This window comes from Lepisma saccharinum, chromosome 4 (assembly GCF_977018435.1).
Source record: "Lepisma saccharinum chromosome 4, izLepSacc3.1, whole genome shotgun sequence".
Taxonomy (NCBI): domain Eukaryota; kingdom Metazoa; phylum Arthropoda; class Insecta; order Zygentoma; family Lepismatidae; genus Lepisma; species Lepisma saccharinum.
Genome location: NC_139232.1, coordinates 76,829,235 through 76,901,323, shown reverse-complemented (window position 1 = coordinate 76,901,323; position 72,089 = coordinate 76,829,235). Strand labels below are relative to the sequence as shown.

Genomic DNA, 72,089 nt, shown 5'->3' with positions numbered 1-72,089 from the left:
TGGGAACACTTCGTTCCTACCGTTCTTCAGATAAACGTTCTTGATCTTGCAGTCGTCGAACTTGCTGGAATCTTTTTCCTGATTCTTGTCCCTCCCGGTCTGAAAAAGCACTACGACGAAATCTGGCATGTCGAACTGTATGTTGTTGAACTGCGTCGTTACGTCGAATTCCATGTGACTTCCCGACGCCATCTTCTGCACGCACTGGTAACCGTGAAAGTGAATCGACACTTGCGGACTTTTCAAGATCTCCGCTTTGTACTTGAGGGCGTAGTTCGTTTCGTATTCCACCACCGGCATTCTCAATTCCATGCTCCGGATGACGCATTTCGCCGCTTCGGGTAAAGTGTTGGCTATCGGCGTGGTGCCGTCCGGACCCAAAGTAGCGTATCGCATCAGTGCGTCGTTGTCGTTGGCCGCTCTTCGAAACGTGACCCTCAGTCCTCCCTTCCACATGATCTCCTTGTAGTCCGAGAAGAAACCAGGCAGCAGACGCATGGGAAAGAGCACCGTGTGACTTTTCGTCGATATTTTGGTCCCGGCTTCGAATCCCCCGGCCTGGTAGTACGCTGCGTCCGTTTTGGATAATTTCAACGTTCCCACTGCCGTCGACGTGATGCCTGGATAATCTATTCTGTCGATGACGGTGTTGTGTTTCCTCACCTCCACCTGCGAGAACAGGTGAGGCACGAAGTTGTCCACGAGTATCAAGTTTGCTGCTGCGGGAAACGCGTCTCCGCTTTCTTTCTTCACCACGTCGAATTGAAGGTAGAGGTCCGCTCTGTGAGGATGAATGAACCCGTCGCCTACGTCCACGTCGTATTCGATCTCCCTGTTTGCCTCGTTGAGATTGGCGAACGTGCGACGGTTGGGAGGGAAAGATTGCAATTCGTAACTTTCGATTTGCTCCATTTTACATGTATGGTTATTTATTATACGTTGATCTCCACGATGGCCGTCGTAGTGGCACCTGCGAAATCCACCACGTCTCCTTTCTCGTTCGTCACCACCAACTCTATGTCGTCTATGCGGTTGCGACATACCGGAAAATAGATCGGCGAAGAGGGCGTGTAGATGATCGGTTCCATGAACTCGGAACTTGGTTTGAAAGTGGCTATGATTCCCGTCTGCTTGTGACTTCCTAACAATCCGTCCGAAGATTTCGTGATCATACCTTCGGCCACGTTACAGTGTACGTTCAGAGTCTCTATGGCCAAGAATTTAGGAATGTTGGTTGCTACGTGCTTGATGCCAGCTTCGAGTTTGGTGTCGTTCTCGAAACCTAAAAGTTCTCCTATGGTGCCCAGGTCCACGGTCTCCGTCGCGGATAGGATTTCCACTCTGTGCGTGACCGAATTTTGAGAAAGGTATGTGCCTTTGGGTAATTGAGCTTGCAAAGTGGAAAGATTGTATTGTCCTGGCGTGACGACGATGTGTTCGCTTCCGACGCTAATTTTGTTGTTGTGCTGCGTGACGTTAGGTATGAGGTACATGCTGTAGAATGCACGCAGAGCCACGGATTTAGGATAGACGATGTCGTCGTGCAGCGTGAGTTTCAAGATCGAAGATTCGCTCGTGAGATGGAACACGCCCATCCTAGTGATGCTGTTTGAGGTTCCACAATGCTTTCTGGAAATCCTCGATCGTAGGGTTATTTATTTTAGAGAGAAATGCGAGCACGGAGAGGCAGAGATGACCGCAGTTCACGTCTCCGAAATCTTGAATGCGTTCGTCGTTGTAGTATATGGAGGTTTTGTTCGTTTTCAGATAATGAATTAAATTTGTAGGTGGAACACCTCCGAAAGAATCGAAAACGAATGCTTTATCATCATTTTTGTGGTAACATATCCAATGCGTGCCTGGATTTTCTTGACCGTCCAAGTTGACTACTCCGCATTCTTTTTTTTTAACGCTTGAAGGTAACGAGTCGGACATGAAAACTCCTCTGAAGTGTTTGATTCGTAACGGTTCGATCAGAGATTCAATGTCTCGGTTGGTGAGTGCTTCTGTTTCTTTTTTTTAAACTTCTTCATCACGCCCTTCCCCTTCTTCTCCATGGCCAGGTTGTGACGTTTCTGTTCTTCCAATTCCGCCTTGTTCTTCTTTGAGTCGATGACGGTTTTCGCGATGGCGGCACTTCCGCCGGCCAAACTTCCAACGGCCCCCAATGCTGCCAGGATGGCCGGGATGCTGAATATGAAACCTCCGACCTTTTGTTGTTTCCGCGAACGCTGCAATCTTTTCAATTGAGGTGTGCTGAGCAGCAATTTCATTCCATGTCCTTTCGACAAGCAAGAACGTTTCTTCTCGCGTTGTTTCTTGGTGAGTAACCCATCGAGAGCACCTAGATTTTTTAGATTGGAGTATGGTATCTGGTACACGACACCCTTGGGCTTCATGTTGATGCTCTATGTGTTATTTTCACGGTATGTTATTTATATATATATTCTGAGATTTTTTTTTGTGTAGTTTTTTACGGTATGTTATTTATATATTTTCAAAGCCTCGCAGTCGTTACACAAATTCTATTACGTGCTTCGTTTTCTTGCCAAGAAGTTCCTTTGTCCCCTTGTATACGATTCGAGTTTTGTTCTCGATTAAAATAGATAGCTTCTCGTCGGATAACATGTTAGCGTATCGATCTGGTAAAAATAGACTGTATTGTGCGTTGAGCAACAGGCGTACCTTGGGACCATACTGGGTAGAAACGATTGAACCGGAAGTTATCGTGTAAGGTTTGTCGACTTCCAATTCCTGAATTTTTACATACTCGACTGACAAATTTAGCATTTGTTTTAATGCTTGGAGATCGCTCATTTTTTCAGTTGTCAGAGTGTTAGAGAGAAATTTAATTGCTTTTTTTTACTATGTGTGTTATTTATATATACCAAAAATTATTTTTTTACGATGTGTGTTATTTATATATCAAGTTTTTTTTACGGTATGTTATTTATATACCCCACCCCAATTTTTGTTTCGTGTTCATGGCGATGGTGGTGCCTAGTGCGGCGACCCGTTCACCCAACGATGCGTCTCTGCTCACGAATCTTTCGAAAGCTGCGTGCTCTAACTTTCTGTCTGCTTCGTGACGTGCGTCCAGATCCGTCTGCGTGGTGTTGTAGGCGATGTCGTGATCTTTGCATGCCGCGTCCAACGGATTCACACCCTTGTCTCCTCTCTCCAATCTTTTCTCGAGTTTGGTACCCGGTCCGCAGTACTGGTAGCCAGGTAGATGCATCTCGAAAGGTAACTTGTTGATGATGTCGTTCACGAGTCCCTTTCCTTCGGCCACGTTCCAAAATTTCGGAGGCAGCGTGTTGATGATTTTGATCAGGTAACCTATGTCCTTGTCGTCGTTCACGATGAAGTTGGAAAGTTTCGTGCTGATCATGTCCACGATGCCAACCTTCTCGTTGTAGAAATTACGGTTACCTGCATTCTCTTCGCCGGCTATCACCAACAATCGATCCACGAGTTTCCTAACGTCGTCCACCCAAACAAATTCTTTGGGTAACGTGTTGTAGCGTTTGACGCCGCTGCCTGTTTTGACCTGGTTCCAAATCGGTTTGATGAGATTCCTGTACTTCTCGCCGCTGCTCGATTTCACCCTATTCTGCGAGGCGTCGTTGTTCTGGTACAAGGCATCCGTCATGATCAGAATTTCCTTGTAACTTTGGTAATCTTCGTCGGTGTAATCTTTCGGCTGCTTTTTGGCGACGAGTTCCCACAGTCCCACCGTACCCGGATACCTGTTCCAACTATCCTTGTCGCCTAAATTGACTTTAATGTCGTTGCCTTCGAAGGTCACCTTCGATTTCCCAATCTTCCACACCACACCACCACCCTCGCTGGTTTCCATGCTGGGATACAATCCGAACACTTCATCCTTGTCGAATTTCCCCGTGCTCAGGTAGTCTCGTGCCAAAGGTCCCAACTCGATTTTATCCGAAGACGACGACGTGCTACCAATAGCTCGACGTCGTGCCGGTGCATCCTTCAGTTCGAACGGCGTCGAAGGAATGCTCGAAATGGGTGTGGGTACAGCGTAACTTTTAGCTGCGAGCGGTACGAGTTCATTAATCAAATTTTTATTTTGTTCCGTGACACTTTTAATTTCTTTACCTAGACTGCTGATGGCATCGATCACGGGTTGATCCTGACGTTTCTTCTCTTCGTAGAATCCTCGATTCTCGGATTTCCAACCTTTGAAGCGTTTCGCGAGGTAATCGCGAAGCTTGAGATTTTCGTCTTCGATTTTTCGTTTCGTCATGACGTTATTTATATACGTCGTTTCTCACAACGTTGCAACGTTTAGAAAGTCGTTGATTTTGTTTCTGTATTTTCCGTCGTTGGGTTTCCTCGTCATGTCGATCGTCGCGAATCCGAAATCGTCACCGTTCCAGCAAGTAGAGCAGCAGCCTTCCGAAAATTGATTGTAGTTCATGTCTCCGCCTACGTAGTCATCGTACGCATGCTTGAGGTTGGTGTGATCTTGACGAAACAAACATATGAAATTGGCGTTGTCGCGCACTAACTGTTTTGGAATTTTGGAAAACGTTTGAGCTAGGTAAAAACAATCCATTCCTTTGTGACGACCTTGCGTGAAAAAGTTGCGAATTTCATTTTGATTTTCCAGGATGGCGTCGTCGAACACAACGACTGAATTTTCACGACAATCGTCGAGTGGTTTTATTTCCGAGGCAAACGTTGCAATGTCCAGACCATCGTACAGTTTCATCAGTTGCTGGTATTTGGATTGCTCCAAACTTTTCGAGAACACGTACAGGTGCCTGTTCTTCCAATCTAACCAATTCGGTGCGAGGAGAAAATTGTCCACGAGCAGTGTCGTTTTCCCACACCCCGAAGGACCTACGATCAGACAGCGGATGCTGACGGGAAGCAACTCGCCGTTCTTTTTCTTCGTTTGACTTTCCGGATCCGGTAGACGCTTCACCACGTTCCACGTACTCACAAGATCACTTCGTTCGCGTCGATCCAACTCTTTTCCGGAAGTCCCAGCCATTTGACCAAAAGTTTGTCACCTTTCCTACGCAATACTTTCTCGATGAGGTACGTGTCGGGGTGTTTTGTTTTAGAGAGTTCCTCTTCGTAAAATCTTCCTTTCAAAATCTCGCCGCTACTATCTTTTATTATATACGTGTGTCGGTTTCCAGGAAGAACTCGAACCACCGTAAAGAGTTCCGTGCTCCAATTTTTTGTGAAGCCCTTCTCGAAGGTGCGTTTGAATTTGCTGATCCTCACCTGGTCTCCAATTTTGTATTTAGCTTTTTTTGTCGTGGGTGTGTATTTTGGACAGTAAACTGTAGAAATTAAACGCTGCTCGTCGGACTTGGCAACGTCGGCTGGCTTCATGCCTATCGTTCTGTGTACCGTTTCATTATAGGTGTCGACGAGTTCCGGCAGGATGTCGACCCATTTGTAATTTCCCCGAAGCGTGAATCGTTTCCACATGTGTGTTTTCAAGGTTCGATTGAATCTTTCCACGATGCTGGCTTTGATGTGACTGAAGCTCGAATAATGTCGAATCTTGTGTTTTTGAATAAACTTTTGGAATACGGCGTTGTAAAATTCTTTACCGTTGTCCGTTTGCAGAAACCGTGGTCGTCTGCCGCCGCTTTCGCGAAAAATTAATTTGAATGCTTCCGTGACGCACGTTCCCGTTTTCGCCTTCAAAGGTAGAGCCCATGCGAATTTCGAAAATGTGTCTATGACGGTGAGGAGGTACTTGTTGCCCTTGTTCAATTTATGTACGTTTTTCAAATTGCCGCTACTCATCTCCACGAGGTCGCTTTGCCAGAGGTCGTCGATGCCCTTGGTTACCACAGCCAAACGTTCGTAGTTACGGCGCGCAGGTTTATGCAATTCTTCGACGATGGCTTGCCTAGACATTTTTTTTAGAGATTACGTTTCAAGAGAAGCACAAGCGTGATGGGATTCAAAGAGGGTGGCACTTCGCTCGTGTTTTGAATGATCAGCTTATCGCCGGCACTCACGTCGAAAACGGTGAGATCTTCGTCTTCGTGTATTTCATATATGTTGCGCGTTTCGTTCCAACGTGCCAGAGGAATGTTTCCTGCTTTCTGGACACCACGATTCGATATCAAAGTCATGGTGGGAACGCTAGCTTTTCTGCCGTGAGACCAGTACGAAAATTCGTTTATCTGAATCGTGCCATCGAGGAGAAACTTGTAGTACGGATGATAAGGATGCAACATGTACAGTTTGTTACCTTCGACGAACGTGGAGATTCTTTGTTGATTGGGTACGCTGTTGATTTCGATGGCTTGCAGAGAATGCAGTTTAGCGAATTTAGTGTCGACGCCGAGCAGATTACTGTGAACTTGTCCGAGTTTATTTTCGATGGGCAGCAAATGCTCGACTATGGTATCCGTTACGGCAGAAAACGACGGTTTGATTTTCACTTCCACGTTCAACTGCTTGTAGTTTTCGTTGAGTTCTTGCAACTTGGCACCGAAAGAAGCCAGCGTCGATTCCTGCGTGGATTCCAGCACTCCAACTTGATCTCTGATGTTGGCGACGATGTTCTGAAGGTTCTCGACTTGATTCAATTTCGAGCTCTTCTCGGTAAGATCGTTCACGATGCTTCGCATCTCTGTAAACTGCGTGTGAAGGTCGGCGACGCTCTGCGAAGTGGGCAGCGTCGACACCAGCGAACTAATTTCGTCTCGAATCTGTTCCACGTTCGCCGTTTCCGTTTCTAGTCGTTTCAGCATTCGAGATATGTTTCTTTTCAAAGCGTGCAATTCTTTGGAGGTGGGGAGATTGGCCACTTTACTCTCGAGATCGCTCAATGAACTTTTGATGTCGTTCGAATCGGATAGTGCCGTCACCGCCGTTTTCAATTTTTCCAAATCTTCGCTCGAAGGCACGCTCGTCCGTAACGATTCCAAGTCACCCTGTATGTTGTCGAGTACGTGATGAAAATGAGCGAGATTCGTTTCGACGTTCAAATTTTCTAAATATTCGATCTTCTGCTGAACCGTGCTCAACGTGTCTTGAATGCTCGTCAACGCTCTCGCTTCAGCGTGAATATTTTTAATTTCTTCGTTGATCAATTCCAAGGACGCCTGAAGCGTAGCGATGGTGGTTTGAATGTGTTCGAAATCTCGATAGGCCTCCAATTGAATTTTTATGTTCGCGACGCTTTTACCGATGACCTGCAGTTCGTCCGACGATGGTAGGTTCGTCATGGTATCTTCCAAAGTCTGCAACTTGGATGTAATTTCTTCCAACGTGCTGGTGAATTCTTCTTGTAATTTGGAAACGACGACATGCAAGCGTTCTACATCAATATCGTTCACGACGGTTTGAAGTTCAGAGAAATTCTTTTCTATTGCGGAAGTTCGTTCTTCGATTTCGAGTTTCAATTTTTCCAAATCTTCATTTTTCGATTGAAATTGCTGTAATTTGGCCAAATCATTTTGAAGCGAATCCACGCTCAACTGTATATTTTGAACGTTGTCGTAAGAAGGTACGTCGACATAATTTTTTATGAGCGTTTTCAGTTCGGAATCGATTTTCAGAATGGGGTCGAGACATTGCGTTTGGAGCGTAGCGATTTCCGACTCTAAACTTTTGTTTAAGGTCTCCTGCAAAGCGATCAAATCGGTCCTCAACTTCTTAACTCGAATGTCCAACATGAGAATCTCTTCTGCGTGGTCTACACGCTTGGTGTTGCCGAAAATGTCGTTAGGCATTTTGTTAATGGTTATTTATAATAGGATAGACGATTCGTAATTCTACGAAGAGAGGAATAAGTTTGTCGTAGTCTCCGAGGAGTTCCACGTAAAGATAATCTCCTGCAGACACATCGTACGTAATGTTAGAAAGCATCTTGTCGTGCTTGATTCGAAAAATGTTCTTGCCGGTAGAAATTTTGATTTCGCCTGCGTTTTCCGGATTCACGGTGATTTGAAGTTTCCCGTCGATCGGAATTTCGTAGAAATGTAAATTGTTATTGAAGACGTAAAACATCTTGCCCACATCGTCATCCAATTTCGTCCAAATGCTGTTGAGGTGAATGATCAACAGACCGTTGAGTTTAGGTAACACGGAAGGTAGAAATTCATGATCTGTCGTCGTGCGGTGTACAGCCTCCATTGTTTGCTTTCGGAAACCAAAAAGATTCATTGTCCTTTGCTAGTTATTTATCGTGTATGTGAGACAGCTAAAGTTTATTTTTTTTTTTCAATTGCATTGCCTACAATTTTTACTAATTTCTAAACGACAGTGCCCCCAAGGCAACGTGTGGATTCCGCAAGACAAAATACATCTTTTATCGTCATGCGGATCCAGCGCAATTTTCTTAACTTTGTTTGTGGTAAGCACGTGGTCTACGCTTTGTATCCTTGTCTCCAAACGTAGAATCCTCGACTGTGAATAGAGGCAATTGATGTAATCCTCGAACACAAGCTTGTTTTTCACGGTATTTTTACCAACACCTTTGGCTTTTTTGGTGATGCTGGTTTCTGTTTTCACCACATACATTTTGGAACGTAAGCCGGCGAACTCCAGAATGATTTCTCCGTTGCATTCATCCTTCATTTTACCAAGCACTTTTTTATTGCGAGAAGGGAGATCAAATCTGTTTGGTTGAGGGAAGGAAGATGTGTCGAAATGATCAATCATTTTCGGTTGTTTCAAATTGTTGTAGAGGTCAGATGTCTGTACGGAATAAATAAAACTGTCCGTGTCCGTGTACAAAAGTGTTATATTTTCGTTATAGAAGGGTTTCATGACATTATAATGAAATTCAAACATATGCAGTTTAGATAAATCCAAAACCGTCGCCCCCACGTAGATTGGTTTGTTGAACTTGATTATTTTTTTATCCATCACAAACAGGGCCAGGTTTTCATCATATATATTTCGTGATTTGAATGTCGGCGATGCTATCAATTTTCTACATTTATTTGAATCGGGAACTAATCTCACGTCCACGTGCTTCCTGACATTCTCCATTGTTTTTCCGTAAACAGCATTATTCATGAGTTTAAAAAAATCTTTATCTAAATCTGACGTGGCGCGTGTTCTATGATACGTATTTTTTTCAATGTAAGGTTTTAACCACTCGGAATGTTTGAATTTCATTATTCTTCTCACATTTATTACTTGAACTCCCTTCTCAATTAAGAATTGAAGATTTTTGTAATGGAGAACGTATCTCTCTTTCCTATCCAATGTTAACAGAAGCTTACGTTGATTTGAATCAGGCGAGCATTTTAGTTCGGGTGCAGGAGGTAGATCTTTGAAGTAATCGTGTAGATGGTCGGGGAATCCGAGGTCTGCCTCTATAAACAAGCCAAATTCACAGTCGTTGAAATTATTAATGTTAATGGAAGTGGTATCCACCCATTCGAACCCGCCGTAAGGAAGTTTTTGTATCATAGCATGTCCGTATAAATTATTTGCATCCACATAAAATATGTATTTCGATTGTTCGTTAGGATCGTATTCTTCTGTCATGTGAACGTTATTTGCTTTTGCATGTCTCTGTACGCATTGCACCATTCCACCTCGTATCCCCCTCTCGATAAAATATAACATGTCCACGTCCGGTATCAATTCGAGTTTTATTTTTGTCTGTAATAACATGGCAGACCACGCTAAGCCCGAGAGACCGTAAAAATATGCAGGATCTAATTTGTAAATATTCGCCGACGTTTTCCTGAATGCTTGAAAAACATCCGCGAGTATTGTCACGTCCAGTTTCAAGTAGGCATCGTGATAATCGCCGAGTGTCCTACATCCTAATTTGTCCCACATCCGTTGCGCGTGTTCGTATTCATCATCCGTGATTCCTTTCTCTCTGAGTCGACTGTAAAATTCTTTTTGAGGTGGAAGAGTGTCGTCGTTAAATTTAGAATTATCGCTAACATATTCGTAAGGATAAATCCCTTTACGTCTAATCATTTCTATGTCTACGGTGGGAAAATTAGCTCTCGTTATTCTAAATTGTTCAGCCGAAAGTTTGCTTGCAAGAGCGTCCAAGCTCGCAGATAAAAATCTGTAAGAATCTAAAAATCTCATCTCCACAGTTTCGTTTGTTCCCGGAATCAATACTCGCTTGCTGATACTGATGTACCTTTCTTCATTCTCTGCTAGAATATTTATCTTTTGTCTATCATATCCAAGATTCCGAATTAAGATATGGAAGTCGTAACCGCTGCCATTATGAAGGTATATGGGGACAAACGTAGGTTTTTGGATTTTTAGATTACACGTGTTACAGATTCCACCGATGTAGTTTCCGGTGAAGTGATTGTGGTGAAATACTTTCCGGTTCTCGTCGGTGAAACGTTGATCGCACACCGGACACGTTTCAATGTTATTGTGAGATTGAAGTTCATCGCTGGATAATGGAAGCATTGGTTTCGATTCGCGTAAGAGGCTGCCAATGGTCTCAACCTCTTCAACCATCTTTTCAAAAAAATGTTTGATTACGTCTGGTCCTCGGTAAACATACGGTTCATCTATCCTATCCTGTCGCACGACAACATATCCGAAACTCGAGGCTTCGTGCAACTGATACGGTGTTGTGGATGAAAGTTCGGGGTCTGGTTCGCAGTACGACAACGGTTTGAGAAAAGACTCAAAATCAGCAATGATGATTGCAGGATGTTCGAACAATGCCTTATGCATCCTAAATTCTTCGACCTCTTTTGATTTCGGCATCAACATGCAAGTTGGTCTGTTGTCACCGCAGTAAATTTTATGTTTGGCAAGTTTCTCGATAGCAATTTGACGACTATGAAGATTTTGATGATCACGTCGGTCACGATCGTCGAACGTGGTTAGGCATCTCGGACAAACTTCGATGCAATGTTCATACTTGGTTGATTGACTTCTGACCAAACGTGATAGTGAACGAATTAGCGTATAGTGATGAACATCCTCGTTGGAAATTAGAAGGAGATTTATTACACGAGCATCGTCATCGTCGATATCGCTTATCCTGACAGGGTGCACGAGATATTTATCTGACGTGAAGGAATACACATTAATAGCGATGCGTTTTCCTGTACGATTTTCGAACTTTGTTATATCCGACAATGTCACCGGGTATTCGATGCCAGACATTACACTTTGAAAGTCGGTCTCGTATTGTTTGTAATGAGAAACCTGTTCTGGATTATTTGACCAATGAACAGGATGCAGTGCAGCCAATATACACCAGAGAAAACACTTGTTATCGCTGTTCTGTATATTTAACACAGCCCTCTTGTGTTGAATGTTCGGTGGAAGAGGAACGTAGCTGGAAGCGCGAAGAGGCGAGAATCGGTTCACGTAAACGCTTAACGTGTGAGGACTTCCACACAGAGACCATCCCGACCCTTTAGCCTCGAAATCGTCATGTTTGTTAACCAGCTCGTTGGAAAGATCAGAATAAAATTCGTCCAAATTTTCGACGTCCGCCAAATGAAGAGCCTGGTTTTTTGTACGATGATAAAAAATACTCGTTGTGCCATCAACTTTCTTGTATTCGGAAAACAGAACAACGTATACTTTTATAGAGTTGTTTTCCAATTTATTTTTTAGAATATTTATCACGGATGTTTTCGTTTCGTCCAAGAAACTAAGGATGTCACGGCCTGCTTCTGACTTAATTGAAAAATCCTGGAGTTGGTCGTTGAATGCAGATCTAATTGGTTTGGGTTCATCGGATAATTTAATTTGCTTGGAAGTGGAAGCTTCCGTTTCTGAATTATCGATTTTCCTTTTCGATGTTCCTTGTTCGGTCGATGGTTTGCAAATTTTGAGATGTTTACTTAAATTTGTAATGCTGATCATTTTTCCGCATCGAGCACAGGGCTTAGAAGGTAACGAACGATTAATTCTCGAACCTGTTTCGCTACATCTTGCCCTGTGTACTGATAAATTGTTCCTTGAGATTAGCTTCCCACAAGTAACACATTCAGTTTTATCATTTTTACGATTGAAACTGGTGGTGGATGCCATTGCTTTCTCCAAAATCACAGAAATCAAAAAGTCTAGTATATAGCGACACAATTTTCAGGTATGTTATTTTATATAGAATTTCTTGGAGTGATTACAAAACTCAAAAATTCAATCTACTGTAAATAGAATTTCAGGTATGTTATTTATATAGAATTTCTTGTGTGCGAATACAAAAACTCAAGAATTCAATCTACTGTAAATACAATTTTCAGGTATGTTATTTTATATAGAATTTCTTGGGGTAATTACAAAACTCAAAAAATGAATCTACTGTGAATATAATTTTCAGGTATGTTATTTTATATATAATTTTCACGGGCGTACAATATTGTCAACGGTATCATATTAGAGCACGCCGCTTGTCGCCTAAACACTACAGCTCACAGGTCGGGAAAATCTGACATGAAAGTAGATAATACGATTATGCCTTATTTATATATAATTTTCACGGGGCGTACAATATTGTCAACGGTATCATATTAGAGCACGCCGCTTGTCGCCTAAACACTACAGCTCACAGGTCGGGAAAATCTGACATGAAAGCAGATAATACGATTATGCCTTATTTATATATAATTTTCACGGGCGTTCAATATTGTCAACGGTATCATATTAGAGCACGCCGCTTGTCGCCTAAACACTACAGCTCACAGGTCGGGAAAATCTGACATGAAAGTAGATAATACGCTTATGCCTTATTTATATATAATTTTCACGGGGCGTTCAATATTGTCAACGGTATCATATTAGAGCACGCCGCTTGTCGCCTAAACACTACAGCTCACAGGTCGGGAAAATCTGACATGAAAGTAGATAATACGATTATGCCTTATTTATATATAATTTTCACGGGGCGTACAATATTGTCAACGGTATCATATTTGAGCGCGTCGCTTGTCGCCTAAACACTACAGCTCACAGGTCGGTAAAATCTGACATGAAAGCAGATAATACGATTATGCCTTATTTATATATAATTTTCACGGGGGCGTACAATATTGTCAACGGTATCATATTTGAGCGCGTCGCTTGTCGCCTAAACACTACAGCTCACAGGTCGGTAAAATCTGACATGAAAATAGATAATACGATTATGCCTTATTTATATATAATTTTCACGGGGCGTTCAATATTGTCAAGAGCGTTAGTTTTTGTAGAGCTCTCTTTTTCCATTTTTCCTCTATACAGTAAAGCTGTAGAAGACGCAATTAGCTAACCTAGCATACAACACACCTTCCTAATTAATATGGATATTGTCACACATTTCTCTTATTTTATACTGTTGTAAATAGAAAAGATTATGTACGGTAAATGTTTTGTACATTATAGGAAAAAAATGCAAAATATCCTCCAATTTTAATTCGAATCGAGTCGAATTTTTACATATTTCCACGCCGCCACATATTGTCCTATTTGCTTCTTTTACTTGCCTTGCTTAATTAACTCTCGCTAATTAGCATTTTTTTGGAAGAAGTCAACTAGAACAACATATGGCGGTATGAGAAATATGCAAATCAAAGAACATTTTAGCAATATATGGGCCCTAGCAATTAGCTTTCTCGACTAAGAGTACTCTTTCAAACGTCCTCTGCTGATCGTATTACTAAACGAGGACGTTTAAAATTTTTGGGTGTTGAAAAAGTTTGACCCTACTTTTTTATTTCTATTGTTTGCTAATAGATGGCGCTAATAGTACCTCCTCCCCTCCCCTCTCCCCTCTTCTCCTCTGCTGTATGACAAATAGCACAAATCAAGATTTTGGAGAGCAAAACATAAAATTTGCATGCACCTGATGTCGAACCAGGAACTTTTATCTTTCGAGGAGTCAACATTATTTTTTTACTCAGTCGTCATATAACATGAACACACGCAAAGATTCACATGTGCTTTTATTATTTTGTGTTCGGTAAGTACAAGTATATTCTTACATAAATTATTGTTTAATTTAATAAATTGTAAACTCAAAACCTGCTAAACTAACACTCCTTCTGTGTTTCATTAAACTATTGAAAGCGAATGTTGCGTGCGCGCGGAATAACACGGAAAAAAAAAACCGGATGGAAGCAATTTAAAATCACTGGGGCAAGGTCAGTATTACGAGAGCGTAAAAAACACGTGCTTCCATTCAACTTCGAGAAATAAGAATGAATGTGTAATAACACTGGTATTATTTGTAATCACAGTGCTTACTCATGTATTTTGTTTAATATTTTATTTCAAATTCACTGTCAGAAACTAGTGTTGTTAGTTTCTGCATGTAGGTTTATTTACTCTGTTGGTTGTCACTGTCAAGTTTTTAGTATTCGTACAGCATAAAAAGCTATAACCCCCCTCTCAAAATATATACATTGTATACGCCAAGATGCGCAATAGCCTGGCAACACATCATGAAAAAACATGCCAAGAAGACCCAGTGGGTTTATAAGTCAGTGCTGCCAATTCCTATTTGTAGGTTAGCTTAGCCAGTGAAAGATCATATAGTAGAATTTTTGTAGAGTGGGTGTTTGCGAGTTCCACGACGCGCTGCCTGCCGATACTCTATGCAGCGTCATCCTGATTGCAGAGAAGTCCTTCGTCCACGACGTGAAGAACGAGAGGGTGACGGAACAGTTTTAAAATTCATAAAAAATTGCCACATACTAAAAATCAACATCCAACACATTTTAGGTTATATAAAATTTGTGAAAACCTTATAATACTAAAATATTAAAACAAACGGAGTCCCCCTTGTAGGTTAGTTCGGTGCGTAAATAAAAAAAAATGATAGGTTAAGTTATATCACTTAGGATCGTAAGAAAATTAAAAAAATCGTAAAAAAAAAATAGGTTAAGTTATATCACGTAACATCGTGATATACCTACCAAGTACAAATAGAAAAAAAAATAAGTGCAGTGAAAATTTGTACTAAAACATCGCTAAACGCTATAACATCGACAAAAAATTGTCAAAAATATGTCAAAAACTTATATTCGATTGATAAAAAAAATACCTACAAAATATGATCCTCAAATAATAACGTTCAAACAGTACCTAAATAAAAAAAATGATAGGTTAAATTATATCACTTAAGATCGTAAAAAAATTAAATAATCGTAAAAAAAAGGATAGGTTAAGTTGTATCACGTAACATCATGATATACCTACCAAGTACGAGTGGGGGAAAAATGAGTATAGTGAAAATTTGTACTAAAACATCGCTAAACGCTAAAACATCGACAAAAAATTGTCAAAATATGTCAAAAAGTGATATTCAATTGGTAAAAAAAGACCATACCTACTAAGTACTACTTTGAAACGCTCCAATAGCACTACTAACACAATCATTGCATTTGCATCTACTTCAAACATTGATGTTAATGAGCAGTGTTCATGGACATCCGCAGGATTATTTCCAGGGACCCATATAGCACACATCTCCAAGGGACTTGCATAGGACGTCCACAATGTCCAATTCAGATCCATGGATATTGTGGATGTTCATAAGACGTCCTATGGATCTCCCATTCTGGATATCTAGAATGGGATATCCATGGGACGTCTATGGGATATCCCGACCTTTATATCCAGACAATCTCTCATGATGGATATCCATAGAACGTCTCGTTCTGGATATTCATGGGATATGTGGTATTACTAGGGTTACCAGACGTCCGGATTTTTCCGGACATGTCCTACATTTTAGCCTTATGTCCGGCGTCCGGGAGGAATTTCAAAAATATCATAAATGTCCTACATTTTGAGCGTTACATAATATTTACTAGGAAAGTATGTAACAGAAAAAAATCATGAAAGTTACAAGTCTATGGACTGCGCTTCCAAACTCAATGGTGAAATTTATTTTGATTCAGTCATTGCCCAAAAAGAAAAAAGTTTGTCCTGCTATTAAAAATACGAAAAAACGTAAGCACTTAATGCACAAATTTTTGGGACCAGTTTCTGATAACGTTACTGTTCAATGCCTGAGCAGAATCTCTTGCCTTAGGGATTATACTGATGGAACAAGGTGTTGCCATTCTTATTCAATATAATTTGATTGTAAAGGAGGGTTATAGAGAACGAAGTTATTCAGGGTGTCTACCAGTCAAGAAAGTCATGGTAGTGAAAAAAAATTAAAGAAATCAACAAATACGTCAAGAAGTCAATACAAAGGCAATAAATTATTCTTGTGGTCAAGAATTTTTGCTATCATAATGACTGATTGGTTGATTTAGTTTATTTTACTTAACTTTTTTCTGTCCCTTTGGTTAATCGCGAAAATGATAATGAATGACGGTAAGGTAAGATGGATGAAGGGACAGTCCCAAACATATAGGGACAACCGACACAAGCCCCATATAAGATTATACTGGCTTGAGTCCAGACACCAAAGCCTTGCTCGTCTGTCAAACACAGTTCAGGATGCATTAATATGTGAAAGCAGATCTAATTCTCTTCTTAAATTCAGCTTCAGTTTTCATCTTAACTGGCCCTTGGGTAGGCATTTTCAATAAATAAACATTTATTTTCTTAATTACTAATTTCCGATTTTACCTAAGTAGGGGTCAGATAAATAAACATTACGAAAGACGGGAAAAAGGTCTAGAAAAGACCAGAAAAAGTCAAGAATTCTGGATGTGTTATTTTAATAGACACCCTGTTATTAAACTCAAGACTACCCAAGATAAAACTTCTCGAATTTTAAATTACGGTAATTGCTGAATATTTGTTTAACATTACAGGTCATAATTCAAATGTTCAGAGAATACTTTTATTAACCCTAGAACACTACCGTACGTAAAATTTACGTATGCTTCGTGCTCAATTCCCTCCCCTACCTCCCGCATCGCACCCACCTACCCCTCCACCTATGGTAATCCTCGGGCATTCTGTCAGGTGCGTGGCAGCACTGTGGTAAGGAGGGCGGAAGAAGTGAACGTCTTTAGTTTGTGCGTTATGTAAGACTCTGTACGTCAATAATACGTAGCGATAGTAACAGAAGAAAAATCTTGCACGTAATTTTGACGTGCATGTAGTAATAACGCCATTTGTATTCACGTAAGATTTGCGTGATTTTTTTCTATATGACCAATATCGCAGCGATTAATGGATACATTATTCACACTCACAACTTCTACAACAATCAGGGCAACTCAGAAAAGAGACCATTCTTACGAATTCAGTTCATGCTTCACCTCCATGAGAACTTGACCAAGATCTGGCAGGAGCAAAGGCTAATAAATCCGGGACTGTCACAGGAATTAAGAAAGTCAATTTTGAAGGTATTGGGGAAGGAAGAGACAAGTACAGTAACAGCCACGTCACAAGGGAACCCAAAGTATTGCAGTTTCTGCAACTACAAGAAAAGGAGGATGACAACTACGTACTGCTCCTGTGGGAAGCCAATTTTAGTATGTCTATGGTGGAACACTACCGTACGTAAAATTTACGTATGCTTTGTGCTCAAATCCCTCCCCTACCTCCCACCTCGCACCCAGCAGGCGCGGTTGGCCTTATAGCGCACAGGATCAGTGAACCCCCAGTAATATAGGACATTTACCTCGAGAATGGACAATAAACAATGTCTTTACCTTTTGACAATTTTTCGCTAAAATTTCTCCACAAGAAGTCATGTATTTGTGTCCGTAACACGGCAAATTCTTTTGCTGAGAAAGAGAAACCGCGAGTCGGCCGCCCTCGTGCAGACCCTCAGCTGAACCCCCACAGGAGATCTCCTGCCATAGTGAAGGTTCGGGCGACAGGCAGAAGCTCGGGGTAGCTATATGGGCAAAATATATGGCAAAGGATACTGAAGAACCTCGATCTCCAACCAACGGTCATGCGCAGTTCGTGCTCTCTCAGAAGCCGCAGCAGAAGCCAGAAGGCACCGTCCTCGCTGCGAGTGAGACCCAGCTGGTTCCTCCCTTCCAGTGTTGCCCTGTGAGGTTCAAGTTTGAAGCGCATTCGTTACATATTCAATCTTCTCTGTTGAATCATTTTTGTATCGAACTTCTTGGCATAATTGCAAAATTGTGGCAGAGAAGGATGAGTAGAAATGAATGAAAGCTGGAATTAGACACGATGAATTAAAATGAAAGAAATACATTACTAAAATAACTCATGCATGCATTCAGACTTTTTCCTTAAAGATGGAAACACTTCGGATATGTGAAAGTAAAAGAATGGCGCGATCTTAGACAAGAAAGGAAGACGTGACAAACCATGTCGGTGTCAATGTTTCAAGGTTGTGCTTGGATAGTTGTTGCAAAGTATTGATGTTCCAAAGGATGTTACGTCATTTGATGCAGTGTAGGTGTTGCTGTCTGCGTAGGCAAGAAATGACCGCTAAAATGCATTCAATTAACGGAAACATACCTTCTCATCTGTTGAAAGAAAATTAGAGACAAAGCGTGTGCTGGTCGACCAACTCCAAATTTGAAGATAGAAAAAAAAAAGCTGTAACATTCCAATGAAAGGTTCTCAAGTTTCTAGTACGCATATGCCATTGGTTGCCATTTCCATTTAATAATTGTAGGACCATTGTGATTAGTCGTTTTATAATTGCAGGCATGGAGGTCCGGAAGGGGAAAAGGGGCCGCACCCGCCTGGAAAATTAATTTCAACCTAAAACTATTTAATACACACACATAATTTCATTTCAGTCACAGTAATTTATGATGATTATTAAATGTATAAAGACGTTGCAGGGACTGAATGAGTGTTTTTTGAGAGAAGAGCACTATTACAAGGAAAAATGTGCCTCGTTTGTCCCCCCTAGAAAAAAATGATCTTGCTTCCTATCCCTGGAACAAATCCTGAGGACGTCCATGATGCCCATAAATCCCGAAATTACTTTCATAGATGCACAATTTATTGTACTTAGTTTTAGTCCTAAATTTATACGCACACCTCTACTATGAAACCTCATTCTATGAAAAAATTATGTACCAATCTTTTAAGCCCCCCCCCCTCCCTTTGTTTCCTGAAGAAAGTCTATTTGCGGAAAATGAATATGTGTCATATGACTTCAGTGAACCCCCAGGAAAATAATGCACGAGCCGCGCCTGGCACCCACTCACCCCTCTGCCTAGCAGTGCCTCAAGTTGTCTGTCAGACATATAAGGCAGCACTGTGGTAAGGAGGGTGCAAGCGCTGATCGTCTTGATTTGGTTTGTTATGTTGTGCACTGTACGTCAATTTTACGTGGCTGTGTAAAACGAGAAGTATCTTCCACGTAATTTTGACATTTGTAAATTCGATTTGCATACTTAGATTTTGAAAACAAAAGTTTAGAAGCATGCACTATTTTCTTGTAAGACTTTAAAATTACATTTGTTCCTTATTTACAGCGTTATTAATATTATTATTGTTTGCTTTTCATTGCTCGAACTTTTCGCCTTCATTCTTAATGTACGAACGGGCTTGTCAAGCAAGACCTTCTCTTAAAATATTCTATGTTTAATAAAACCATGCTTATACATTTTAAAATTAAGAATAAAATTCCAATATAAGGAAAAATAAACAAAATAATGTTCACAATGAATAGAAATTTGTTTTCATGATGTAGAGGTTGTTTTAAAAATAGATTTCTTCATGTACGTAAAATTTACGTAGCGGTAGTTATACTGCAATATTGGAACACGGTAGTGTTCTAGGGTTAAGACCAACAGACTAACAAGAGAAATTATTTTTTCATAAAGTCTGTAAAATGTCTGTTACTGGTTTCTATGATTTCAAAGAGTTTGACTGTCCACTCTAACATAAATATAGTTTGACTAAACCTGAAATTTTGATAAAAATTGTCTCCTCAGAGACAATTACTTAAATCATGCAGTAAGAGATGCAAGTCTTGAAATTTTGCATTTAAAAATTAATTAAGAATTCATTTTTTTAAAACTGAAAAGTGTCATTCTTCAACTATTTTCTAACGTGCTCTATAGAAATCTGTATTATTTATTGAGAATGTTTTGTGTCCTACATTTTGGGACAGCATGTCCTACATTTCCCTTACAGCGATCTGGTAACCCTAGGTATTACGTCCAAGTGTTATCAAAAATTTGAGAAAAATGTTTTGATATCCGTGTAAAGATTCAGTCATAGTATCTAGTCTCAATTGTGTTAGCACTCAAACTCTATTATGCAGTAACAAATCGTAAATCAAAAACATCTCCCACAGTAATTGAGTTGTCCGTAGGCCCAATGACTTTAAAGTGAGTCACGTATGCGCGCCAAACAAGTGAAAGTTGCCACGAGGCTTTCTTTGTGTTGTGTCTCATCTCCAACACAACGGCAGTTTCCATGAGGATGTTGCCTTGCATGGTAGTGAAGAATAAGCGCTGCTTACTATACTTATGTGTGTGAATACAAAGTACTTTTCGGATGTGTAGATACGTGTGTGTGAATTTGTGTGCGTAAGTGCGTGTGTGTGTGGAGGGGATGAGTGTGTGTGTGTGAGAGAGAGAGGAGTGCTTGTTATAAGCATATGTGTACTCGAAGTCTTCGATTTGTGTAAATCTAGTCCAGGAATGTAATTTTCGTACCCAAAGTATGTCCAGATTAGGTACAATTTTAGTCCAGAATATATCTTTATCCACAATGAAATACTAAAAACATCCAGAAAATCATGTGATCTCATGTCCGAAACATGTCGAAAAGTCATCCATATAATGCCCAAAACACATCCAAAAATGATCCACAGGATATCCAAAACATGTTCAAAAATGATACACAGAATGTCCGAAACATATCTAGAATGTCCAAAACACATTCAAAAATGATCCACAGAATGTCCAAAACACGTCCTTCCTGGATATCCTATGGACGTCTACTGAACATTCCGGGACATCCTATGGATATCCAGAATTTCGGCATGGATATCCAGGGGACGTTCATTAGACGTCTTCTGGATATGTTTGTGCTGTATGGGGAGGGGCAAGGAAGGTATTTTTTTCCAGGGGGAGCAAACAAGGCACATTTTCACCAATAATAGTGTTGTTTCCTCTAAAAAAACATTGCTTAAATTTGAATTTATCATATTCATGCAATAATTCACACATATTATTGTGACTGAAATGAAATTATATGTGTGAAATATATAATTTTAGGTTGACTTCTATTTTCCAGGGGAAGCCACGGCCCCCGTTTGCCCCCCTTCTGGACACCCATGACAGTGATACTTCTCAAGTTAACAAAAGTGGTTGGGCCAACTGTACTAAAAGCGGTTGGCCAAATGAAAGAACATACAGTTTGGATAATGATGATTTTGGCCATGGTTCCAACTTTGGGCTAATGGCCTTTCGTCCCGTGAGGTTCATACGAAAAATGTAAAAAATAAAAGTGAGAAAAAAAAGATGGAAAAGGCTATTTTTTGTGTGGAAAAAAATAAAACATTCTGTTTTTATCGGGCTTTAAATTCTACTTAAACGTTATAATTTGAATGAATACGTCAAATCAGGCAGGCAGGCCTTAAGCCTACGGAAGCCAGAAAAAAGTTAATATTCTTGTCGTATTTCTCTTGTGAAACATTTACGTAAACATTCACGATAACTTGCTTTCACATTTTTACCAATTTATTATTTTCTTTAATAAAAAGCACTAATCTGTTAACAATAAAGAAGCTCCAATTACCACAAAGCATTTTGTGAGGGATTTAAATGCTTACTTTGTTTTCAAATCAATGAGGGCATGGGTTAATATAAGCAGTTCTTCCTTCCTTTATACAACTTCAGATTTCAGCTCCAGGTAAAAAGAGAAAGACATTTTTAGGGTGAGTGAAATTATTTAATATCATTTTCGTCTGTAATGTATTATTCTTATTTAAATATGATAATTTGCTGATGGTATTCCTGAAGATTTGGTATTGGTTCCCATTAACATTTCAAATTTAACCCTTACATGGTAATGGGGGTGATACACCACCCCAGATAAATTTTATTTTTGTTATGTTAGTATTCCTGCGAACATTTTTAAACACAATTCATAAAACTTCCTCTGTAATGAGCTTTATTAGTAGTTTCAATCAGTTGTTGGTGCTAATGATTGACCCTTTGTGGTGGTGTATCACCCCTGTTACCTTCCGCGCATGCAAAAAGGTGACCAACCATGAAATCGCTATACTTTCATGTATCAAATTTTGAAAGAAAAGGATGACTTCGATGATTATGATGACATAGAACCTGAAATTATTAGAACAATGTAGAAGAGCATTTGAAAACTCTTCTTCGAAGTGTGCATGGATCTGGTCGTAATCCAGCCTCGTTTAACTTAGCAATTTTATTTGTTTACTTTCAAAATTGTAAAAATTAAATAAGTTGCAATATAATAAATTAATGAATCATATATTAATACTTATGCATGTATACCCTGTCCCAGCTAACTGTGGAGCAGAGTCGCACATAGTGGCAAAGGAGGAGGAGGAGGGAAATCCAGTAATGAAAGCGCAGCATTGCCAACCGTACAGTCCTGATCGTACATGTACGGACTTATGGTACAGACCTTAGTTTGTACGCTAAATGTATGGCTTGTCAAAATTTGCACTTGCTGTTTTATCCCTAAAATTTCCCTAAGAAATTCTTAAACCAAGCATACGGAACTGGAGACACAAATATCGTCCGTTTGCCATGTGCGTACGGTATTATTGTTTTCAAAAGTTTACAATGCTGCAGAGCGAAGAAGGGAAATCGGGTAACTCCAGTCGTCCATTATGCAATCTCGTTTCTCTCACTGTTCATTGGAGGAGCCATCTTGCATCACTACTTGCGCAGAGACCTGTTCTTGTTCGCCTGGTCTACAGTTAGCTGGTACAGGATTTATATCATATTTGAATTGTGTACGAAACCTCTGAGGTGAGGAATAACCCCCCGTTACCAATGAAAGGTGTCAAAATGTATGTTACCAAGAACAGGGGTGCCCATCCCCCCCCCCAAGGCCTACGATGCGCTCACACCAAAAAGTAGAACATTCCCCCTTGCCCCCCCCCCCTTAATGCCGAATTATTTACTCAAATTATTTTGGTCAGAGAAAATTAAGGGAACAATATAATACAGACATATTTAAGCAATATTTGTTTACTTTAGGTACTTTAGGCTTTCATGAAATGCTCACTGTCATTGTTAGTGTACTGAACCTTATTCTTAACAGTTTGTCTGCTTCGCTAACCTTGTATTAATGCAAACAACATGTCCTCCCCTTTCCAAACCGATTCTAAAGGCATAAGAGGCGGTGTTTCATTTCAACCTCATCGATCAGCCAGAGGTAGGTAGAAACACTTTACATAATAATCACAACAAAAATCAATAACAAGTCAATCAAAGAAATGATTCCCTGATTTTTGTGTGAAGATATATAGAATTGGTATAAAAAAACTGTCCCCCTCGAAATTCCCATGATGCAGGTGCGCCATGAATCCCCTCTGTGGGCACCCCTGACCAAGCGAGGATTAAAGAATGGATGGGGGCCTTGCATTCTAATCTCGCCCAGGACCTCACGATATGTTGCTACGCCACTGTTCACAAGAATACATGTAAGAATGTCCTTGTTCTGCTACAGTTAAACAGACAAACCATAAGCAATTCCTAACACAGAAATATCTCTCATCCATGGCAGCTGACAAAGGACTGATGAGAAGTTATGAATAGTTTCTACTTTCATTAAAATTATATTATATTTTCAGTATCTGCTTTAATTGTGCTTCACATTCCTGTAATAAGTGGTACATTTGTTTTATTATTTTTGATGAAAACATACACAAATGGGATATTTCATTACGTTTCACATTTGTGTCATCTTCAAAGGGACAGTGATAATACTGAAAGCAAGTGAGGTATATTTTGGACAGAGTTTACATACCTCTGAGTCAAGATTATTAAGATACAGAATGTGTCAGAAATGTTTCTATTACTGTACATGCTAAACTCTCTCATGCCTCAGTACCATTTGTGACTGAAATATTTGGAAAGAAACAATGTTACACATAATTTATTTTACACTCTAGAATTTAGAGCATACTCTTCTGTATGGTCTTAACAGGAGATAGTAGTTTTTAAAACCGATCTTGACACACTTTTCCATGGTTGGGCAAGTGTTGGCAACAACTGTTTGCACAATGTAAGACCAACTTCAATTTTCCAACCAATGCAAACCCAACTTTTCTCACGTAAAAACTGTAGTTGGCTCAATGGTTCTGGTAGGAAAGTTAGGCCTTCAAAACGTCTAGAAGCAATGCAAAAAAATACAGTTAGCATCACTTGTTGACTTAAAAATTCTTATTTTATTAAGTAGTATGCATGTCATAATCTGGGAAATTTTCTAACGTTGGAAGTGGCCCCGGCGCCCACCCAGCGTCGAATGACATGGGTACCTGGGGGAAACCCTGGGGGGTAAAGGCGGTTAGGGGCATGATGCTGATCACATCACACCAACTCACAACCAGATCAAAAAGTGTGGGGTGTTACCCCCACAACCCCTATACGCCTTCATGGTGTGGTGCTAAGCACAGGGGAGCACTTTACCTTTTTTACCTTTTTATGCATGTCATAAAGTTCCATTGTGTTGCCAGCGTGAAATTTGGAGGGTAGATACACATAATTTGCCTCCAAATGAGATAATATGCCATTGATGATGATTTATTGATTTATTGATTTGCTTTATTTTACTTTGCTTTTTGTGCCTTTTGGCTAATTTGCGGAGATGGGGATGAGTGATGATGATATGAAATTGATGAATAGACATTCACAAACATCTATGCCCAGGCCAGGATTAGAACTTGGGATCCCTGGCATCGTATTGCGATGTGCAAACAACTCTGCCACAGGTGCGAACTCTATTGATGATGATGTTGATGTCATAAACAATAGTTGAAATTGTCATTTTTTTTTACTTATGATATCATGTATCGAATGGTGTAAGAATAGAAAAAGATATAATTTATATCTCTTCAGTGAAGATTGCTGAAATAACTGACACAGTCTCTGTATATTTTCAAGCTGTAATATGATCAGGATTTTCAGAGGTGTGAGGATGATGTCTTCTTTTTTTAGTAGTGTGTCAGTGTGTCATCTTTCCCAGCATTTGACTTTATTATTATTATTATTTTTTTGAATGCCAGACGAAAAAGGATGGGTTTTACCCTCACTAACTCCCCTCCTCCTTGAGCACATCACTGTTTACAATACTTCATGCTGTGGTAATGGTAGGTATCTTCCAACATTCACTCTCTTGCCGCGATCATTTCTGTTGTGGAGACTTTCTCCCAGCATTCTAATCAACTCAGCCCAAAAGTCCTGCATGTCATCAGGGTCCCTTGGATAACCCAGAATCCTTTGAGGTGGAATGGATGGGTACAATGCTTCATCAGAATCAGTGATCTTTATGATAATTATGCTGAATCTGCACTGAGGGATCATTTCTACTGCTCTTTCCAATGCATGAAGGCAACCCTACAAAGACAAGTGAGAATTTTAATTTATACAAGACACAATATATCATTCTGTAGAGAAACACATAATCTTTCAAACGATGGTGCTCATAAGTGTTTAAACTTTCACTATTTTATTCATAGCCTGAAATAAAATATGTTTATTGCACGAAATATTTACTACAAAAAGAGATTTACATGGAGTTTATTTGCTTACTTGTGAAGGTTTGAGTTGAAAATATTGAGTAAGAGACATATCCCATGTATCAGTGGTGACTCATGTAATTTTTGGGGTGTAGAGGAAGTTAAGGTAAACAGACCGAGGAAAGTTTTCGAAAATGCGTTCAATTACACAGTGGCATGTATCGCCTGTACCTTGGATTAGCCATTGGATTTGTAATGTTAGCTGCAGGCCCTCCCTGCCTGTCATGTCTGGATTAAGAACAGCTTTGTCAATATCAACCTCCTGATAAGAAAAGGTGCTGTTTCAACTCATAAATTACGCTAAATGTAATAAAATTATGCTAGGGTTTGTTATTATTATTATTATACAATTTATTATTAATTTATTATTATCATTTTCTGATGACTGTAGTAGTTTTAAGTTCAATTTTATTTTGCTATTTTGGAGTTGTGAACTGCGTCATTGATCATTTATTGTAGTTAAGCAACATTAGGAATTTCGACCATTCAATAAAATGGGTTTAGCATAGTGCTTGAAAAAAGTTGAAGAAAATTCCAAGACTGGTAACGGCATCCATTTGTTTTGTTTCTGACATCCAACTTTCTACTGATTTCCTTTTATGAAATGTTCCTCCCTTGTTAAATTGGGGAGGATAAAGAAAAGATTAAAACAAGAGGATGGATAAGGGCCTGTAAAAGCTTGTCCCTTGGTCGGCATACATCCATTTGTTTGAAACAAATCCACTAGAGAAGTACAAACAAGACCTGGATATTTTTTAAAAAATAAATATTCCCTCAAAATATCTTCATTAGAATTCAATTTCTCTGTTTCCCAGGGATGCCCGTTTTTAAGATGCTGGATTTTCCATTATGCCAAACACAGAGTGCTAGGTGCCAACGAAGTTCAAATTTTGCTAGGTTTAGAGCCATTATGCTAGAGTTGGCATCACTGTTGAGGAACCCACGGGACCTTCCTCGCGGACCGTGTAACTGGGAAACCCCCCACGTACCCCTGCCCTCCCTTGCACTGCCCCTCACCCATCTGCCTGTAGGATGACGAGAATGGTTCCACAGAGGCAGGCAAAGATGGTCGGTCGTCTTTGGGCAACAGATCTGGAACGAGCGGGTGATAGCTAGCACATTGACTCTTGACCGTCGTCCGTCGAGTAGCGAACCTTGATTGCGCTCAAAATTTTATGACGCTCATTAAACTCTTAAAAAGTAGAAAACTGGAAATAAGTATAAATGAAACTGTAGGAAGTTCCTCACTTCCTACATGGAGGAATCGCCACTGCCATGTATCATAAGAAAAGAGTATCACTCTGTGATAATAATATATATATTTCCTTGAAATGCAATTTACCCTGACTAACTAATTATAATGTGCATGTTACATTTGGTGATCAGTGCCTTCCCTATTCCACAGACAAGAACTGGTTTGCTTGCTTTAAACCAAGCAATATACTATACTGGGAAACAGATTGATAACCATGAACATTCAATCAATGGTCTTGAAGGATAAAAACCAGGCCCATAGCCAGACAGGGGCCAGAGGGAGCTCAGCCCCCTGGCACTGCCACCAGCCCCCTTGACATTAGGTAAAACTATTTTGTATTCTAATTTGTTTGCAGTGAAGAATGAAAATGTAGACAGCAGATATTATTTGGCTCACAACTTGATGAAAAATAAATTCACAGAACATGAACAGAAGCTATTATATTCGTTCAATCTTGTTTATGAGCGGAAGTCTAAATAAGAGCAAGTATTTAGAAGATTCTCTAGACCAGTGATTCCCAAAGTGTGCACCGCACCACCTTGGAGATCTGTGGCTAGCTTGCAGGGGAGCAGCGAAATGTTCCGATATTTTCACAGAAATGATATGATTTTTCTAAATATGTGCTTATTTAGTACTTTTTACATTTAAGATGTTTCTGAATTTGAAGCAACCCAACCACACTAACTGAGCGTTGAAAATGCTAGATAGGCTGACATTCTGACTTGGGTGCCACGCAAAAATCTTGAAATACTAAAGGAGCCGTGAAACAAAAAAGTTTGGGAATCCCAGTAATAGACTTTAGAAATTTCTTCCAGAAGGGAGCTTCTTTATCTGTACCTTCCCAACCCCTGTTGCAGGCTCTCGTTTGACAGAAATCTGTGACTTTGATGTCATCATTCCCATTCCTTCCACATCTGCGTCAAATGTCAATAGATCCCAAGATTTGGGAATCAAGGGGAGTTTTATTGCATCTGCTGGGGGTGGAATGTATGGTAGGAACTATGATTGAAGTGAATATTGTTTATTTTAACTTGTATGATATAAATAATTGTGTCATCAAAAATAATATGGAGTGTGCATTAAGGGATAGTGTCACTACCAGTCAATTAACACTTCAAGAGATGTTTTAGATGATATACAAATACTAGTTCTTTAAATATCTCTAAATTTTATATTTTATATTAACTCAATGACCCCGACACACATAATTTACCTTAATTTAATACTGCTAAACTTTAGAAAAATGAACTTGGTTTATAAGCCCCCCTGATAACCTGTGACCCCCCCCCCCCCCTGGAGACCAATTCTGGCTACGGGCCTGATAAAAACATGTATGCTAAGAATCTGCTGAAAACGTTATACATATCTTCATCCATTAGGTTTTAGAAATGAGAAAGCTTTCACCACAAAGGCAGAATGAAACTATGCTTCTCATCAGTCATTAATATTTCTCTTACATCCTATGTGTTTTTAAGTGATGGATTTTTATGTTTGCTGCTGTAGAAGTTGTCACCAGCTTGTTTTGAAGTTTCTTTTAATTCTTGAAGCTCTTATTGGGCCAAATAAAGTGCACAAACATGGTGATGGACAATTTGCATAATAATGCTCATGCATCCCACTGTACAACAGTTCTACAAACTCAGCATACATCAAACCTTGGTCTACATAGAAGGGTGCGAAATGGCCTTAAGTGTCGACGCACCCAGAAATTTTAAATCAATCAATCAAGCCTTGGTCAACAGTGGTTATCCCTCCATCTTCATTGCTAAGCAAATATCCCAAGCTACGTCACACACCCCCCCCACCATGAAATCTGACACCAACCTCCTGTACTTCTCACCTAATACCACTCCCACCTAAACACCACCCCCCACATAAACCCTACATCTGTGCTTCTCATTGTGCACAGTGATCCTGAAACCAGAGACATCTTTTGGACAAGTCCAGAGGTGTAGCAGAAGATTAAACACTTATCACAGCATAAATGTTGAATAGCTCTTCTCATTGATGTCAGCCAGGAGTGGCCCCCTGAAGGCCAATGTACATCCCCACAAATCATGTCATGAAAGTAACTTCTTTTAGCTTTACTTCATCTGCCCCTCTGCCTAATCAGTGGTGCCCCCCTCCAAGACCATGCATACAATCATATTCCCCATCAAAATAGTTTGGATAAATATGTAATAGAATTCAACAGCCTGTTAAACTGTCCATATTTTTTTTATTGTTAATTTTTTTTAAATAACTGAACGCTAGCACATTGATTAGTTAAATGCTTAAGTTAATCTTAACTGTCATATAGTAAATTATTTAAACAGTGTTTGAGAATTTAATGCAAATTGCTACATAACTTAAGACAGAAGTTTAACCTGGGCAAACCAAATAATGTGCTGTACTGTCTGTTAAGGGGATGAGTTACGGTTACGCACCAATTGTGCATTTATTTCAATATCGCCCGAATGGGCACTGCTACTAAAAAGAAAACCTGGGTGTATCCAAGAGTGTGAATTTCTCTACATGTTGTAATTGGAAGCGTTTTTTTATGTTGATTATTAAGCTGGACATGATGTTTGAAAAATATGATGAATAAGAATTTTTGGAATCCCATGTATTCCTTATGGGGAATTAACTTCAACACTAAGTTACAGCTAATGAAATGTAAGTTTTGACTTTCCACTGTTGAAATGCATCTTCAAACTGCTCTCTTCCCGTTGATATTTTTTTTTCTATACATCGGATATTCCCAAGAGAACAAATCAAATAATACTCCCATAAGCCCAATGCATTTCTCCTTGCCTTCTATGGCCTTCCTAGCAGTGTTGCAAAACCTGATGTGCATAAAAGAGATAAATGTCACCTTAAATAGAGTTAAAACTGACTTTCAAGGAGCTAGATTTACGAAGGCTGGATAAAGTGCTTCCTAGGGTAATGTTAGTTGACTAAGGGGGGGGGGGGGGTGCTGCTATTACCGTTAACTCTAAATTTATGATAATTTATTCTTAGTTTTCACCATTTAGATTCGGAGGCATCACACATCTCAATTATCCACCTATGGTCATATGAAATCGAAAATAAAGTATACACAGATAACAATATTATGTCAATGTCACGTCAACACGGTGCTATAAAATAAGTAGCTGGGGATATAAGAGGAGATGGGGTGACGTAGCCAATATAACAATATCATGTCACGTGCAAAATGTATAATCATGGCACAAGTTGGTCTATGTGGGCTGGAACCAGTGATGGCATCATAGTGGAGCCAGATCTAGTTCCAAGAGAGCTAAGTTGGCAACACTTCCATGGGGAAGAGCTTGGGAAGAGCCTCGTGAAGACTGTTCCGCATGTCCTTAACCAAAATGGCTTGTTTCAATTATTACTTCATGAGACAGTGCTAGAAATTCCTAAGGCCGAGACAAGAATATAATAAGATGCCTCCTTCAAAGAACTCGCCTTCTCTGCTTCAGGTACATAATATTTTTAGTAATCCATATCAATAAATTACATGGATTCTTTTGAATTGGAATTGTATTAAAATTGTCTGAGGTGATTGAAATCGGCACATTTGAGAAGAATGTGTCGAACACTTAAAACAACATTGCAAGTGCGGCACAATGGAGGGTCCAGTCCTTTCAGTAAGTGACAATGTGTCAAACGGCTGTGTCCTATTCGGATCTGCATAAAAATTATTTCTTCTCGATGGGAGGAAAGAGACGAGAAACGCCAAGCACCAGTGATGGATGGGCTTGATAGCTCGAAGCTTGTTCCCCCTTATCTTGTTCCCACTCTGCCTGCCACATCTTAAGAATTGAAATACGAAAACATTCTGAAGGTCCCTAAATGGCAGAAGATGGACGAGAATGCCACCCTCTGCATCAGCAGACTTAGCCACAGCATTGGCTGCTTCATTCCCCTTGGTGCCCACGTGACTAGGGATCCAACAGAAGTGAACTTCAGCTCTTGCACACAAGGACACTAGCCGTCCAAAGATACGCTGCACTACAGGATGTCTGGAATTTGGTAATCACAGAGTCTAAAGCACACTGGTGGAATCTGTGCACAAAATGACTTTCTGCAGGGAGTTAATATCAGCAAAGTCCAATGCCTTGAGGACTACATACAGTTCTGCCGTGTACATTGAACAGGCAAGATGTAGGATGAAACTGCAGTTTTTTTATGTTGATTATTAAGCTGGACATGATGTTTGAAAAATATGATGAATAAGAATTTTTGGAATCCCATGTATTCCTTATGGGGAATTAACTTCAACACTAAGTTACAGCTAATGAAATGTAAGTTTTGACTTTCCACTGTTGAAATGCATCTTCAAACTGCTCTCTTCCCGTTGATATTTTTTTTTCTATACATCGGATATTCCCAAGAGAACAAATCAAATAATACTCCCATAAGCCCAATGCATTTCTCCTTGCCTTCTATGGCCTTCCTAGCAGTGTTGCAAAACCTGATGTGCATAAAAGAGATAAATGTCACCTTAAATAGAGTTAAAACTGACTTTCAAGGAGCTAGATTTACGAAGGCTGGATAAAGTGCTTCCTAGGGTAATGTTAGTTGACTAAGGGGGGGGGGGGGTGCTGCTATTACCGTTAACTCTAAATTTATGATAATTTATTCTTAGTTTTCACCATTTAGATTCGGAGGCATCACACATCTCAATTATCCACCTATGGTCATATGAAATCGAAAATAAAGTATACACAGATAACAATATTATGTCAATGTCACGTCAACACGGTGCTATAAAATAAGTAGCTGGGGATATAAGAGGAGATGGGGTGACGTAGCCAATATAACAATATCATGTCACGTGCAAAATGTATAATCATGGCACAAGTTGGTCTATGTGGGCTGGAACCAGTGATGGCATCATAGTGGAGCCAGATCTAGTTCCAAGAGAGCTAAGTTGGCAACACTTCCATGGGGAAGAGCTTGGGAAGAGCCTCGTGAAGACTGTTCCGCATGTCCTTAACCAAAATGGCTTGTTTCAATTATTACTTCATGAGACAGTGCTAGAAATTCCTAAGGCCGAGACAAGAATATAATAAGATGCCTCCTTCAAAGAACTCGCCTTCTCTGCTTCAGGTACATAATATTTTTAGTAATCCATATCAATAAATTACATGGATTCTTTTGAATTGGAATTGTATTAAAATTGTCTGAGGTGATTGAAATCGGCACATTTGAGAAGAATGTGTCGAACACTTAAAACAACATTGCAAGTGCGGCACAATGGAGGGTCCAGTCCTTTCAGTAAGTGACAATGTGTCAAACGGCTGTGTCCTATTCGGATCTGCATAAAAATTATTTCTTCTCGATGGGAGGAAAGAGACGAGAAACGCCAAGCACCAGTGATGGATGGGCTTGATAGCTCGAAGCTTGTTCCCCCTTATCTTGTTCCCACTCTGCCTGCCACATCTTAAGAATTGAAATACGAAAACATTCTGAAGGTCCCTAAATGGCAGAAGATGGACGAGAATGCCACCCTCTGCATCAGCAGACTTAGCCACAGCATTGGCTGCTTCATTCCCCTTGGTGCCCACGTGACTAGGGATCCAACAGAAGTGAACTTCAGCTCTTGCACACAAGGACACTAGCCGTCCAAAGATACGCTGCACTACAGGATGTCTGGAATTTGGTAATCGCAGAGTCTAAAGCACACTGGTGGAATCTGTGCACAAAATGACTTTCTGCAGGGAGTTAATATCAGCAAAGTCCAATGCCTTGAGGACTACATACAGTTCTGCCGTGTACATTGAACAGGCAAGATGTAGGATGAAACTGCAGTTTTTTTATGTTGATTATTAAGCTGGACATGATGTTTGAAAAATATGATGAATAAGAATTTTTGGAATCCCATGTATTCCTTATGGGGAATTAACTTCAACACTAAGTTACAGCTAATGAAATGTAAGTTTTGACTTTCCACTGTTGAAATGCATCTTCAAACTGCTCTCTTCCCGTTGATATTTTTTTTTCTATACATCGGATATTCCCAAGAGAACAAATCAAATAATACTCCCATAAGCCCAATGCATTTCTCCTTGCCTTCTATGGCCTTCCTAGCAGTGTTGCAAAACCTGATGTGCATAAAAGAGATAAATGTCACCTTAAATTGAGTTAAAACTGACTTTCAAGGAGCTAGATTTACGAAGGCTGGATAAAGTGCTTCCTAGGGTAATGTTAGTTGACAAGGGGGGGGGGTGCTGCTATTACCGTTAACTCTAAATTTATGACAATTTATTCTTAGTTTTCACCATTTAGATTCGGAGGCATCACACATCTCAATTATCCACCTATGGTCATATGAAATCGAAAATAAAGTATACACAGATAACAATATTATGTCAATGTCACGTCAACACGGTGCTATAAAATAAGTAGCTGGGGATATAAGAGGAGATGGGGTGACGTAGCCAATATAACAATATCATGTCACGTGCAAAATGTATAATCATGGCACAAGTTGGTCTATGTGGGCTGGAACCAGTGATGGCATCATAGTGGAGCCAGATCTAGTTCCAAGAGAGCTAAGTTGGCAACACTTCCATGGGGAAGAGCTTGGGAAGAGCCTCGTGAAGACTGTTCCGCATGTCCTTAACCAAAATGGCTTGTTTCAATTATTACTTCATGAGACAGTGCTAGAAATTCCTAAGGCCGAGACAAGAATATAATAAGATGCCTCCTTCAAAGAACTCGCCTTCTCTGCTTCAGGTACATAATATTTTTAGTAATCCATATCAATAAATTACATGGATTCTTTTGAATTGGAATTGTATTAAAATTGTCTGAGGTGATTGAAATCGGCACATTTGAGAAGAATGTGTCGAACACTTAAAACAACATTGCAAGTGCGGCACAATGGAGGGTCCAGTCCTTTCAGTAAGTGACAATGTGTCAAACGGCTGTGTCCTATTCGGATCTGCATAAAAATTATTTCTTCTCGATGGGAGGAAAGAGACGAGAAACGCCAAGCACCAGTGATGGATGGGCTTGATAGCTCGAAGCTTGTTCCCCCTTATCTTGTTCCCACTCTGCCTGCCACATCTTAAGAATTGAAATACGAAAACATTCTGAAGGTCCCTAAATGGCAGAAGATGGACGAGAATGCCACCCTCTGCATCAGCAGACTTAGCCACAGCATTGGCTGCTTCATTCCCCTTGGTGCCCACGTGACTAGGGATCCAACAGAAGTGAACTTCAGCTCTTGCACACAAGGACACTAGCCGTCCAAAGATACGCTGCACTACAGGATGTCTGGAATTTGGTAATCGCAGAGTCTAAAGCACACTGGTGGAATCTGTGCACAAAATGACTTTCTGCAGGGAGTTAATATCAGCAAAGTCCAATGCCTTGAGGACTACATACAGTTCTGCCATGTACATTGAACAGGCAAGATGTAGGATGAAACTGCAGCTTTGATGGATTCATTTGAGTGCAAATTTTCTTTGCTAAAGTAACATTGTCCTTTGACAAGAAGTTAGAAATATGAATTTGTTATTACTTATTTTCTGTTTTATCAGGTAATGTGCAAGGTCTTACTATAAAGTACACTTAGTATAATAACTATTACAGAATATAGGATATCAATAATAAAATAGTATTGCTAATATAACTACATCATCAAAATGAAGCAGCTGCTTTAAATTAAGCAGTATAATGACACTAGCCTTATTAACTAACTAACACTCTAGCCTTCTTAATCCTGAAAGTTTATGGCTGCAGCAACACAAGCCTTCCATCTGTCCCTATCCTGGGCAAGAGTAACACTAACCATTATATTTTAAGAAATGATATTATCAATCTATACTGAAAATATTGTTTATGTTTCGTGATGCAGCTACAGTATAATTCTTCACAATCACCTCATCAAAATGCTAGGCATACATTTTTGTTACGCATTATTGCAAGCAAAGCGAGTGAGAAAATTTTTACATCCATTTTCTTGCAGTCTTACAAGAATATTAATTTAATGGGCAATACTTTCATAGGATCCCACGATATTTGCTCATTTCCAGCTTCTCTTCTTGCATGATCAGCGCCGAAAACGTGTGCATACCATATCACTAAATACAGTCCCTAAAATATAATGTTCAAACCCTCCCCTATCAACTACAGAAATCCCTTGACAATCTAAGACATAACACTTTCTCAAGAGTTTCATATCTCTCACCTTCCAAATTTAATACTCAATCCTCCCACCAAAATTTGCATGTAAGTTTTAGACTTACTGTTGATATTGAAGAGTGGATATTGTTCCCTCCAAAACAAATAATTCTCAGACCAGAATTTCCACAACAGTCTAAGATGTAATAGTAATACACAAGAATTGGATACCCAACCCCCAACTTAATGCAATCCCCCTAATTAAAATTCCCATCATAATCTAAGACTTAACACTGATATTCAAGAGTTAGATATTGTTTAATTCTCAATTCCCCACCACAATTTACATGTCAATTTAAAGCCTGAAATGTAACAGTTGGATATTGCCCCCCTCCCCCTTCGATACATATTACCATCACAATTCCCTTGTGACAACGTAATTCAACTTGTATCTAATGCTGTACTGTTATGTGGGCACCCCTTTCTCAAAATACTTCATTCTCTTCATCAGTGGATTAAATAAATTGCACCTAAGGTGAAAACTTTTTACATACAAGTATATCAAGTATATTTTAGAAAAATATATAAATGTTGAATTTTAAGAAAAAATCCTACCCAAAAAATTCGATGCCATAGTCTGCACCATAATAACCCCTGTGGGCACCCCTGATGTCAGCATACTGACTGATAATAGATATAATTTACACATACCTTCTGTAAAAGGTTGGGTATTGGTATTTCAGTCCGTTCAGTTCAATTTCAAACATTATAATCGTTCACATTTTTATAATAAGATTTTGATCTAAAACAAAATTTTAGAAAAATTGATTCCTCCAACAAGTATGCTTGAAAGCAACTGTATTGCTTCTATCGAATATAAAACTGGGAATTTAATACTTCAGAATTAATTAAAAAACTTTTTTCTTTAACTGAAAATGTAGTAGCAATTTCACAAAATTTGCTAATATATTTCCTAGTACAGTATATTATTTACCGTGAAATTGTTCCCTAAATTTTTACTTAAAATCTGACATTGTGGGACAGTGTGTCATCTTTTTTTCTTGTAGTGGTAGTGATGTGGTGGTCCTACTCAGTAAATATCTTATGAGATTTTCAAACTATTCACATTACCTGAGATATGATGTGCTGCGAGTCCAGAAAAACAGGGCAGGAGAATGATGCAGAGGGAGACTTGAGAGAAATGGGAACAAGAGGATGAAGGTTCTAAACTTTGAACAGAAAAAATAGGGAAGATTGTTTGGAGAGTTCTGGTTCAATACAAACCACAGAGCTATAAAGAGAAGAAGGAATTTTAAAAGAATAATTAAACACTTACCTCGTTATGTAAGAAATTGTCAGTTAATACAAGAATTACTGACTTACACATTACAAGAATGCAATCAATTAAAGGGCATGCAATGTAACTTGCTAAGTCATCTGCATTGTACAGGAAAAGTTGAAAATTATGAGGCTCTCTCTGTAGAGTTGGTTTCAGTTCGTCTGTAATCCAACTTTGGTCCATAGAACTGTGGAAAAATAAAACATAAGAAACCAACATCATAATGAAATATAAGGCTACCTTTGTCATTAATGAATAACCAAGAATCAACACTTTACAATTTATTGTGTCCCCGACTTCCTACTTTAATCCTGCCCTGGATTACTTCCCTTCATTCATCCATTCTTCCACACCTCTCTCTGGATGTCTCGAGAGCAGATTAACAGTAACGCTCCAATTTCGGAAAGGGAGTCATACATACAATATTTATATCTGTCCCTAGGTTTGTTTACAATGCAATACACAGTACATAAAGTGAATAAACTACTGGTAATTGGCAGAACTTTAGCTTATGGAGTTAGTTCATCAAATCAAAGCATTATCTTAGGGGATTGCATCAATTTATTATATGCTGTTTCTATATTTACAGAGTGTTTCCATAGGTGCATTGACCAAATCCACAAAATTCCATAAATCAACAAAACGTATCTATGGCCTTGCAATTGGTACTTTCATTAACACAGAGTTAGCCTAACTTATCTCTGTGGCCTACCCTCGACTTAATGATATTTCAGCCAGTAATGCAACCTTCTAGCAAAACTCGTAGGAAACATTTTATTTGCATTTCCGTATGCAGCATCTTTACTTCAGCCCATTAGGCATTATGATGCGACTTAGAAATATCTTATATATGTAAATCTTTACTAATGGAGAATTTGGGCATTCCAAACAGGGGTTGGTTTACCAAATGCTACATTTATTTTCCATGAATTAGTCTAGCCACTACAAGTGGTCTAAACTCTCAAAGAAAGGAGAGACAAAGGTTGTGCTATAAAGCATTACATTTTAAATGGCATATTTTAATTTTAAGACTTGTTTAACAGGTCCAAACCCCTCCCTTTGGTTTGGCAAAGATTTTACATTAATTACATAATCTAATGCATAATTAATCATTTTATTATAGTACTTGGAAAAATTTGGTTTGTAATGGATGGTTAGATATTCTCAATTAGAATTTTTTATGGAAAAGATATACTGTAATTGGCAATAATTAATTGTATGTAGCTTCAAAAAGTGAAAATTCAGAATATTTTGATAGATTTTTCAAAAGCTGAAAATGGAAATAGAAATGTACTCCAACAATAGACATAATGAAGAAAAATAATGTTGCTGCTAATAGGTGTACATTGATACATACAATGAGATTGTTTAAAAGGAAATAAATAATAATAATAATCTGTGTCACAACAGCGCTTGAGGACCAAAGCCTACCTACTGAGTGCTGGCCTAACTCACACATGGCTCATCAGAGGTGGGCGATCAACCAGTTACGAAGTGACATGTGGTCAGCACCACAAACCCCTCTGTCGTCGTTGTAGGTTTCTATGACCATGCTATGCTACTCATTCGTAGCTTCCCAATCTCATGAGAAAAGTTCTTATGCTTTCCCCCAAGGAGACTTGAACCAACACGTGTCCCGTAGTCCGAGCCCAGTGCAGGACTTAAAATTATTTAATGATAACAATAATTAATAACCCTTTTAAAAATACTCAATAACATCAAGCAATTAGTTATTACTATTATCATTAATGGTCTATAACCATTGAAATTTTACTATCCTTGGGCTGGTGAAAGTTGAAACCTTCCCATTAATTCTTTATATATATATATATATATATATGATCATGCTTGTCGTTACCAACAATAGTAACATTCAATTCTCTTTATAGTGTCTTCTTTCTGTTGGTTGTTGTTTTAATGCCTATACTTGCACTTCTTTCCATATTTTAAATGTCACTTTGCCTGCATATTTTTGCAGTTTAAGTGTCTCTAGTTTCAGGTAAGGTTTAAAAATGTAGTTAATATTTAATGTGCACTGTAATTAAGTGTAGTGTTTAATGACCCACCATGAGACTGACTTGCTTCCCCCAGTGCCTGGTGAGAAAGTATGTGTGGAAATGTAACTAGAAAAATGTATGCAAAGCATCCTCCAGTCATCTCACTGTCATCATGCTAAACCATAGGAGCATCCTGCTAGGAGGAGTTCAACTGGAACCTTGACAGGATCAAGACGTACGTATGCAGATCCTCGTGCAGTGGTTACACGCTCAACTAGTTCTCGCGATTTTGCTACCAAGTGATAGTGTAGTGAACAGGTATTGTATAGGAACACATACCGCGTGGTTTAATAGAACAGTGATACGCATACCTTCAACCGGGTAGCCGACCCGAACGGCCATGGACGGGAACGAATCCCCGGACACCGACATGGACACAATAGATCAACCCTCATCGCCACCCAAGACTAACCACATAACACCCTCTCAGATAAGTGCGGACAAAAACACCCAAAAACGTCACCGGGATGAAATGGAGGAATCGATCCAGCCCGACAAAGTTCCCCGCGGAGACACTATTTCCGAAATTCAACCCACTCTTCCCGAATACTGGTACGACAAAGACATGCCGGGACCATATGTCGTCCTTCTGGACGGCATTGAGAAAAACGCGAAAAGACTTGCCGCAGGTAGCGTCGGAAACATTCTCAGGAAAAAAAATGTGACCGTGAACTTGGTAGAACAATGTGGTATCAATCGGGTCCGGGTAACATTCAAAACAGCAAGGGCTGCTAATAATTTCATGCTGCAGACTGCTTTGCATCGGGAAATGCTGGTTCAATCGCGGGTGCCACTTTCATTAGTTCAAAGGGAGGGTCTGGTATTTGGTATTGAACATGATACCTCCGAACAAGATGTATTGGAAGGTATAGAAAGCCCCATCAGAGTTCTCACAGTCAAACGCTTGCCGAAAAAGATCTGGCGAGAAGATGGGACTTTCGACCTCGTTCCAACAAAACTTTTCTGTGTTACCTTCCGCGGGAACCAAATACCTGATAAAATCATCATTAATAGCCAAATACACGAAGTAACACCTCGAACAAGAGCAGTTTTGCAATGTTCCCAATGTTGGCGTTATTCGCACCACCACAAACAGTGCCGTTCGAAACCCGTGTGTGCCAATTGTGCCAAAGATAAACATGAAGACCAGTGCGACAGTTCACCCTTGTGTATTAACTGCAAAGAACCCCATTCCTCTTTATCAAAAAATTGCCCCCGACGTAGACTTGAATCAGCCATACAAAACAAAATGGCTGAAGAAAACATTTCATACCACGAGGCAAAAAACAAACTACAAGGGATTTTTATTCCCAGCCCCACCAGGGAGGAAGTTCTCCGCCCAAGATTCACAGGTGCTAATTTCCCCCCATTACGTCTTCCAAGGTCGGAACGTTCGGTGGACAACACTAGACTTGACTTGCCCCATTCTACACAAACGGTCAATAACTATCAGATATTGAATCATACGCAATCGGTGCTCACAAGGGAAGAACCAGTATTAGAAAATACTTCCCCTACTGATGCCATTAAACCGCCAAGGCGACCCAAAACATCCAAAACAAAAAGAAAAGACGACCATCAACCCCGCAAAACGTACAATAGCAGGAACTGGTATGATGATGATGAAGGGTTAATCATGACCTCCAGTCCCACCTCCGACACAGAAAGTAATTATTCCAAACCGATAGGACAAAATGCCCGGCCCGCTGCTTTGACAAGTAAGAGGGAGATAGATAGAGTGAATCCTGTTCGGCCACCAACAAATGTGTTCTCGAATAACTCAACCCCAGAGCATATACCAATAGAACACAATCTTATCTACAACTCGATTCTAGACATGATTCCCAATTTATGGGACGCGGTGCGGGAAACAGAAAACAAAAATCGTCGCATTCAACTCATCAAACAAATCCAATCTTTAACATCTAATCTCCTGGCTATCATAGAATCCACACATTGACAGAGCAAGGTTTCCGATGGATACCGGAAATGGAAACAATAGTACAATGGAATGTTAATAGCTTCTCCGCGAGAAAACTTGAATTACTAGACATAATTGCCGAATATCAACCGCAAATTCTCTGTTTACAGGAAGTTAAAGGTACCAAACGCGAAAAATATCGTCTTGCGCATTATAATCTATACGGTACACCAACAACTAATAGGGGAACGGTAATATTCGTACACGAAAAAATTCAACATACAGAAGTCCGGATTCCGCATGACATCAGATTAAAACAAGATTTCCAAGCAGAAATAGTAGCTATCCGCGTTTCTATCTTCCTACGAACATTCACAGTCATATCGATATACATCCCTTCCAATACTAACTCCCAACGCATACGAGCACGAGACCTTCAAGAAATGATACAACACGTTCCCGGACCTATTGCCCTTTTAGGTGACTTTAATGGACACCACTCAACGTGGGGGGACAAACATAACGACAGACTAGGTAACGCAATTGACACATGGATCACTGAGAATAACCTCATTCTCTGTAACGATGGCACCCCCACTCATTACCCTCTCAACGGAAATAACCCATCCTGCATCGACCTGACGATAACGTCTCCGGAAATTTTCCCTCAGTTCGCGTGGTATAAAGACGCAGACTTACGGGGAAGCGATCACACACCCATTCTCTTGATCAGACGTCGTCACAATCTCCGACCCCCAGGCTTAGCTAACAGCCAGACACCCCCAGTACGGCGATGGAATAAAGCCTCCATTAACTGGGATGCGTTCAAAGCCACGTTCTCACGGATATACATGCCAATTTTATCATTCCGAAATATCAACCTAGTTTACTCCAATCTCATCGAAATGATTACGGTCGCTATGGACCACAGTGCTACTCGTACCCGCTTTAGTATCCCGGCCAGATATCCATCCATAAGTTGGTGGACGAGAGATTGCGAAACCATTAAAATCAGAAAACGACAACAACTCCGAAAATATGAAAGACGCCACCTCCGAGAAAATTTGATTGAACTAAAACGCCTACAAGCGAAAGCGAAAAAAACTTACCTCCAGGCGAAGAGAGCAGCATGGCAAAACTTTTGCAATACATTAGATCGCAGCGATAGCATAAGCTCCATTTGGCACAAATTTAACTCCATTCGCAAACCCACCCAAAGTAAGGTGAAAACGCTAGACCGAACCTGGGAAAACGACTTCATATCTTTATTAACACCCCCCTCGGTTAGCTCGGGTTATAAACACGACGAAAGATTAAACGCAACATTCACAGATGACTTTCCCGCGGTGACCGCATTAGAACTCACAAATACCTTGGACTCCCTCAAAAATACCGCACCAGGATATGACGGCATTACATATGACGTACTTCGCCACTTGCCGGACGAAGGTATCCACCTCATTGTACAAATTTACAATGAAATATATCGCACCGGTATTATCCCCATAACCTGGAACAATCATGTCGTAATTCCTATCCTCAAACCATCCAAACCTCGCAATAACGCACAATCGTATCGACCCATAGTATTAATTCCGGTACTCACCAAACTTTTTGAAAAAACATTACAACATCGAATAAACTGGACCCTGGAAAAGCAACAATTTTTCCCCCCAACACAAATGGGATTCAGGCTCAATCACGGCAGCCAAGATGCCGTATCCACTCTCACAGTAGCAATTCAAAATAGTCAGATAACTAAGGACTATTGTTTTAGCCTGTTTACAGACATTGAGAAAGCCTATGATTCGGTTTACGTCCCAATACTATGCAATGTATTAGACAAATTATCAATACACCCTTCCGTTGCTAATATTATCTGGAATTTATATAATGAACGAAATCTTGTATTTTGGTTCGATGATCGAGTGGACGGGGCCAGAAAAGTACGAACCGGAATACCACAGGGGTCCCCCCTCAGCCCCCTACTATTCAATATATATACCCACCACATCCACCAATTAGATCTCGCTGACTTTAAAGTATTACAATACGCCGACGATTTATGTTGTTATAAACAAACTTCTGATGCCACTCAAGGCATACTTGCTCTAAAAAGGGCTATTACAGTACTTCGGGATAACCTCTGGAGTATAGGACTAACCTTCTCACCCTCCAAATCAAAAATCCTAATTTTCAATCACCGACAACCTTTAACTTATCCAAACAATATACCAAGTATCCAAAATATACCTTTTGTAGACTCCTATAAATATCTCGGAGTTTTTTTTGACAGAAAACTAACGTGGAGACCCCACATTGAATACCTCAAAGTAAAAGGAAAAAAAATTATTAACATATTACGAAGCATATCCACCACTAAGTGGGGGAGTCATCCATACATTATGCTCTTATTTTATAAAAATTGCTTTCGATCATTATACGATTACGCAGCCCCAGTATACGGTGGGGCAAACACAAAAACCCTGAACTCATTAGATATCTTACAACGACAGGCTTTACGAACGTGCCTCGGCCTAATGCCTTCCAGCCCAAACATGAGTGTCTATCTCGAGAGTAATGAACAATCACTTACTCACAGACGAAAAAAACTCACGGTACAATTTTTACTCAAAACATGGGCTATACACCCCCACCCTTTTAATAGAGAATTTGCCATCCAAAGACAATGGGAGATAATAAAGCGTATAGATCACTCAACCCCCCGATATTATTTCCTATACTGCTATTTCATAGACACAGAGGCCTATCAGCTGTCATTTACCCACGACCACCCACTCATATATCAATTAAATATCCCCATAGAGCCAAATCTAGATATTCATTACGCCGACCGTGGTGAACATGGAAAATATCAAGAAAGATGGCCGGAGTCGACATTAATATACACGGATGGATCAAAAGACAATACCGCAGTAGGTTCTGCATTTTATATCCCGTCCCAGAACATAATTAGACAATTTAAATTACCTCCCGACGCGTCAATTTTTTCGGCGGAATGCTATGCAATATATAGAGCATTACTTCATATCCTCGCGTCGGGCCTGCCACAATGTCTTATACTGACCGACGCCTTAAGCGTGCTCCAAACGTTGTCAAGAGCAGGCACTGCAGCCTATAAACTTACGATTTTCCCATATCTTATTCAAAGTGCAGCGTTACGGCTCCGAAAACGGGGACAAGAAGTGACCTTTACCTACATCAAGGCACATTCCAATCAAAACAAATCTCACGACTTCGTAGACATCTACGCAAAGCAAGCTCGGACACTCGAACACGTAACCCCCTTACGCTTGCCTTACACAGACTTGCTCCCTCGCGTAAAAATGAAAATCCAACACGAATGGGATGAATGGTGTGCACACGAATTACAAAACACAACCACCTATAAGTGGAACACGCACATCGGCACAAAACAACCTTGGTATCAATCTTTGAAAATGCCACGGGCCGTGATTGTGTTCACCTTGAGAATGCGCACGGGTCACGTTCTGGTGAATCAACATTTGGCAAGGATAAATGCGGTACCTATAACTTCCTGTCAATGCGGAGAACCCAGCCAAACAATAACTCATCTGTTTTTCCAATGCCCCTTACGACAAGCCCATCGGGAACAGTTGTATCAAACCCTACTTCGACTAGCTGTTCCATTTCCGGCGTCAATCCCAACCCTGATAAGTCAGCCTCGAGCTCCCATCATGTGGACGCTATATAGCTTCGCACGAAAACACAACATCTCAATGTAAACAAAAACAATAAGGAAGATCACAGTGTAACATACCTAACAGGATACCCTCCCATAGTGAAAATCACGAGTGAAAGTGAAAGTGTATTGTGCAGGTGCCATAAGGAATAACGACAGGAGACAAGAAGAAGTCGGATCAAATCAAGCGGTCCCGATGGCTAGAAACCGCAAAGGATAGGCGCTGTGAGCCACGATAAAGCAAGCAAGCATCCTGCTAGCTGGCCCCAAGTCTCGAGCAAACATCTGCTCAACTAACAAGTTCAAGTACTATTTTTCACTTCCAATAATCTATCTTTCCTACTTCACTAAGCATGAATACAGGTGACATGGATTTATTAACTCACACATATTGCAATTCTAATTTAGAATTAAGATTTACATTTGAATAACAGAAAGCTCAAATGTTGAACATTAATTTCAAAGTGAAATAGTTTTTGAGATTGATTGATTGATTTTATTTAATCCATGAATCACTTGTTTGCATTTACATGCTGAGATATCGGACATGTCAATTTGTGTTTACAATATCATAAACATTGCAATATATCATACAATGAAATATGTATAAAGTGAAATATAGTGGAGTATATATAGTCTAATGTGATGAAATACTGCAATGTAAATATTATGAATTTGTGTTTACAATATCATGCACATTAATTACAATACAGTAATACGATGCCAATACAATGTATGGTTACAGTGGAATATAATAAAATATCATGGAGTATAACAATGAAATACGATATATGTATACAGTGGAGTATAGTAGAGTATAGTCTAATGTGTTGAAATACTGCAATGAAATGAGAAATTCTGAAGTAATTATTTCTTTGTTATGACACATTTTGTTACTAATGTGTTTTAGTAAGACATATAATTTCTTGCACAAGGACAGAAGTCATCATTACATGTGCTAGTGCAAGAGTAACATATTCTATTAGCATCAAAAGAAGAACTTACCTGTAAAGAACAAGAGCATCCATTTTGTTTGGTGTAAATTTAGGATCATGATGCAATCTTGAGTCTAAATTTCTCTTCCGCTGTTTCCACATAATGACACCCATAATGATCATTAACATGAGTAATATTCCAGCTGTAGTACCAACAGCTATAATATATGTCTTGGTATCATAGCATTCGGAAAATTTAAACTGCACTTCCAATACAGGTTTGCCAGTCCATTTTTTAGGACTTGTACATTGCACTGTTTTGTTGACATCATTGATTAGAATATGAGTTCTCGGTTCATTCCGAAGCCAATCTTGAAATTCTAGTGTTGCACAATCACCACAATCAATTGGATTTCCTCCTAAATCTATTAGAGATATTTTTCTTAAGGAATGGCCCATTGTGGCTGTGATTGTTGAGATTTTATTGTTGGAAAAATTTATGCTTTGCACAAAGCTTTCTTCAGTATTGGAAAAAATTGTATTCTTGTACCAGTTAATTATTTTATTCCATGATAGATCTAAAGTTGTAACACTTCCATTGGAAATTATGTCCACTGGGGATGATAACATATTCTGAGACATATCTAATGTATCCAAAGCACTTACTTCAAAGTGGTATGCATTTTGCAGCTGGTTATTGGAAACATCAACAAATCTCAAGTGCTCTAGCGTCTTGAATGTTAATGGAGACAAAATTTTGATACTATTCCATGAAATATCCAGAAAAGTTAGTGCAGGAAACATCTTGAAAGCCTCTTCATCAACTACACTGATGCTACATCTGCTGAAGTTGAGTATGCTGATATGAAATAAAGTTTCTGAGATCACATTTGTTCCAAGAGTTTCAATGTTATTTTGTGAAAGATCAAGTGTTTCCAAAGTTTGAGGCAAAAAGAGTTCAGATAGTGTGACACTAGTAAAACAATTTGAGCTCAAATACAATTTTTTAAGTAAAAGAAACTTTGATAGATGCACTGATATATCAAACTGATCTCCAAGTCTATTTGAACTCAAGTCCAGGTATTGCAGATTTGGTACATCAGTAGAATCTAAGGAATAAAGGATAAAAAATAAATCAGGAGACTTTTTACTTATGCTATTCTTAATCATTAAATAATTGAGTATTTTGATAATAGTTTGTAGCTAGTAGACAAAGTAACAGTTGATATTAAAAAATCAGAAACAATTTATAATGCGGGGAAAATTTAGTATTTTCAAGATTCTTTTGTATGAATACTTGAAGAATACGAAGAATTTGAAATGCAGACACTTTACATATTTCTTGATGTTCAAATTCTACAACAACGCATTTTGACAGGTTTCTTGAATGGTGCTCATGATACCTCTGATGCTCTTTCTGTCTAGCTACTTCCCATCATCTTTGTCTGAACGTAATAGTACAAGCGGCAGTAATGTGCTTACTGACAGTTGATACAGTCCATGTTATGTAACATGCCAAGTAATTTCTAATATTGTATACCATATTTCAAATTTCTTGTTTTATTTTCCATTTTATGAAAAATGAGAGAGAAAGGCTTATAACAAAGGATGATACGTAACCTTCCACCACGGGGTGTAGAGGTGTTTCCAAAGTTCTCATTGTAACAGCACACCATTCGAGTAAACGAGGCTCCCACATACAAAATCATGATCAGGATAATTGTCTGTGATGTTTCTGACATGGGAGATTGACCTCTGTTTATCCTTGTTGCTTTTACACCCTCAGCTTTGTCATAGATGGAATATTAATTTGCGCAAATATTCCAATGTTTGCTTATAGAAAGGGCTTGTTTGTTGCTGTGTTAATTGCACAACAGCTCAAATGCTGAAATCAATCAACCATCCAATTGAGTAATGATTGATTGATTGATTTAGTTTATTTTACTTCGCATTTTGTGCCTCTTGGCTAATTTGCGAAGATGGGGATGAGTGATGAAATGATGAAATTGATGAATGGACATTCACAAACAACCAAGCCCGACCGGGATTCGAACCCGGGACCCTTGGCGTCGCAGCGTGAAGTGCTAACCACTCGACCACAGGGTCGGGCGAGTAATGATTGATTGAGTTGGTATTTTAAGTCCACTTTATGCACAGTAAGGCTAATTGGGACTGGACCTATAGTTTAAAGTGCGATCTGAACCACTATGTGCCTCCACTGGGTATCGAACCCGGGACTCTATCCAATTAAGTACTTCTTGGAACAGGTACCAAGGTAAAGGTGTAAATTGCACCATACCAAGAAGGCACAAAAGGGGTGTGAAAGTACATTCTTGATTTTCACCATGGTGGTGGTGCTGATGGTGATGATAGTGTTGGTAGTGGTGATGTGATCAGTACCACACTCCTGCCACCTTTACACTGCCCTTAGGTAATAAGAGGTTTGTTAAGTCCAGAGCCACTTGTTTACAGACACCATTGAAAATATTCAAACCTGATTTCACCCATCACGTGAATAGAACCAGGGTCTCCTGTGTGGCAGTTAGACTTATACAGATTAGATCACTTCAGCTTTTTCCCAAAATGAGAAACAACAGGAATTTCCTACAAGAAGGCAACTGCGTCAGCTAATTTCTCCCATAAAAATGCACAAGTAGTCAGCATTCATTAGCAAAGAATATGGGCAGGAAGAGTCCATCTATACATGATGAAACAGTTCTGAGTGAGCCAAAGTCTTTTCAGTTATTTTTCTTTAGAGGACAAGCTCGATTGCAGTAGTTAATTAAGATTCTTGTCCACAGTTCACTGCTATTCTTTCAAGTAGTTCTTCATCTGTGAAGTTTCCACGAAGAATGCAAAAGTGATAACCATTTGGCCATACAGGAGTCAGTCTAAGCAGAGTCTTCTATCATCCCTCCAACTTTTCTCCCAAGACCCGAAAATTTTTCACAAAATCCAATTTATTGTCACACATATTTTGACCCTAAATTTGCCCTTATAACCCCTATAAATGACCTTAACCTCATCAGCAGCGAGAAAGCTTTGTATAAAACCTTGATCTTAAAAAGAGACCAATTGTTGAAACTCACCACTCTCTTTCTACCAGAAACTCGATATAATTCAAACAACTTGGAATTATCACTTAGCTTAATCTGTGTTTCAGTGTCATTAATAATGTTATGAAGTAATATTTTATGATTAACATATAAAATCATAATTTATATTTGTAATCTGTGGACTAGATATCTCCACCCTCAGTTGTTTTACACCAATAATGTACACATTGCCATCATAGAAGTGCACAACCATAAACAATTGGTGTGCCCCTAATTTATATTTCTAAAATGAAATACCAATTATACAAATACCTTATATATTTGCTCCATACAACCTTGTTTCGGTCATATTCTAAAAATACATGGTGTATATAGTTAAAATACCATAATAATAAATATTCGACAGGTATAATTCATATACCACTGAACAGTTATATATATATATATATACCGCGTGAGGCACCTAAAAGTACCACCTGAAATAGCGAAGAAACCAGAAACAGTAGCGATGTGAGGTTTGCGGCAAACAATAATATCAAATGGGGCTCGTAAATCGGAGGTATGGGGTGGATCGAAAAATATCGACAAATGGGGCATCTGGAGCAAAGTCATATTTTTTTAAATGGAACGATATACAATAACATGCATAATATAAAAGAGCACACGCAGAGAAACACAACGCCGTTGGTCTCATGCATCTACTGCACATAGGAACGAAGATATGGCCATGTGAAAATATGTAAACAAACTAACAAGTGGCCCACTTGACCGTCAGTACCACGGCATGTAAGACTTCTCAGGTGCCTGACAGAATTGCCTTTACGCAGAGCAAGTTTTGATAGCAGGTCCACGAGATCGTGTTAGTTCATAGCAAGCAGTCGTAGTGGTAAGAGCGAAGATTATGGTGTTCACCAGGGGCGGCGCGTGCCTTTTCAGTCAGACAGGGCACATTTTTCTTTTGGGTGGGGAGGGGGGGCAGTTTACCTCTATATTCCTCTTTAAGGTTTTTGAGGGGAGTTCCTTGATATGGAGTAAGTAAATTGTTCGAACAATTTGGAATAAAATTAACATTCTGATCAAGATATCTCTCCAAAGAGCATTAAATACTCACTACGTAGGAATACGAAAAATCAGCAACATATGGAACAAATTACATGAATAAAAAAAAAACTCGAATATTGACGTCGGAACCCTATACGCTTGCAGTAACTAAACTTTGGGTAGATACTGGAATGATTAGAAAAATGTTACACTGCAGTTTCTCTTCCATTGTCAATGAATTTAAAGGCGTAGATATTAAAGTTTCTACATGATTCAATGTCATATTCACCAAGTATCCACTAATATCAATGACTAACTAGGAAGATGATGCAGCGTTAAGTTCAGTTACAACATTTTACAATGGCCATGTACCCCCAAAAAGTTCGTTTATACTTACGAAGATATTCTGCATGTCAAGTTGCTGGAACACAGACACAATTACACAAATAAATAAACACAGACAGTAACTATAAAATCGCGAGAAACTAATTATTTCATAAGCGACCAATACGCACAGACGAAACGCAACGCAAACTCACACACTAACTCAAATCCAAATCCGTATTACAATGGGAAGAAAGAAGGATCTTTTTAAAAATACGAGGGACTAGTTTGTGCAATAAAAAGTGTTGTCAACTTTTCAGGTCGCCGGAACAAGCGCGAAGAAAAGCATTCGAGGGATTTTTTTTCTATCTTATTGCTGCAGGCTGGAAGAACGAATGAACTGCCTGCCAAGCGCTGGAAACACTGAACGGTGATTGAGGCAAACATGAATGGGCAGGGCACCTCGTTCCCTGCCCAGAGACGGCTACGAATTTCGCGCTTTTCCATTGTGAGAGGACCGTCCCTTGCCGATGCTGTAAATGTTTGGATCAGTCAGTGACGTCACGTCTCCGGGGCAGAGCCGAGATTGGACTCTCTCCAACAGGACGGAGAAATATATTAACCTCGCACAGGGTGCATACCCTGTAAGTCTGGTTGCAGCAACGTAGGGGTTGAGGGAAAAACAAAAAAACAAAATATTTACGCGTATATACCGATCGTCTCTTCAGATGAACTTTTTATGTTAAAATTGTTGTGGGGCAGTGCCCTAGTTGCCCTTTATGTAGCATCGTCACTGGTGTTCACAAACATAGAAAAAGCGGACATGATCCTGATTTATGGGGAATGCCGAAAGAATGCCTCAGAAGCCTACCGTGTGTACGCAGAGAGATATCCGGACAGACGACAGCCATCTCGACGTCTGTTTGGTAAGTTATTTATTAAATTAAGAGACACCGGAAGTGTAACACCACGAGCACGTGTGCGGAACAAGCAAACTACAGGTGAGGCAGGTGCAACAAATGTTCTCGCCGCTGTTGATGTGAATCCGCACGTTAGCTCCCGTGAAATTGCCAGGGATGCTGGGATGAGTCAGCGAAGTGTATTGCGCATTCTGCACACACACAAGTTTCACCCATATCATATCTCCCTCCATCAGGAACTTCACGGGAATGATTTTGTGGACCGTGTTCGGTTTTGCACATGGATGTTACGACACGACACACCCGATTTGTCACGTATCCTCTTCACTGACGAGGCAACTTTTACCAATCATGGAAATGTCAACCTAAGGAACATGCACTATTGGTCGGTGACAAATCCACATTGGCTTCGCCAAGTGGAACGCCAGTGCCCATGGAGTGTGAACGTGTGGTGTGGTATAGTGGGTGAACATCTCATTGGCCCTTTTTTTATACAAGGGACACTGAATGCTGACCGATACATACAGTTTTTACAACATGAACTGCCTGTACTATTGGAGGACATACCACTTCAGACAAGGAGGGAAATGTGGTACCAACATGACGGGTGCCCAGCTCACAGTGCAAGACGCGCTACAGCATGTGTGGAAAATACATTTCCAAATCGTTGGATTGGACGTGGAGGGCCTGTCAAATGGCTGGCTCGTTCCCCAGATTTGACACCGTTAGACTTTTTCCTGTGGGGAAAGCTGAAGGACATTGTCTACCGGGATGTGCCAACAACTCCAGAGGATATGCAACACCGCATTACTGCGGCCTGTAGGGACATTCCCTACGAGATGCTACATTCTGTGCAACGATCTTTGAGTGGGCGACTCGTTGACTGTATCGCAGCTGACGGCCACCACTTTGAAATCACACTTTGACAGGTTTTCGCTTCTTACGCAGTGGTTCTTCGACATACTGTCATGGTCATTTTCATTATGCTGTAACACTGTCAAATACATGGTGCTGACGATGTCTACTGTATTTTTTCTTCCTTTAACACGTTCTGTCTTCATCTTGTCCAATGGCTTCCGACATCTCATACTTGTACATGCCGTGGTACTGACGGTCAAGTGGGCCACTTGTTAGTTTGTTTACATATTTTCACATGGCCATATCTTCGTTCCTATGTGCAGTAGATGCATGAGACCAACGGCTTTGTGTTTCTCTGCGTGTGCTCTTTTATATTATGCATGTTATTGTATATCGTTCCATTTAAAAATATATGACTTTGCTCCAGATGCCCCATTTGTCGATATTTTTCGACCCACCCCATACCTCCAATTTACGAGCCCCATTTGATGTTATTGTTTCTCGCAAACCTCACATCGCTACTGTTTCTGGTTTCTTCGCTATTTCAGGTGGTACTTTTAGGTGCCTCACGCGGTATATATATATATATATATATATATATATATATATATATATATATATATATATCTTTTTCTCTCTCTCTCACTCTTGCTCTGTCTGATAAAATACTGTTCAGTAGGGAGAAAATTGCTATTTTATGGAATCCTTTTAAAAAAAATATCCAAAATTTCTGTAATTTATACTCCTTTATGGCAGATGAGCCAGTTTATTGTGCTAACCAATAGAGAAAAAGTTGTTTTTAAGGGTAGGAATTTTAACGTGTTTATCAATAAGTTGCTAATGACAGCACTTTACTCCTGATTGTTCAATTGTTAGTACCGTTGTATATTCATGAACATTTCTGGGTTGAAACAACTCTACTGACATTCATTACAACCCAGAAGGTCCTGGGTTCGATTCCTGGTGGAGGCACATAGTGATTCGGATCCCACTTTAAACTGTAGGCCCAGTCCCAATTAGCCTTACTGTGCATAAAGTGGACTTAAAACACCAATTCAATCAATCAATTACAACCCAGAAGTGTCCCTGACTGTACCACTACCACTGGCATGGCTATGGTTATGATCTCTCAGTCGGCCATTTGTTGGTTAGCTATGCCACCAACTTTCTTCACCCACTTTTGGACAACAGAGAGTGCTAATTGAATATTATTTCTTTTGCTTTGTTCTCTTACTGGATTTCAATGTTCTACTGCATCTTTATGATTATGAATATGAGCTTTTGTTAGATAAATATATGGGAATAAAGCTCTTTAATTCTTAATAATTAACACAATAAATGTGCAGATTTCACTTTCAATGAAAAGTAAGATATGGAAGTTTTGAAGAGGTGATGGGTGGGTGGTATGACAACAACACTTCATTTTGGAGTACCTTGTACACAACAGAGCGTCCTTGGTGTTCAATACTGCCTTCTAGTGGTCAGAAAGGAAAACTTTGTCTGTGGTTGGGGAAGGTGTGGTACAGTGGGATCTAATAGTATTGCTTGGCAAATTGTCCATGACTATTTTCATTAATTTTTCTCTTACATCCTATGTGTTTTTAAGCAATGGAATTTATGTACGCTCGTGCAGAAGTTGTCAACAGCTTGTTTTGGGTTTTATTTTAATTATTAAAGCTCTTATTGGGTCAAACAATGTGCACGAACATGGTGATAGACAATTTGCATGGTAATACTCATGGATCCCACTGTACATGTGCTGCTTCAATGTAAACATTTGTCACAAATGTATGTAACTTTAATAACTTGTGATAATTACCACATGACTCTTGTATATATAAATTAGAAATTAAGTCTTAAGGACTATAAGTGGTTACATATGCGGATGACGTTTCATAAGAAAGACTTAAATAAAATATACATTGAGAAGAATATGGAGTACACATTATGTAAAGGTTATTTTGATTGTTTCAATTCCTTCTCTTCCAAATATGTACTGTAATATGGAATGAGGAGGAAAAGCACATTGTTATGAATCTGCAAATGAAGCACAGTGAATTCACTATGGTCTATAATCCTCCCAGTATAGTTATGATTTAATGTATATATTCTTAGAATTTTGCAGTAATGCTGATGCTCTACTTAGGGCAATGCCAAGATAAGTTCAGTAGGGAATGAAATTCCCAACTTTTATGAGCTACTGTCACACTCTTTACAGAGGAAACAATTTCCTCATTTTTTTGTCACAAACGTTTCAATTCCTACCTCAATAGATAGATTTCTTATGAGCCCAGGTTGGTAAATGTCTGTTATATCGGAGACACATTTCTAACGCATATTTTCAGTTTCAAATGGTTCGTACTTACCAATTGTGTATTGCGGAACCTATTTCAAGGTACCATTATGCTTTTTACACGAAAATAACTTCGATTTTTCACATTACAAGTAATTCTTTGGGTCCTTTCTTCCGTGGCGGAACACAGAATATTTCGCGCACAACTGTGGATCATCACGCGTCGTGCTTGTGTTTTGTCGATTTGGAGTGGGCATGCAGTGTTGCAATTCACGATAGCCCCCAAAACCATTCACGTTAGCCCCACGAACCATTTCCGGCAGGTTAGGTTAGGTAAGCATAGTTAAAAAAATAATAAAAAAAAAATTCTGGTAAAAAAAGGCACGTTTGGAAAACACTTCTTCCTCTCGCGAGACCGCGTGACTTTCTACACTCGCGCCATCTGCAGGTTCATAATGGAAACAACGGCATAATGTTGTCGCTTCGCACAAAAGGCTACTTTATTACATCAAAAGTGCTTATTTTATGTTGTGCAGCATTCAATAGTGACAAAATACCTCCACGAAGTTTGATAAATGCAACAGAAACTCATTTCCGTAAGTAGTTTCTCCTGTAAATTTGAAGAAAAGTGTCTCCGATATAACAGACATTTACCCCCAGGTTATCATTATTGACTAAGATAATAGCCTACTAGATAAAAGTATATAATACTTACTAATATCAAAATAGTCAATACTGCAACGAATTAAACTCAAGCTGGTAAGATTCATCATGCTATTAAAGAATTTGTGGGAGAAGTCCTGAAAATAACTTGATGTGAGGTATATTTTCTCAATTACTAAACCACTGAACAATTCGAGCAGTTCTCGTGAACCTCCTCCTTCATTTAAGCTTGCATTAATGCTTGTCACTACACCACCAAGTACATCCATGTAAAGGTTTTTGATTATTTGTTTCAGTTGATACTTGCTGTTAATTGAGTTTGGCTCCAAGACTTTCGAAACTACATTCACTTCCACCTTACATGATTGTCTGCAATAAAAAGGAAATTCAGTTATATTATATTAGTTTGTTCATATTTCAGCGAAAACATTACATGTGAAATCTTGCCTTGATCTATGCCTATATGCAAGGTTATTAGAAGTATATATGTCATCCAGTGCTTCAAGTGAGGTGGATGCAGGGAGTATCCCTCCAGCTAGTAAAATTCTTGTAAACCATACCCCCCCCCCCAGCTGCTTCTTGCCACCATGTTAAACCATAGGATCTGGGCCGCCCTTAGGGGTGTGGGACTCGTGCCATCGCACAGGGCCTCGCGCTTTGAGCGGCCTCGCTCGCGCTACCAAATCAGTTATTTGCTCATATTTTGTGCAAGCGCGATTGCACTCGAATAGGAGGAAGAAAAACATAATTGTTGTGAAAAGAAAAATTGCGTCATAACAAAGTTGTGTTTCTGGTAACGGACAACTATGTCTCCTCTTGTCAAGCCATCAGTGAAAATTCGCCGACAAGGATCAACGACCCATTTGTGACTCGAACTTTCCCTGATTTCCTGCCTAATGCTCGACCGAGGACAGGCATCATAAAATGCTTATGACATGTAAAAATAATCGAAAACAACCGATATTAGTGTGGAATCCATAGTTTTCGGGGTCGCTAAGATGAATAGTGACACTCCCAATGCCGTTCAACTTCAAGTTCACCACCTATCGGGATGGGGGTGAGAGGGTGTGAAAAATAAAATGTCAAAAATGACCTACATTAGTGTCGAATCCATAGTTTTCGGAGTTTCTAAGCTAATGGGTGACATTCACGATGACCAAACTTGGTACACATATGACTTACAATCTTGAAAGACATATTGTGCGGGTAAGACACCCCTGGCACCCCTAGGGGTGGGGTGGGAAGGGGGTGACATGTAAAAAGAATCGAAAACGACCGATATTATTGTAGAATCCATAGTTTTCAGGGCCGCTGAGATGAATAGTGACACTCCCAATGCGGTTCAACTCCAAGTTCATTTTACCCTATAGTTAGAATTCATTATATTCCTGTCTAATAGAAGATTGGGATAAATAAATACCCGGGCAACGTCGGGAAATCAGCTAGCTTTATATACTGCTGGACAAAAAAAACCGGACACTTGCATTTTTTGTGATAACGCATAAATTCTGATTCGAAGGCTAACTAAAGGTTGCAGAAATTATTGGAAATAAGAAAACCTGAATATATTCAACAGAAGGCAAATTAAAATTTATTGTTAATAAGATAAATTAGAACAAAAACGAAAGTTACAGAAAACTACCCCAAAAAAAAGAGAAAAGGAAATCTTACCAATATTTTTTTAATATTGTTAACTGGTACTGGTGGGGTATATAAGCTGTCTAGTAGTGGGTGTTACCTCCCCTGGCATCAATTACAGCTTGTAACAGCTGTGGCATACTTCGAATAAGGTTGGCAATCACTTCTTGGTCCAATTGCTCCCATTCTTCTTGAATAGCAAGTCTTAGCTCTTCAATTGTTTCTGGAACTATTGCGCGGTTTCTGATATGTTGTTTCAGTTGATCCCAGACGTCCTCTATCAGATTTAGGTCTGGACTTTGTGGTGGCCATTCTAATCACGTAATCGCAACTTCGTCCAAGAACTCCGTGACAATATTCGCAATGTGAGGACACGCATTGTCATGCATAAAAACAAAGTCCGGGCCTATGAATGGTGCATATGGTACTACATGATTTGCCACACATTCTGTAATATACCTGCAAGCTGTCATTGCCCCATTCTCTACAAGAACCAACTCTGTACGTCCTTGTAAAGAAATACCTCCTCAGACCATGGCACCACTGCCTCCAAAGGGTGATATTTCAACGAAACAACATTGCGCATAATGCTCAATAGGTCTTCTATACACATGTTCACGCCTGTCTGATGAACGTAGGTTGAATTTTGACTCATCGAAGAATAAAACCTTTTCCCACTGCTCCACATTACAATGTAAGTGTTTTGTAGCAAATTCCAGTCTTCGCTTCCGGTGACGTGCTAACAACCTGGGACCTGTAGCCGGCCTCCGAGATGATAAACCACTTTCATTCAGTCTTCTACGAACTGTTCGTGAAGAAACCAAAGCTCTATGAACATTTCTCAAATGCTGTGCCACAATATTTGAAGTTGTACGACGGTCTCTTAAGACTATGATACGCATTAAACAATCTTCCCGTGCTGTTGTGCATCGTTTCTGACCAGAACCCGGTCTTCTACCATAGGAACCAGTTGCATCATACCGTCTGAGAGCTTCATGGATAGTACTTTGTGCTATATTTAGCATCCTAGCAATATAGTGTACACTACGACCATCATCGCGAAGAGTTACTGCTTTTACTACCTCTTCACGTCTCATTTTCAAGCTAGCAAACTTACAATACACTTGCAAGAAAAATACCAGCAATGACAATGTCAATATTATCTGTTACTATGGTTACTATGAACCAAAATTCATGGCTCTCTAGACATTAAACAAAATAACATCAACAGGAATTGAAAATCAATAAATTAAAACAAAATTGAATGAAATTGATTTTGAGCCTACTAGGTGTTCCAAATAAGTAAATACGAGTAAATAAATAAATAAATAGATAAATAATAAACGGAAAAACTATGGAAAATGTTCGATAATGAATGTTCAATTGTACAATACTTAACTGAGAGCATAATTCATAAGTAATTGCAATTCAGATGTCAAATATTAAGGTGTCCGGTTTTTTTTGTCCAGCAGTATATAAGCGTTATTTATGCTCATCGTAACGATTTAACTAAAGAGGCAGAAAAGTGACGTAAAATAAGAAAAGTAGGCATACATATAGTTTGAGAACAATGCTGGCACAAACAATCAATAATTTGCCTCTCACTTTTATGCACTGAAATGTGACTGCAGAATTTAAGCAAACCTTAGTTTGCATGAATTCATTTTCATTGTGTTTTCATTCTAGCTTTTCTGCACGTATACTACTAATTTCCCGATTTTTTAGGTAAGCAATTCGCAGCACAGGATTGGCGTCAATTCGTTGTCCCTTATTTGGTGATATTCCAAGTACTTCAGATTGTAAGTAGCGCTTGTAAAACAATGAACAACAAATTTGTCATATTTGTCTTCTCAATAATTTTTCGAAACTCCTTGTCGGAAGGAAACATGGAAAACAATATCAGTTTTTCAATATTGCGTTTTATGTCTCAAACTTAGATATGAAATGAGAATCCTACAAAAATAAATCATAAGGAACACACAAATACAACAAAAATTACACAAGGTTATTTCACTTTTTAATCAGGGGTGTACTGTGTTTTCTTCCGCCCCCTTCCCTCTCTCTGACGTCAAACTTTACAACTTCATCCATTTCTAATAAGGGCTTCAGAAACAGGCCTCGCAAGGCAAGCAGTGTGCAGGTCAAAGGACCTTGGGTCGGCATATTGCCCCCGCAGATGAAATAGAAGTAAATATCTGGAGATATGAGTATGTTACAATATTTTTATTGCCTCTCAAGCTCTCCCAGAGAAGGAACGTTTCCATATTTTGCCAGATATTACAACCATGCCGAAGTGTCAACAAATTTCAAGTTATTCTTGTTTGACACAGTAATGCGTGCGTGTGTGTAGAATCGCGATTATAGGAATGTCTAGGTAATGGGACAAATTTCGTAAATTTGAATCTGGATTCCAAAAGACTAAAAAAAAATGATAAAGTACGCGTTTTTAAAAAGTCAGAAGGGTGCCTTCGAGAGAATCTTGCTGCCTGTAAATACAGTTTCCACTTCAAATATCGCCACGATAGACGGAAATAATGTAGATACACTTGACGTCAAGTGTTTTAGTGTTAGTGTTGATGGTGGTGTTACGGAGTGTGTTCATGATATAGTTCAAGTCGTGTTTGCAAGTGGTGGCGGTGACCTTAAATGTAGCTCGTCTGTGAACCAGGTGCCAAATGTACGAACTAATTGCGAGGAAGAGTATGTTTCATGTTCATCTTCTGAGTCTGATGACAGATCGCCTCTGCTTTTAGATCCAGGTGAGTGGACGTCAGTTTTAAATACTTTGATTCAATCATTCAAAACGGCCCTATTCGCATCATATATCATGATTACCCAATTAATGGTGATAATATATACTTTTCACCTGGACATTATAAGCGTGTTATGCAAAATGGGGAAACGGTCGACAGAAGGTGGTTGGTGTACTCGAAGGTGAAAGATAAGATTTTCTGTTTTGTTGTAAGCTGTTTGGAAAGAAGGGTGCGGGTCTGAAGTATCGATTATCACCTTTAATTGGGTAATCATGATTTATGATGCGAATAGGGTCCTTTTGAATGATTGAATCAAATTCATAACTGTTTAAAACTGACGTCAACTCACCTGGATCTAAAAGCAGAGGCGATCTCAGAAAAGAAGGCTGCGATGATTGAAGGCATTTAACCATATGCAAGGTCTTTGAGTGTAATAAAGAGAAATGTTTAGTTAGTTTGCCACCAGATGGCTTTGATTTGGGGAGGGGCGAGGCTAAGAAATGCCGGAGGTCGGAGGAAAGCAAGCCTCGTATGGGAACTTCACTTCTCACTGATTAGCTGAGGTTAAAGCACGTAAAGTTGAGTTCCTTCTTTTGAGTGTTAAAAGGGACATACTCGGAATGGAACAAAGTCCAGGGAGTAGCGGTTTTTGTAGTGGTTTAGTATTTTAAGTTGTTTTATGTAGTTGGGATATTTTAGTAAAAGCCCAGCATACTTTGTTCTATTCTGAGATAGGTCTTTTGGGGGAAAAATTAATATTAAAATTAGATATTAAAATGAAATTACTATAATTCCCTTTTGGTTAAATAAAGTGTTAGGAAGCCTTAGTTATGTGGTGCCCGCGGTGGCCCAGTCGGTAACGCGTCTAACTACCATGCTAAAGGTCCCGGGTTCGATCCCCGGCCGGCTCGATTCCGTGAACTAACGTTGGAAGCGGCCCCGGCGCCCACCCAGCGTCGAATGACATGGATACCTGGGGGAAACCCAGGTAAAATGTAAAAATGTAAATTTATTTCTTGATTATTTATTGAATTGGAAAGAGCGAACATTTCTGGACGTTTACTGAAAATTGGAGTCAGTTTCAAATAACTATATTGTATTGTATTGATACACTTATGTATGATGCTGATCACATCACCCCCACTCACGACCGGATCAAGAAAGTGTAGGGCGTTACCCCCACACCCCCTATATGCCTTCATGGCGTGGTGCTAAGTACAGGGAAGCAGAGCACTTTACTTTTTTTTACCTTAGTTATGTAAAGATTTAATTGTATAATTCAATTTATGTAAAATCGTTTCTTGATTATTTATTGAATGTAGATTGGGGTTTATATTCTTATTATCATCATTTATGTAGTCTCAAGCCCTTCTGGCATGATGTTTAATAAACCTTTTTACTATCGAGCCTTATATGAATAATTCCTCTATACCTACAATTGGGCTGCTTAAGCCTTCCACTGCCCTTTGTAATAAATATTTCTGCTAGGCTAATGTACCGACTTTAGTTGCAAGCCTTGTGTCCTAATGAAGGACAATATTTCTTAGTGAATAATTTTAAAGGACGTGCAATAAGAAGCTCGTCATAAGCTATCGACTACAAAACCATGAAATATCAGAAAGCCAAATTCAATACCTTTAAAAAATGAACCGAATGTGAATTTAGACTGCAGAAAAACATAACTATTGATGAGCAACATGGACTGTTGATTTCACAGAAAAAGCGGCACTAGCGTAAGGTCTTCAAACGAATACTGTATGTCCTTAAGTATTTGGCAGCGCACAATCTTGCATTACGGAGCCTGGGGCATAAAATATTTGCAGGAAGTATAATTAATTTCTTTTTTCAATTTTTGTTACTTAGTCTGAAGTACAGGTGTCCTACAAAATTATAATGTAAACACTATTACATGTTCATTTCGTTTTCATATTGGTCGTTGCCTTATAATCAAGGGGTCCCGGGTTTGATACCAGGTGGAGGCAAATGGTACTGTGGTTCGGATCCCACTTTAAACTGTAGGTCCAGTCCCGATAACCCCCTCTGGGTATAAAGTGAACTTAAAACAACAAATCGATAACTAAATCAATTTCATGTACCCCTAGTACATATTTAATTTCAAAACCGGGATAGTTCAATATCATATTGATACTTTAACTAAAAAAGTAGCAATATTTAATCATATCCAATAACATAATTGTTTTCTTTACTATTCATTGAATTTTGACACTGTAGTGAATTTGCATTCTTTCCATAAAATAATATTTTCATATTATATTTCATTCTATAAGTAAACAAACAATATATGTTAAGTATTTTTGATACAAATATTTGGAACACTATCTTTATATAGTAGGGTAAGCGGGGGAAATTGGGTTGGTGGGGTAACTGGGTGGTATCACTTTATTTTATTTTTATTAATTTCCTGTATTGTCATAAAGCAATAACTAGTACATGAAATGATAGCTTTATTCGTTGGGCACTAATTGTATTTTTTTCAGCATTTTGCTTCAATTCTCTAGCGAGTAAAAAAATATTGTTTCGACTACTGCACTTTTCTGACTTTAAAAGTGAAAAACTAGGTTTGTCCTGCTTTAACTAAATGTAACACTAATTTTTTGTCAAGTGGGAATTGTGTGGTTTTTAGCCTTAAAACAAGTAAATATACTCCAAGGAGTATGAAGCATTTTTAAAAATCTTAATACATACACTTTAAAGGGGGGGTTAAGGAGGGCAGAAAACTACCTCCCAATTACCCACATGTTTTTCAAAGTTTTGAGATACTCTAAAAAATGCTAGGTTGTACCAAAAAAATTACTGTATGTATTATTATTTATTTATCTACATATGAATGGCTTATTGCAGAAAGGGACCTGAGTCACTTTTGCACAATTCTGAGAAAAACAATGAAAAATCGTATAATATTAATAGTGTAAGAAAGAAATGTGCCGTTGTTGGCTCAAATATTCAACATAATGAATAGTTAATTTTGCAACCCTCAATGCACCCCCCTGCAGTATGCTGCTAGACACAGTGGAGATGAAAAAATTAATTCCGATACCTCAAAAATGTGACTCAGGTCCCTTTCTGCAATAAGCCATTCATATATAAACTGTAAGCAGTAGGTTTTCCAAAGCCATAGAATACTGGGATAATATTGTTTTATTTAGTTTTATGAAAATTGCGAAGTTTTCTTAAAAACATTTGTAATTATAAACATATATTTAATTTTTTTCTCCTTTTAAAACTGAGTGTAAAATGCAGTTTTTACTTTCTTCTTAACACACTTTTGTCCACAGACTGCAGCACTAATATCTGGTGAGTTCTAGGTAGGGTAATTGGGTTGTAAATTACTTTTTAATTTTTTTAATGCATAAAATAAGGAGGTAAAAATATTAAAGTGTGTTTAAGAGATGGTAATTGAGAGGTTCTCAAGATAATAAATTGGGTCCAAAGTCTTCAAACAAGTATCAGCGTCTACACAGCTGCGTTTTAAAAACATACCTCCCGCTTTCCCTAGCTACTTTGTTTATGATTTCAGTAATTTTGGATATGTTTAAGTATGTCAAAATAAGATACGAATGCAGGCTATATCAGATTAGTTACTTAATTGGAAGCACCAGCATCCTATAAACTCGGAAACGAACTCTCACAAACCATTTTTATGTTGCGCGGTGTCCCGTGGAGCGCGGGACCTCGGGTGAGCGCCCGAGTTGCCACCCCCTGGGGCCTGTTCTTGCTGTCATAATCCCCTTTCCGTATTTAGTGCATTTTCTGGCAGACAAAAATACATATCAACAACAAGGGTAAATTTACAGTACCTGGCTGCGAACACACAGGATAACATATTATTTTTCTAGGGCTTGTATCGCTAAAACAAGGTCTCAATCAGCAGTCATTAAGAAAAGCTGGTTGCCAAATTTTAAATTTTATTGTTGCTAAACGGCGATACTGCGAACGCGCGCTCGTGTTTAACAATAGGTAATAATTACACAATTCTAATAACCAGGTTGGCGCTAGAGAAGAATTTTACGAGAAACGAATGTTATCGATATTTTAACATTACATAACACAAAGGCCTCGCGGATAAAGTTCGCACAGGGCCTCGCGTTCCCTAACGGCGGCCCTGCATGGGCCCCAGCTAATCTCAAGACTCGACCAAACATCCCCCCAGCTAACATTTTCCATTTTCTGCGCAAGTTCTTTAGCTTTTGGTCCCACTATAGTCGAGCTAGAAAGAAGTCATTGTCGGAGTGGATCTTGTGAGCTTGGAAGGGAATTAACATTGAGCATTGAATGTAATATTTACTTTCTAGTAAAAATTGTTAATTCATAAGTGAATGAACTTCCTTGTTTAATAAGTGTTTGTAGAGTGTGTAAAATGAATTTGTCATTCAAGCAAAGTCGACTCCTTTCTCCATCATTTGGTACCTGAACCCAATATAGACTATTTTGGGTTTCCATGTAGTTACATGGTGAATTCAACAGATGACGTTAGTATGTCATTTAGACTGTCTGAATTACGTGATTGAAGTTGTTGGTTGTACCTATAGTGCTGTAACTTGAGGACAAGGAAGCAAAATAGCTGGACCTCGTGATTGTGTTCTACTTGAATTAATATTGTATAGGTAAGTTATTACTTACTACATCTTCCAAGTGATAGGTGTTTGTATCTCTAGTCTATATCATGGTAGCTCATAATTTGTACTTTACAACAATGTACTTAGTTTAGACTTTAATCTAAAATATATTTTGAAACAAACGAAAAACGAACACTATGTGAGGTGGATTTAATATGGCATATTTAGGAATATGTCGTATAGAACATGTGCAAATGTTACATTTGTTATTCTTATGTTCACGTAGTGTGTCTGGGAGTCACTAAGGATAATGAGGGGCCTTTCATTTGCCCATGGTCTTCTGGTGCCGAGTTATGACACTTCACTTCCTTGTTTATTGGTTTGTAAACGATGTTATTTCTTTGTATAATCTCATTATGTCGTTATGTAAATAAAACATAAGTGTATCAATACAATACAATATACTTTTTTGAAACTGACTCCAATTTTCAGTAAACGTCCAGAAATGTTCCCTCTTTTGAATTTTGCGATTAGTTTTACCTTCCAGATTTTGTACACCATTAGAAACAATCGCAAACCTTAGGTAGGCCATATTGGGTTCAGGTACCTTATTTTTGTAATGATATAAATATATGAAAACCTATATTGCGTACCATAAACATAAAAAAACCATATGTAACCTGTAAATCTTCACATATTTATTTTATTACAATTAATTATCATTGCAGGTAATTTGCGTGCGTGCGAGTGTGTATGTATGTATGTGTGTGTGTGTGTGCGCGCACGAATTATTAGAAATGCAGTCCTTATAGTGTGGTGACAAAGATTAACCATTCTTGTTTTCTTAACATATACTTTTCAGCATTTACAGCATATGTTTACATACACGTTACAGCGTAGCCAACCTCAAGGAACGACTTGACAGATGTCAAGCGCGAAAGCCAAATACTCATCAATGCCGGTTTGACAAGCACAGGTTGACGATTACAGTTTGAAGATGCTGCATACGAGATAAAACTAAATCATCTTAAACTAACACAGCGGCGAGTCCTCCCCTCCCGAGAAAAGGCCGTTAATCCTCCACTTTATGCTCATCAATTCCTTTATAAAATATAGAAAACAAAATAAATAATATGAAATTGTAGCTTACCTTTCATGTCTGTCATCTGTACAGCTAGTCAGGTCGACAGTTCCTATGGGTATGGACACTTTGGTACTGAAAGGCATTTTTAGACTAAACTCTGCCAGTGCATATTGGAATTGCTGAAGGAATTCAGCTGTGTCGAATTGCTGCTCGTGTGAACTTCCATTCACCTTCACATAGTCGGCACGAACACGACTCAGAGTCACGCACCAGACTGAACCATTGCCATCGCTAGCAGTACTATTCGCTAGAACACCAAATGATAGTGCAGCGTGAATATATTGCTTCGTTGTGTTGGACACTGCTAACAGGACTTCACACGTGACACTTCTACTTTCTTTCTGAAATGTACAGTTGTTGAGAGTACGAGTCTGCATTTGTTTAACTGCAGGACAAGTGAAGTTCAGAACATCATCAAATGGGTTGTCGTTCGATAGTCCAAGGCTTTCCACAATGTGAAGTATGTAGAATATAGAGCAAAGGAACAAGCAAAAACGGTACAATCTTCCAACCATGGTGAAATGGATGAACGAAGGTATCAGTACAGTGATATGTTTTATCTGCTGCACTGATAACGTGAAGACATATCGGTGCAGGATTCTGAGAAAAGCTTCAGAATCCTCTTATAACCAAATAACTTAATTGATTATAACGGCACAGCTCGACTTTTCTGATAAGTGCATGAAAGCTACGATAACCAACCAGGTTTACTCGGGGATGACCTCGTTGTTGCTTTGTATTCAAGGGGGCCTGGGTTCGATAACCGGTGAGGTACACAGTGGTTCGGATTCCATTTTAAACTGTAGGTCCAGTCCCAATTAGCTTATCTGTGCATAAAAGTGTACTTAAAGCAAAATCTCAAAATTCTGGGATGACCCTTTTTTACGCCATTCTAAGTTCTGTGTCCCATTGGCAGTTTAAGGTTGAGCAATACATTTGTCAACTATTTTTCTTAGAGATAGAAGGCGAGAGATAACTGAATGCTGTGTGATTTTCACTTGTCGAATATTTATTAATATTATTATCCTTAAAACTCAATCTAACGTAGCGGTGTGAATTCTAGGTACTAAGGCACGAAATGCGTACTCACGATGTAAGAGAAATAAAGTATGTCTTCGACCTTCGCGGAGAGTAAGAAGTCAACTATACCGCTCCGAGACCGCTCCCGCAGCACTCGGTTGTTATTTTGGCAACGGAAGTTTTGGAATACAGTGTAATTTGGGGGAAGGATAATATGGATGACCAAAGTCGAGCGACATATCTATCTTAAATTTTGTCAGCAGCCAGGTACCTTGAAAGGCTGGTCTGGAAATCTGTAAGATGATTGCATATGTTGAACCGCAACAGAACTTAGGAAAATACACTTGACGCGGTTGACGAGCGGGAGAGATACAGGGTGTCCAAATGAAACTTCCCGGATTTCAAATTACAATTGTGAAGAAATTTTGAACATAGAGCCTTGCGGTTTGCGGCATCATGTAACTCAAAAAATTATTACTTTTAATTTAGTGCACTTCTACATGGACTCCTTTCATAATTCTCAAAATGTCTAGCCGATACTCGATCTCTACCCATGTGCGCACTAGCATGTCAGGGGTGATGGACTTCAATTATCCTGCGAAGATCACGAAAGTCACGTACAAGTGAAGTGAAACCTTTTACACAACCCAACAAGAATAAATCCAGAAGGGTTATGTCCGGAGATCACGGTGGCCACCTGATTGGTCCATCGCGTCCTATCCACCGCTGTGCGATGGTGCGGTGGTGCACCATCCTGCTGGAAGATCACAATTGGCTGCAGACGAAGGAGCTGAGGAACAGCAAATTGCTCAAGCATGTCCAAATAACAGTTCCCGGTTTCTGATTGCTCAATAAAGAAAGGCCGTCCGACAATTCTGTCTTTCATCAGTGCATACCTCACATTCACCTTTTTGCTGTTCCTGACATGTTCCTGAATAGTATGGGTGTTTTTCGGAACCCCAGACGTAATCGTTGTACCGATTAACATTCCCAGATGTGTGGAAGGTTGCTTCGTCACTGAAAATAACATTCCTCCAGGTAGTCGGGGTTTTGCTCGATTCGATCCAACATCTCAATAGGAAAGTGTTCGCGTTGTGGTCTGCCTTGTGGTTGCAGCGCCTGAACAATTTGCATTTTGTATTTGTATGCATATAGACGAAGATGTTTATGCAGCACCTTGTTAACTGTTGAGTATTGGATGTTTAGCTCTCGTGACGCTCTGTGAACTGACTTTGAAGGGCTTCTCTCGAAGGCCTCCCTGATCACCTCTGCCGTTTCATCAGATGTGCGTTTTCTGCCAGAACCTGATTGTCGGTTAACACTCCCAGTGGCTAGGAACTTGTCATACAAAGCATTAATTGTCTTTACGTCTGCTGGCTACTCTTCAAATGCACGTTTGAAATGTCTTTGAACTAAAATCGGCGATTTCGTTTCCGCTTACCACACCACGTACTACGCTCTCAATTGTGCTGTCGTCATCGTTGCTAATTACTCTGCACAAACAATTGCTTTACATGATGCCGCAAGGCTCTATGCAGAAATAGTTTCCTCGCAATTGTAATTTGAAATCAGAGAGGTTTCATGTGAACACCCTGTATTTTTTATTGTGAAATGGGAAAAGTGTAAACGTTGATCTTACAAGGAGAGAGAAAGACTTGGGATCCTGCGCTTGGGACGGGACTTCGTGCAGTGGTAGGGTCTCCTATAGGTATTGATATGCCAAGGTACTAGAGCGCACTTGCCCGTCATTTCCGAGAAAAAGCGCTTCAAAGTTGCGAATATATTGCCTAATTGCCAAGTCGCCCGGTGGCCAGGTGGCAGCGTATCAGTTTCATGTGCCGAAGGCTATGTGTTCGTTTCCTGTTTGGTTACCCATGCTTTTTTTATTAATTCGAGAAACTGTTTATTACATGTTATTTAATAACTTGTTGAAATAAATATTAAATAAAAGTTTATTTATATTAGTGGGGGAAATACTAAGTTTTTTATGTTTTTTAATTTTCTATCATTTTACAAACATTTGCATTTTAAATTATGCAAGCGTTATTTTCGAAAAAAATAGCGACAAGTATACATATTCTTTTTTTGAGAAAATGTTCAAGAAACAAAACACAAGAATACTATTCAAAAGCAATGCTATTATTTACATTTTCTTGTACATGATCCAGAGAGATTATTATTGTAAAAGAATCGAAAAAAAAATATTTCTCATTCTCAACAATTCGCGCAGCAAATAAAAATGAATTTTCGCAATGAAATGTTGCTCCAGTTAATAAAAATAGAAAGCGAAGCACGGGCAAGCAAACGGGAATTGAAGCATTACCTTCTCTGTCTGGAACCTCAAAATTGTCTTGATCGAACCCGGAACCCCTTGATTACAAAGCGACGGTCATCGGGGAGTTCTAAAAGTAGGAGATAAAATGTAGTCTCACGCATGGTGGTATTAAAGGAAAACTTTCGTTGAGAGAACAAGAGAGTGTTATGAAATTCCTAAGGCTGAAAATAAGGAAGGGATACGTTCATTCTATTTCTTCACTTAACTTCCCTCTACATTTAATTGGATAAAATGCGAATACTGAACACCAGGAATTGAAGACTAAAATTGGTAAACGATGTAAGTGCCAAAATAATTCAAACACCGTTTTCCACGTTAAACTGTGAAACGTGCCATGCTTTATAATTTGGTAAACGTGAAAAGTGGCTGGTAGCCCTCTAAGTAGTTCAAAGGGCGTGTAAAGAGGTCACTAGTGTGAACGTTCTTACGGGCTGATGTGCGGAACGATGCGATTTCCCAACACTTTCGCTTTAGGCACTTACAACGACGATTACCACTTTTATTCCTCAATTAACCGTGGATTCTGTTTGAAATTTGCTCACCAATGCGGAAAACCAATACAATTCTAAACATCTGCAAATAATGCAGTCCTGAAGGCCCGACATTCAGGCCTTTCAAGGAGTACACTTCGCAACATCTTATTTGCGCGCCCCGAAATAATTCTAAGTCCTGAATTCGTAAACTTAGCAACATTGCACTTCAGCACCAGCTGAGAGTAGCCACCTTTCAGTCCGTCATTCAACTAAACGAAAAATGCTGCGGTGAAAAGTTTTCAATTTCGCACATTCCATGAACTTAGAAACTATAAACCGGTAATATAATGCACACACTCAAACAGAAATAGTAAATTGGATTAACAATCTTGAAAAATCTTTACGATTCTGCGTTCTTGACCTGAAATCAGATAAGTTTGAAACACTGAATAGGTTTTCTCTCCACCTGGAGGAAATCGCCATCAAGTTCGAGCACAAAGAGGCAAATTTGTGAGGAGTTTATGCGACATTTTATTTATAATACCCATGGGAGTCCGGAAGGGGGGGCAAGAGGGGCCCGTGGCCCCCTCTGGAAAATGAAAGGCAACCAGAAATTATGTATTTCACACATATAATTTGATTTTAGCCACAATAATATGTGTTAATTATTGCACGAACGCCATAAATCAAATTTAAGTAATGATTTTTTAGGAAACAACACACTTTTTAGGGAACATGTGACTTGTTTGCCCCCCCCCCTGGATAAGATAATACCTTCCTTGCCCCTCCCTGGCAAAAAATCTTGCGGGCGTCCATGACAATACCCTGCATAATATCGAACACTTCTCAAAAAATCATCTTCTTAACGACTTGTGGAGAAAATGTGCTTGGAACACTGGAAGGTGGACGCTTTCATAAACGTCAATGTGTTTTTAAGTGTAGGTTGTTAGAAAGTTTATTTAGAGCAGTTAGTTACGCGCTGGTATCCTTATTTATCGTCAAGCATGATAGATCGCAGGTTCAAATCCGACCCTCTCCTTTTTTTTATCTGAACACAGACAGTTGATATTAGAACACTGTTAAAATTAATCCGATGCACATTTCGAGAAATGTTCCTTTTTGCGCATTTTTTCCTCAGAAGATTAATGGTTATTCAGTTTATTTCCAGTATTTAAGGTTAAAACTTTTTTCTTGAAGCTAGGAAGAGATTTATATAATTTGACCCCTTAGGTTATCTTTTATATTAGCGTCTGCCGACATATTATTATTATTATTATTAAAATATTAAGGAATTTTAATAGTCGATGGTCTTCGTAACTTCTGTCCCTTCAGCGTCTCATTTTTGTGCAGTTCCCCTGGACTTGCAGCTCCTAGACTATACCAGGATAACCTAGCGGCAATTCCCCCCTTGTTTGTAGCTATTTTTCATAAGTTGTTAAACACACACATGATGACTAATTCATATATCACACATACGTGTTCAGGATGCTGTATGTAGTAATGTTAAGATATGTATTGTTTATGCTCTTCACTGCACACCTAAAACATTGATTATTTCGATATACTAACACACACACAATTAATGGGAGAGATTAACGAGTTCAAATGGCTAAGATTGTTTATGTTATGTCTGTTCCTTCGTAATGACTGTTGTTAATACACTCATTTCCATCTTCATATGCTACTAAAACTAATGGTAAGCAACCAATTAACGTAAGTAAATGGCTGTTTCTACCGAGGCGGATGCGATAAAAAAACAAAAAACTGCTAATAACTATGTACATAGCGAGTTACATCTAGAAAATGAAAGACTGAGCATGATCGTTAATTCGCCACTGCTTTGTATCCAAATGCTTGCCTTATTTCAACAGCATTAGATGTAACAAATTTTCCACTAAATTCGCAATATTCAAAACAACACCCTCACCGTATCTCGATTCTGCGTATTCCACGTGGCACACGATTGTCTCCTACCATCGAAATAGCTTCCGAAGATGCTGCACCTCTTGCTCTTTCCTTTCACTTCGTCAAATACAGGGACCAACTTTAAGCTCCGATATGCTCCTGAAAAAAGTTCTATCACGATGGAGAACCGAACCTATTACCACACTCGTCAGGAGCACGCAAGCTACCACTTCTCCTAGCATCGCACCTTAAAATAACTACGAGTTTGAAGAAGCCAATGCACACATGATGCCAAAGTTCATAATTTCCTCATGGCAATTTATAACTGGAAAGGTATTCAGGAAAATTTGAGAAACGCTGAAAGGGAAGAATGATGAACATTTTTATTAGTGTTTTGTCACATTTTTAAATGGTGTGTAAATACAGCGTTTTGAACAAGCAATCGTTTAGTTAGGAAGTTTTCTTGTTTGTTGAAAGTAGGAGCTCGAAAGCGAAAAGGAGGGAGTTGAACCAGTACATGGTTGCCAAGAAACTTCAATCTTTCCAAAGACTAGAAAGCGAGAGAGAGAGAGGAAATGGTTTTTAAATTCTGAAATATAAAACATGTGTGAAATTACAATAGAAAATCTTATAAGTGCATAGTAACGAACTTCAAACTGCAGAAAACCTATTTTCGTGGTGGAAAACGGCATTGGTCTTCAAGTCATTTGCGAAATATGAACCTGATTTTTCTGTATTATAAAATAGTGATATGAGACGATACTATCCCTCAGCAAGGAAAATTTACGTTAGCCGCCGCCTTGCCTCCAACTTATGCAATGGCCATAATGTTTAATCCCACAAGCATTTAAACTCTCCAGCAAACACCACCCGCTTAAGACTTTCCACTTCACACAACACTACACCACTACAGAAATGTGTATGTGTTCATCCCTCGAACGGATTGCTTAAAAGAACGTGAACGGTGTGGAGTAGGGGGGCCGTGTTCGCTTGCCGAAGGGAAGGTCGCGGTTCAAACCTCCTTCTTTGCAAAACCTTTTTCGGAAAGTAAACAGCCTTGGACGAGAATGTTGATCTACATTTCTGGGAAATTCTGTTGATATTTATGCAACATTTCCGGATGACATTTGAATCGTCGTAAGCAAGGTGCAACGTGAATGTGCAGAAACATGTGATGTAAACGTTGAATGTAGTAGAAAATTTGTTGTTGTATCCAAGAAAATCCAATATATATTTTAGGTCCGCAGTGAAGAGCATGAACAACAAATAACATTCTGTTTGTTTATATACTTGTATTGTTAAGTCCACATTATGCACAGTTAGGCAAATCGGGACTTGAACCTACAACTTAAACTGGAATTCGAACTACTGGATAATTTGCCTCCACCGGGTATCGAACACGGAATCCCTTATAACATAAATAATAATAATAAATAATAACCCATGGCGCGACAGCCCTCGAAGATCCTTGGCCTATCTCCAGACTGCCAGTCTCCCTCCCATAGGAGATATTCAAATGGGGTGACGTGGGGTCAGCACGTCGAACCCTCAGCCGTTGTAGGAGATATCCGAGACCAGGTTACACTACTCACTCATAGCTCCCCAATTTCCTCACGATGGTGGGTTGTCACCGGTCTCATCCACAGGCCAAGAACCCAGAGACTGAACCTAGGCGGACTCGAACTCATGCCGTCCCGCAGTCGGAGCCCAAAGCACAGCGCCTTAATAACATTGTTCTTAAACATCCTGTTTAAGGAGAGATATTTATGACATAATTTTTTATGTGTGTTAACATATTACTGCGCAAGAGAAAAATCAAGCAAGATGAGCTAAAGTATTCCTCACATTCCTTACTGTGATTTCATATAATATTATATTCCATTATTATAACAGTTCGTATGCGGTAAATAACAAGAAAAAAGAAACAGGACAGGCTGGGATTTGAACCTACGTTGCTTCGTTCTTCACAAAAAAGAGTAAACGGGTGACCCTCTAACCAAATGCTTCATGAGACTACTGACGAGAAATTGTGTAAAACACGCTGATCTCAGTGGAAACAACCCTGAGCTGGAGTTTCGAACCATTTTTCGCCACAGTAAGGAAAAGACGCACTTTGCAGAATCGTCCGATATTGTGCAAGATATCT

At 39.2% G+C, this 72,089-nt stretch overlaps 1 protein-coding gene across 1 annotated transcript; it reads right to left on the bottom strand.

Moving 5' to 3' along the window:
* Positions 1-23,674: 23,674 nt before the first annotated feature.
* LOC145986602 (toll-like receptor 4) lies at positions 23,675-64,700 on the bottom strand. Its single transcript, XM_083120800.1, has 5 exons — positions 64,217-64,700; positions 54,151-54,467; positions 45,014-46,052; positions 36,304-36,493; positions 23,675-25,412 (listed from the first exon to the last, which is right to left on the bottom strand). The coding sequence occupies exons 1-5, from the start codon at positions 64,585-64,587 to the stop codon at positions 25,140-25,142; spliced, it is 2,190 nt and encodes a 729-aa protein (XP_082976926.1). The 5' UTR covers positions 64,588-64,700; the 3' UTR covers positions 23,675-25,139.
* Between the last annotated feature and the right edge of the window lie 7,389 nt (positions 64,701-72,089).

Excerpts from the sequence above, each read along its gene's own strand:
- LOC145986602 (XM_083120800.1), bottom strand. The coding sequence starts at position 64,587 with ATGCAGACTCGTACTCTCAACAACTGTACATTTCAGAAAGAAAGTAGA. Across the intron at positions 46,053-54,150 it reads TATTGACTATTTTGATATTA|ATTCTACTGATGTACCAAAT; the intron begins GTAAGTATTATA and ends TTTATTCCTTAG. Across the intron at positions 25,413-36,303 it reads ACAATTTCTTACATAACGAG|GGTTGCCTTCATGCATTGGA; the intron begins GTAAGTGTTTAA and ends TTGTCTTTGTAG.